The sequence below is a fragment of the Parasteatoda tepidariorum genome, chromosome 6 (genome assembly GCF_982258835.1).
Source record: "Parasteatoda tepidariorum strain Cologne lab strain chromosome 6, Ptep-v5.0, whole genome shotgun sequence".
Taxonomy (NCBI): Eukaryota; Metazoa; Arthropoda; class Arachnida; order Araneae; family Theridiidae; genus Parasteatoda; species Parasteatoda tepidariorum.
In genome coordinates, this window is record NC_141760.1 from 54,371,553 (window position 1) to 54,431,698 (window position 60,146).

General features: G+C 29.4%; 3 protein-coding genes and 1 long non-coding RNA gene across 26 annotated transcripts; 1 reads left to right on the forward strand and 3 right to left on the reverse strand.

Annotated features, from left to right (window-relative positions):
• Nucleotides 1–2,894: 2,894 nt before the first annotated feature.
• LOC147808035 (uncharacterized) lies at nucleotides 2,895–32,966 on the forward strand. 23 transcript variants are annotated; one of them, XR_015434663.1, is made up of 6 exons: nucleotides 3,298–3,399; nucleotides 6,556–6,741; nucleotides 10,541–10,616; nucleotides 13,263–13,300; nucleotides 29,176–29,288; nucleotides 32,734–32,966. It is a non-coding gene; the product is annotated as an uncharacterized LOC147808035 (long non-coding RNA). The 23 variants fall into 23 exon arrangements; XR_015434656.1 differs by having other exon boundaries at nucleotides 10,541–10,612; XR_015434666.1 differs by lacking the exon at nucleotides 6,556–6,741 and adding an exon at nucleotides 6,794–6,878 and having other exon boundaries at nucleotides 3,308–3,399; nucleotides 10,541–10,612.
• LOC147808036 (transcription factor sox-2-like) lies at nucleotides 15,833–17,958 on the reverse strand. Its single transcript, XM_087165877.1, has one exon. It carries the CDS (start codon nucleotides 17,385–17,387, stop codon nucleotides 16,338–16,340), a length of 1,050 nt encoding a protein of 349 aa, XP_087022003.1. The 5' UTR covers nucleotides 17,388–17,958; the 3' UTR covers nucleotides 15,833–16,337.
• Nucleotides 32,967–38,554: 5,588 nt separating the features above from the next.
• LOC147808037 (uncharacterized) lies at nucleotides 38,555–39,046 on the reverse strand. Its single transcript, XM_087166620.1, has one exon. The coding sequence runs from the start codon at nucleotides 39,044–39,046 to the stop codon at nucleotides 38,555–38,557; it is 492 nt and encodes a 163-aa protein (XP_087022746.1).
• A 48-nt stretch (nucleotides 39,047–39,094) lies between these two features.
• LOC147808038 (transcription factor sox-3-like) lies at nucleotides 39,095–39,511 on the reverse strand. Its single transcript, XM_087166621.1, has one exon. The coding sequence runs from the start codon at nucleotides 39,509–39,511 to the stop codon at nucleotides 39,095–39,097; it is 417 nt and encodes a 138-aa protein (XP_087022747.1).
• Nucleotides 39,512–60,146: the final 20,635 nt, after the last annotated feature.

Below are 60,146 nucleotides of genomic sequence, written 5' to 3' on the forward strand. Positions count from 1 at the left end.
AGTCGAAATTAGAGTAAAATAAGATAAATATTTTAGATATTATAAGCATTTTCTTCATGCGTAATTCAAAAATAGTACCTTTTAATGCAATAGAATCTTTATAACTTTTGATATTAGCCCCACTGACCTGTGTTAGAGGTCTTATTCGGTTACTCTAGAACAGTGTTTCCCAAACTTAAGACTTGTGTGTACCCTTTCTAAATTTTTCGTAACGCTGTGTTTCGTAATGCTAATAAAAAAATTAATGCATTTTTTACCAAAAAAAAAATTCACAAAAGTTATAAACCACAACTAGCAGTTGACACCACTAATTATTAACTGTTGACTCTGCAAAAAATAGCCAATAGAAAATTACGTCATTGCAAATTTTCATGGCTAGCTTTGTTTTTAAATAAAAAAATTTAAAATTTTCGTCTGTTGCAAGATATTTCGCATAAGAACGCGTATCCCCGCTGAACTTTTCCCGTACTCCTGGGGGTACGCGTACCACACTTTGGGAAACACTGCTCTAGAAGAAATAGACAGAAAACGATATCTCTTGCGTCTGTGTAGCATTTTAATATGCATAAATAGGTATAAATATAAATTTGCACTTTTTGTACGGATAACTATTAGTCCGATTTTCTCCTGTTTAATCATATTCGATTAAGCTCAAAAATATATCTCGAACACAATGACTCATTTGTTTAGAAAATGACTGTAACAATGAACAATGTAAAAAGCGTATAGTGCCTAAAAAAATTACCTTGAATAACTTTTGATCCAATAATTGGATTATCACGTACTAGGATTCTATCTTAATGGTTCGAGGACCTAGCCTTAAATAGACTATGTTACGAAATTCAGCACAAAAATGTAGTTTTTCTGAATAAACCTATCTCTTTTCGGACAGATTTGGAATCTTGGCTTTCAAAGAGGTTGCCACAATCTGGAAAAAAAATAATCTCAATAGTTTGATTCGGAGAGCTTTATTAATTACTTTTATGTTAACTACCAATTTTATGTTTTGCGTATTTAGCCATATTTTGAAAGATAGGTAGATTCTTTATTTACGTCGCACTAGAGCAATGGGCTATTAGCGGCGGTCTAGGAATGCCATCGGATGCCTAAGATGACCCAAGACATGCCATTACAATATTGATAATCTGCAGAGGGGATTCAACAGTTTTGGTGGCCCGACTTCCTGAGTGCGAAGTCGAGCACTTTACTGTAGAGCAGTTTAACGAGGACCTATCCCTCCACAAGCTGATCAAAATGTTTATCCACTTGTTGACTGACAGCAGCCAATGATGCTCGTTGTACTACTGTGAACAACGATTAGTTCACGGTTGAACACTTTTGAAAAACCAAAAATTTTTTTTACAGAATAATGAAATTCGTTTATTTAAAGATATTTCGATACAAAAAAATTTTTTTTTTCAGTAATTACTTATTATTTTTATTACTTTATTTACTTATAGTCGAAATTTTTTTTTATTGAAGCTATAAAAAATTTTTATGTCATTTTAAAGGACGTAACTTTAAATGAGAAATTTGAACAAAATCGGTCTAACAGTTATCGAGAAACTAATATTTTTAATATACGACATTTTAAAATTGAGTAAGTCAGAAATTATTCAACCGATTTCCTTCAAATTTTGTATTTTACTGTTTCAAATTAGTTTCTTTAAATTGATGTAAAACTTTTCTTCCGCCGCTGATCTTTTTTTTTTTTTTAATTTTTTTTTTTTTACTTTCAACCTGTCTATAAGCAGTCATTTTTCGTTTTCTAGGTGATGAACAGATTTTTATCAAAACTGAAACACATTCAATTTAAGGGTACCAATATCATATATTAAAACAGGCGCTATTGAATTAAAATTTAACTTAATTTTAAATCACTCTGTTTTTTATTGAATTAAAATTTTAACAAAATTATTTTATTTGGTTAATATTGTATCTAAAATTTTATTACATTTAATTTTATTTATTTATTTATATATATTTTTAATTTTTATTTATTTTCGAATTACAGTAATAACGCGTTAGTTGTTTTTTTGGCAAAGAAATATTCTAGTAAAGTGTAAAACATTAATTCGTAAAATTGTTTTACTACTTTATATGCAATATTTTAATTGCATATGCTCTTTCTACACAATTTCGCACGAAGTTAACTATATAAGTAGACATTAACTATTTTCGGTTTAATTATTATAAAATGGTTAATAAATTAGAAACCGTTTTAAGATTTCTATCATAAATTATTACGTAAAAAGGTAATACAATAGGATTACTTTATAATAAAGGACAGCTTTAGATTTTAGCTTTATGCTTTTAGTTTTGAATAATAATCAATACCAAAAGCGTAATAATAGCAGAAAATAATACTGAAAAAGGATGACAAATAAGAATGGTAGATAAATACTATTAAATAAGGGTAACTTGTAATTAACTTCTTAAACAAGTTGGTGCTGTAACCATCGATCCATAGTTACATCGATCTACCATACTTACATACATACATCGATCCATCTTAATGGTATACCATGGTATACCATCCAATGCTACCAGCTAGCTGCAGCCGCAGATCGAACCCCAATTTTGTAGCAAATCTAAGCTTCTTCCTATAATTTTCACTCAAAATAGTGTTTCCAAGTTTTTCAGTACAATTTTTATTATATTTTTAAAAACATTCATTTACCGTTAGAATCATTACAATTTATTATTATTTTATAAAGCGCCGATTTTCACAACTTCATGAACAACTTTTATCACAACTTTTGGGATGTGCACACACCTGATTCTGTTCAAAATTTATCTTTCATGAAATTACATTTTTAAATAATAATAATAAAAAAAGGAATGAATGAAACTAATGTAAACAAAATATCCTTTAGATTACAATGAATTTATTAACTATTATCTATGATCAAAATGTAAACAACAGAATATTTGTAAAATTGACAAAAATGTCAGAAATATTATGAAATTAATTATATGGCAGTGCTACCAAAAAAGTAACTGAATTTAAAATCTTTTTTATTTTCACTCATTCTGCTTGCTTATTTGAAATAATGTTCTGCGATATCGATTCTGAGATTCGGCGAAAAACTTTTTTTTAATCGGGCTAGTTCTTGCAGAGACATAGCTTTTCTGGAAGATTTAAAAGCCTTTTAATGAAGCCTCTTTGCTTACTTTTTCAAAAGCGGAAGTTCCACTCATGGTTCCACTGCAGACACGCAGACAGTAAAGCATTAGGATTTTATGTTTCGATTCAAGCGAAAAGCCAAATAAGATTTTATTTATTTAATTTTGATTTGGTTTTTATTTTTCTAAATCTGGCAACGTATAGATTCAATTGATAGATTGATTACTCTATGAGTTTGTTTATAACAAATTGAAAAATGTCCAACGACAATGGTAAAAAATAAGGAATTTTCTGTAATAAATAAATTTCTCTTACAATTACACAATAAATTTCTCGTAATTACACTAGGTTATTTATAAACTTTTTCTTTTACTCTTTGGTAATGTATACAACGTGAGCAAAATCGTAACTTAGAAAAATCACATTCGCTAAGTGTATTTTTGAGGTTGATTAATCATTTGCATTTTTCTCTCTGAGGGGATGATAGTATAAAAAATGGAGATATTTCCGTATCTTGATCTGTCGCGCCAACTGCAATCGCCAAGGTGCCAAATAGATTTTAAACTTGCATTAAAAAAAAAAAAAAACACATGTAGAAGTTTGCTCGGGGTGGTTAGGAGTTTTACTTTTTGAGTTGGTCCCTTTCTGTGATGTTTTTTTTGTTGTTTCTCGTGGGTCGCTGCAAGGAAATTTCCAAGACTTGACGATTATTCTACCAGATCAGGATACAGAAATATTCCCTATAAATTTAGAAAAAAAAAACTATCTTGATATATAATTAAAGTGAAATATTTTTAAGCTATTGTTGCTAATTTGGGTAATATAAGTAAATTTTATATGGACTTAACGGGGATATTTCCGTATCGTGATCTGTTGCGCCAACTACAACCGCCAAGGTGCCAAATAGATTTTAAACTTGTAATTAAAAAAAAAAAGAAGAAACATGTAAATGTTTGCCCGATGGTGCCTACGAGTTAGTCCCTTTCTGTTGTTAGTTTCTTGCAGCCACTGCCCGGAAGTTTCCAAGACTTAGCGATAATTCTACCACAGATCATGATACAAAAATCTCCCTGACTTATCAGCGCAAAAAGAATTTTGAATGTTTCCCCCGCTCCAAATTCGCCTTTAATTCTAGATTTAGGTCATTTCTCTTGCGTTATTTATTTTTGTTTCGTTTTTTATTTTGCTTTTGTAAAATTTTAAATTAAGGGTTTTTAATTTTGTACTCAAGCATTGCTCATTGCTTTCTCTCCCCTTGTCTGTAAAAATAAGTTAATTTGAAATCCCTCCCCCATTAGAAGCTAACATATTGTTTGAACCATGTCTTTTCGGTACTTACGTATTAACGCAACCAGGCCAAAATTCACATAAATCGCCAAATTTGGCGTAAGTAGAAAAAATTGAAATCAATTTTTTTTTATAAAACAAAGTATTTTATAAACAAAATTATAAGCATATATTTTAATAACCTTTTAGATTACATATTATTTCGACATCACATAGTGCATTATTTCTCATAACAACAGTTTTTTTATATTATTTTGTTTTAAAATATAAAATGTCGAAATTATTTAATATGTAATTTGTTTACGAAAAACCACATATAACACGTAGGGTTGCCGTAAGTAGGGTCACCAAATTTGGCGATTTATGTGAATTTTGGCCTGGTTGCATTAATACATAAGTACCGTCTTTTCTATAGTAATCACTGAAACAGAATCATTTGGTAACAATCACCTTTTATTTTTTCATGTTTTTTTTTTATGTATAAATTAAAAAGCTTGGTCTTGATAAAAATCATTACAATCCTTCAATAATTCCTAATTTTAACATATTTTATCTGCTCAAACAATGACAAATAAGAGAAACTTTTGAAATATTAAAAAATTTAGACAAAAATGGTCAAAACTGCTTGTGACTTTTCAGATTAATTGCCATTTAGGGGAGAGTCAGGAAGCCCCACCCACTTAAAGAGTATTGCTTATATTTCTGTATAATATTGAGTAATAATCAATATTTTTGTATGTTTCTATTGTTTTATCATCTAATTAAATAATGCAAAAAGAATAAAGCAAAAAAAGAATAGTTTAACTTAACCCTTTCGCGACGCAAAGCGCGAAAGCGCGCTTACCGCTGAGGCCGGCAGTCTCTCTAGCGTGTGTCTCCCCAGGGCCGGAGGGTTTTTCGATGTTAAGCCTAATTCCATGAAATTACTGAAATATCAGCGCGTTGTTTAATATTGTTCTGTAGAGTATTTAAGTGACATATGCTTTATATATATTTCTATGGATACTTTATTTACTTAAGTTATTTCTTGTTTAAATGTAATATAAATATTAATAAGTTTAAATATTTCGCATAATTTCCTCTATTTCCAGCTCAGTTAAAAATTTTCGACGCTTCGACATTCTAACGGTAAAAAGAAAAAAAATTCAAGCCTACAAGATCTAATTATCCACTAAAAACTAATCCGAAAATCGAAAGTAGCGAGAGATAGAAAAAACTCCCTTACTTACTGTAAATAAATATCACGTGCTAATTTAAAGAGCCCTCATAAAACATTCCCCCCCTCCTCTCCTTCCCCTAAAAACCACGTGAATGTACTTTCATCTTGAGTAGAAGGTCAAATCTACATGTATCTGAAACCATATGGACATACAATGCCATCTTTTGGAAGAAATTTCATTTTTTAAAACGTTCCGAAACGCTGGCACAAATATGTGACGGTCGGGGGTGAACGAGAAAACTCTCTGACACGCGGGTGTGTCGGCCGGGAAGTGAGCGCGTTTCTTGCTGTCACATATATGTGACAGTCGGCTCGAAAGGGTTAAAAAAATAAAAATTTAAAAAAAAACATGTTTTTCAGCTCTTTTCAAAATGTGTCGGGTAGCCTCGCCCAGTTACAAAAATTATGTTTCTTGACTGTTTTTTCAGGTGTAAATGAAAATGATCTATGTATTGACAATAGATAAATCTCATTTATCATTTTTATCACAAATACTTGAGTATATCACAAATATTTTATCATAAATACTTGAAACTTTGAAAATAATCTTTTTTTAATATAACAATTAATGTCCAAAAAGACTTGAAAAAAATATTCTCTACATATGAAATTGACAGTGGGCGGGGGAACCCGACACTCCCCTGCATGATAAGAATAGCCAGCATTGATTTGAAAAGGACAAAATTTGAGCAAATAACATTAAAAGACAAATCTTAAACAAATTAATAAATATTAAAAGACAAATTTTGTTAACACTGGAAAAATTTCAATGCAAATAGCATTAAAATTTTTCTATAGCATTTTAATGCTATAGCAAATATGATAAAATGATCTGTTACTTATCTTAGGTTAGTTCCCATTTATTGAGCTATTCTGAAGCTGCTGATATATCTTATGTACTTAACACTTATTATTTTTGCAGTCTTGTCTACAGTATTTGGAACAAAGTGTGAATGATAAATCTTTCAAAATCACTTCCTATAAATACAAAGCAAGTTGACCCTTTCACGATTAGGTTGCTAAGCAAAAGATGTAAACTGGGCGATTCTGAAATCAGCATGTGACGGCTTTCAGACAGATTAAGTTTGGTCTCTTGTTTAATTAGAGGGTACTTTTATTTCTCTTGGAATTCTATATTCTCTATTTATTTCTCTTCATAGATGACCAAAAACTGTAGGGGGTCTGTGTACTCGCAATGTACATCAAAAGTAAAGGATTAGCATATATACCACTACAATAATTGTAGTGAGTAAAATATTTGCATATAGTTATTTTATTTTGTATTTTAATAGCTAATGTTAAGCAAATAGCTGTTGGCATCAAGTTTATATAAATAGGTTCATTGAATAAATAAGAATGGGTGGTTGATATTCAATCACTACTTTGGGTGACCTGGGGTAATTCCTGATCACTTCTGGGGTAATTACTGATCAGCAGTTTTTATAGTTAAGGGGTAATTTAAAAATAATTATACAATGGTAATTAACAAATAAGATATCAAGATCAAACAAATAAACCAGAAAGATATCTTTAAGCAGCTAATAAAACGATTTATTTAAAATCAGGAATAAAGATTAACACTTTAAATTTTCCAAAAATCTTTGCATCATGCCATACATTTTAGGCAAACATCCAACTCATTCTCATGTTCTGCTGGAATATAAGAAAGAGTTCCCACATAACTTTTGCTGGATTTTTTAACTTCATTATGTGAGAGAGTAAAGTTAAGTAAAGTATGTCAACAACTCTGGCAGCAACTCTCACCCTGAAATTTTCATTTTCAATCATTACAGGAAATTCACTCATTTTGCTTTCTAGAAGCTTAGTATCCTTTTTAGGCTTATAATTTCTCACCATATTTATATTAGGCTAATTTATAAACTTGAAAAACTTTTCTAGCAATGTACACACATAAAATTAAGATGGAAGCGAAGTAAGACAAACCAGAAATGGTGCAAATCGGAACACATTTGTCTTGCATACAGTTAAAAACAAATTTTGTAATTACAGTTCAAATATATTTTATAGTTGTTCCACTGAATAAATATGAACTGTTATTTAAGAAAAGACAATTAGCTATTTATTAGCTATTTTTTATACTATTTATAAGAAGAAATGACAATGATCAGGAATTACCCCAGTGATCAATAATTACCCCATCTGTAGAGGACAACATTTGATATAGTTTCCTATAATCAATTATCAGGGTTGGGTTTTTGCCGTCAAAAACTGGTTTTTGACATGACAGTGGTAAAAACCGTGTTTTTACCAGTAAAAACTGTCAAAAACCTACTGTTTTCTTTAATTTATGGCATATAGCGGACAATATATTATTTTCACTTAATTGCCTTTATAAATGAATGTTGTAAATGATTGCTATTGATTGTGCAACTATATACATATATTCTTATCGAAGGATACAGAAATATTGTAACATACTTATTGAAAATAGTGATACTTAACTTTTATCATTATAGCTTGATTTGCAAAGGATTCAAAATTTTGCACTTCTTAATTGTTAGAAATAAACAAACAAACAAAAATACTTAGAACTATTAATAAATTCAAGAACTAAAAAGAGAATTTAAAATTTGGCATTTCTTAAATATTAGAAATAAGCTAAACAAAACTTTCAAAACTTGTAACTACTAACAAACTCTAAGTCAGGAATGACTTGACATTCTTCAGTTATGTAATATGCCAAACAAAATGATGCTTGGAAATGTTGAAAATTTTGTTTAGTATCCTAATATTTTACTTCAAATAGTATGATTTGATATAATCATGTTGGGAAAATGCAAAAATCTGTTCTTAAATACCTTTTAACAACTTTTTTTATAATTTTATTGCCCAAAAATGAATTAATTTGAAATCATAAGCAGTTCAACTCAAATTAAAATACAGTTTCATCAAAACTATGGGTTTTTGACAGAGAGGTTTTTGACATGACAGTAAAAACCATGGTATAAACCGGTAAAAACCGTCATGTGTCAAAAACTTGCGAACCCTGATTATAATGTTTACAGTAGATGTGAAACAATTAGACAAAAGCTTACACTATTTTTATATCAAAGAAAGTAACTCAAAATATTTATTATTAAGAGAAGGAGGGGGATCTTTGCAGAAATGTGCACATTTTGAAACCCATCTTTGAAATGGAAAATACAGAAAGCAGTTTAAAATATACTTATTTTGTTAGATTAAACAAAAAACTATTATTAAGTAAATGTAGTTATACTTTAGTAAGGTGTATAAACATTCTTGTCCATTTAAAAAAAAAATTTTTTTTTGAATAAAACTTAGGTGATCATTATTTACCCCAGAAACAGAATGATTGTGAATTACCCTGGGTCACCCTACTTATTCATTTACGCAGTTCTTCACTTGCTGGCTTGTTCATGTCATCTGCTTCATGTATTGCATCCACCATCCACACACAAACAATGGGTGCAAAACCGAAACATTGAGTTTGTCCCGTTAAAAGAAAAACCATTGTTTGCTGCTAGTTGTATTCAAATTAGTGGATTTGATTATAAGGAGCATATACTGAAGAATTCTAAATGTTATTACAAAATTTTACTTTAAAATGGTATGTATCTACATACTAATGCGTTTTGAAAGGCATAAACTTATTTTAACAGTCAATAAATAGCTATAGGTAAAACAGCATCATAAAATATAAAGACATTTAAATTTATACAAGAATAAATCAATGCTAATAAAAAAGTATAATGCTATTTATTTCCTTCTGAAGAAATCAGTAATTAAAAACTTGACAAATATTTAATAGATCATTTTTCTGCTTCCTGCTCTTTCATATTCTAAATGGTGTGCTAACGAAGTGTGTCAAAGAGAGGTAAAAAAAAAAACTTTTGCACTAAATAACACCTTACAAGAGTTAATTAATTTTTAAACTACCCACTTACACCAGTTTGGAACAGTAATTAGATAGGAAGATCCTATTAAAGTGGCCACTATTTATATCTTAAATTATCTCTCTCGCCAACTGAATCTGATCTCTTCTTAACTGAGAAAGAATTTCAATTTAGCTGGAAACACATTTCTTTAAAAAAAAAAGGAAAATTCATTTTTTTCCTCGATATCCTACCTGGTAACCATAATAAAACAGGGAAAATTAGCATTTATTTTGTAAAAAAATAATTAAGTTTTACTTAATTTTATTCGTAAAAGCAAATTATTAAGTTATCCTCTGTGCGGTTGAGACTGTGATGTAATTTCAGTTCTTTAAACAAGAACCTACCTCAATTTCGAAACAGAGTTTTGTGCTATGTATCAATAGTATGTCTACTTTATTTTGCTGTTATTCATGCTTTATTTCCATTGCTAGTTTTATATTTTGCTAAGAAAAGTGGGTTAAGAGAACCCATTTAAATTTTGAATATCGGTGAGAGACTTGAATAAAGCACAAATAATGGCACAAGACTAGTTTCAGTTCAATAAGCAAGAATTTACCTCATTGTTGAAATTTTGTGTTCTGTATTCCGTATGTCTGCTTTTTTTGTTATTTGTTTTTCATTTCTATTGTTTGCTTTATTTATTTTTTCATAATAATAAAGGTAAACAACTTAAAGTAAAGGCTCAAAACTAAACTTACAGTAGTTGGAGTACACAAAATTCTGAGTTTCAACAATAAGGTAGTTTCTGTAATTTTGTGATATTATTTGTTTTTTGTTTATAATATTTAGCCTTAAGCACACCTTTGATGAATTCTTCGAGCGTTACTTTCTTTTAACAATTAATAATAAAAAATAAATAAAATTTCTAATAATAAATAAATAATATTTTTTCCTATAAAGAAAGTATAGCCATGTTATTTTGTTGATTAGATTTTATTGTTGTTTCTACCCTCATTTCTAATTCATTAATAATATTTTTTTCTCTTCTAGAAACAGTTGTTTAGATTGGTTACCAACACAAACAGAAGATCAGTTTATGCGGATGTATAGATGTGCATCTTTGCAAGTGTTCTTTCTTTTCTTGTTTATTTTTAATAAATTGGTTAATTGCCAAAAATTAAATAGAATTTTTAAAAAATATGTTTAAGAGAAATTTTTTTTAAAAATTTAAGATTAATTTATTTTGTTATTTTATAAAATTATTTTATGTATGTTTTTATGAAAATTTTACAATTTTCTTCTAACATTAGTATTTCTTAATAAAATCATTCAATTTATTATTGTCATTTTAAGTTCTGTTTAATAATACTGTAACACGTACGTAAAACTACTGAAAATAGAACTCATAAATTTTAAAAAGACTCAATTAGATAAATTTTTTCTGATAAAGTAACAAGCTATAAATAACAATAAACAAAAATGACATAAAAATTATAAATAAAAATAAAAGTTTAAAATTGTGCTAATTGCTATATTCCTCGGCTTTAAATTACTATTTAAAATATTTCCAATGATAGTATTATACTGTGATATTATATTATAGTAAAATATAATTTTGTAGCATACTTTTTAAATCTTGAAGAATTTATTGAAAAATATTCCTAATTTTATCAACTTCTTATAATACAAAACACTTTCCCTCTTAACTTATTTTGAGCATGTTAAGAAAACTTAAACGGTTTTGCAGTTTTCTTATAAATGCTGGAAACATTTTTTTTTTTTTTTTTTTTTTTTTTAATAACGGCAGGCACTGAACTTTTCGTTCTTCGCCATAGAAGATGCCGGAATTGTTACTCATTTAGCGTTACCCAGTGGGCACCTGTGAACCAAAGTCACGGAGGCGAGTAACGTTACCCACGCCATACTGCCACAAACCCGTTCATAGGGTGGGCCACATTCACTCATTCACACAACAGAAGACAACACAGAGAGAGAAACATCCATGCCCAGAGCGGGATTCGAACCCGCGGCCATTGGCTCCGCAGTCAGACACGCTAACCACTCGGCCACCTGGCCGGCATGCTGGAAACATAAACATCATATACTGTGGTATTTGGTTAACGTTTGACTTTCTTTAAAAAGCTGTACTGTGGTCATATACTGTGGTATTTGACCAAACACTATCGGTGGTCTGTGTACTCGCACTGTACACCACAAGTAGAGTATTAGCATATATATCACTACGATAATTGTAGTGAGTAAGATATTTGCATACAGTTATTTTATTTCGTATTTTAATAACTAATGTTAAACTAATAGCTGTTGGCATCAAGTTTATGTTAATAGGTTCAAATAAGAATGGGTGGTTGATATTCATTCACTACTTACTTATTCACTTACACAATTCTTCACTTGCTGGCTTGTTTGTGTCATCTGCTTTATGTAATGCATCCACCATCCACGCACAAATAATGGGTGCAAAATCAAAACATTCAGTTAATCCCGTTAAAAGAAAAACCAATGTTTCCAGCTAATTGTATTCAAATATGTGGATTTGATTATAAGGAGAGTACACTGAAGAATTTTAAATGTTATTACAAAATTTTACTTTGAAATGGTATGTATTTACATACTAAAGCATTTTGAAAGACAAAAACTTATTTTAATAGTCAATAAATAGCTATAGGTAAAGCAACATCATAAAATATAAAGACATTTAAATTTATATAAAAATAAATCAATGCTGATAAGAAGTATAATGCTATTTATTTCATTTTGAAGAAATCAGTAAAACTACCCTCTTACACCAGTTTGGAGCAGAAATTAGATAGGAAGATCCTATTCAAGCAGCCACTACTTATATGTTAACTTATCTCTCTCATCAGCTGAATCTTAACTGAGAAAGAATTTCAATTTAGCTGGAGACATGTTTCGTTAAAAAAGAGAAAAGTTCATTTTTTCCCTCGTTGTCCAATCTAGTAACCATAAATAATTGCTTAAACAGGAAAAATTAGCATTTATTTTGTAAAAAAATAATTAAGTTTTACTTAATTTTATTTGCAAAAGCAGATTATTCAATTATTTTATGTGCAGTTGAGACTGCAATGTAATTTCAGTGCTATAAACATGAACCTACCTCAACGTCGAAAGAGAATTCTGTGCTTTATACCAATAGTATGTCTACTTTTTTTCTTGATGTTATTTATACTGTATTTTCATTTCTAGTTTTGTTTTTTGATAAAAAAGAAAAAGTAGGGTTAAGAGAACCAATTAAAGTTGTGAATATCAGTTACAGACTTAAATGAAAGTCAAATAATGGCACAAAGACTAGTTTCAGTTCAATAGGCAAGAGTTTACTTCATTATTGCAATTTTGTGTTTTGTATCTAGTATGTCTGCGTTTTTGTTGTTATTTGTTCTTAATTTCTATTGTTTTCTTTATTTTCTCGTAAAAAAAGTAGGGTTAAGATAATCCATCCAATAAAGGTAAACAACTTAAATAAAGGTTCAGAAATAAAATAAACATACAAACATTTGGGGTACACAGAATTCTGAATTTCAACAATGAGGTAGTTTCTCTAATTTTGTAATATTATTTATGTTTTGTTTATAATATTTAGTCATAAGCACAACTTTGATGAATCTTTTGAACACTACTTTCTTTTATAAATTAATTATAAAATTTCTAATAATAATGAATAAATAATATTTTTCCCTATAAAGCAGACATAGCCATCAATTCTAATTCATTAATAATATTTTTTTTCTTTTAGAAACAGTTGTTTTGATTGGTTACCAAGACAAACAGAAGGTCAGTTTATATCGATGTATAGACTTGCATATTTGCAAGTGTCTTTCTTTTCTTATTTTTTTTTAATAAATTGGATAATCACTGAAAATTAAATAAAATTTGTTATTTCCATGTTGATTTTTATGCATCTCTGTTAACCTACTAATAATAAAAATTTGTGTTAAATTTAAAAAATATATATATTTGAAAGTAATTTCAAAACACATTAAGATTAATTTATTTTGTTATTTTATAAAATTATTTTATGTATGTTTTTATGAAAATTTATGACTGTCTTCTTTCTAACATTAGTATTCTTAATTTTAAAATCATTCAATTTATTATTATCATTTTAAACTCTGATTAATAACACTTACATAAAACTACTGAAAATAGAACTCATAAATTTTAAAAAGACCCAAGTAGATTAGTCTTTTCTGATCCCCGTCCCAAAATCATGGCGAAAAAGCAACATTGTCGCAGAATGTTGCCGAACGTAACTTAACGTTACCGAACTTCCTTTCGGAAGTAAAATAATATTTTAGTTTTCTTTTCTGTAGAAATTTTAGAAAAATTTTCTATTCTCATTTGAGAATAAAGAATAAGGAAGTAAAAAATATGGTTTTCTTTTCTGCAGACATTTTTGTTCTATTTTTTTATGCAGTTATTACTACTGTAATAAATACTGTTATAAAGTATTTAAAATCCAATACTTTAAATACTATAATAAGTGAAAACAGGAATTTAGCTACCCCTTTTTGAAGAATACGATTCAGATGATTTTGCAGTCAATAATTTGTTATTTTTTTTGGTAGTTACGGATTACACGGTTTTTTGCTACTGTTTTGGTTCTGCTATTGATTACATGTTTTTTTTTTATTTATTATTTTTTTTAATTTTTTGACGATTTACAAAATGCAAAAAAGGAAATAATTAGTGTGTTTTCCCCCTACAAAATGCAAGAATATCTCCCATTATATTAGAATAAAAAAATATTACATATTAAATTGAAAAATTATTTTATCTAACTGGAATAGATTTTTTTGTTTTTTTTGGATGATGCTTTTGTTACCTTAAATTAGTAACACGTGTATATTGGTTATTTTTAAAAGTAACTTCCAGAAAGATGTTAAAATTAGAGAGGTGTGTGACAGAAAGCCCGAAAATATTCTGCATCAGCATTTCTGAAAAGTAAGAAGTTTTTAATAACAATGAACAAAAATGACATAAAAATTATAAATCAAAATAAAAGTTTGAAATTGTGTTAATTACTATATTCCTCGGCTTTAAATTATTATTTCAAATATTTCCGATGATAGTATTGTACTGTGATATATTATAGTAAAATATAATTTTGTAGCATACTTTTTGAATCTTGAAGAATTTATTGAAGAACATTCCTAATTTCATCAACTTCTTACAATCCAAAATACTTTCCCTCTTTATTTCTTTTGAGCATAGTAAAAAAACTTACCTGGTTTTGTAGTTTTCTTATAAATACTAGAAACATTAAAACCATATACTCTCATTTTGAATTCAAATTATGTATAATAATATAGTAAATAATATTTTAATAATATAGTAAATAATATTTTAATAATATAGTAAATAATATTTTAATAATATAGTAAATAATATTTTAATAACATTATAAATAATATAGTAAATAATATTTTAAGAATAACTGAAAAGCTGTATAAAGTGATTATTTATATTTTGGCTACATTTTATTGTTTTAAAACTGTCTACAAGTTGGTTTTGCCATCTAAATTAAATTTTTATGAACAACCTGGAAAATTCTGTAAGTATTAAACATTTAATATTATTTACTGAAGCAAAATCAATTACTTTTATTATTTAAGAAAGATAAATTCGATCGATGAACCTGCAAAATTTAAGCAAGCAAGTACATTATATATATATATTCTTGATTAGAAAATGTATAGTTTTAGTATTTTTCAAAGAGACAAAATTTATGTAAACAATCTCAAAAATTTTCCAAACAAAAAATATCTATATTGTTTTTTTTTAGAGAAAAATTTTAATAATCTGGAAAATATAGTAAACTATGAAATTCGCAACATTCTTTTGGAAAAGAATTGTTCTTTTAAAATAAAACAATGCAAAAATAGTAAAAAATAAGAATTGCGATCACTTAATAATTCAATAAAAATACAATAAGAAAGTGAAGACAATAAAGTACTATTTAAACAATTTATTAAATATTGATATTGCAAATTATTAATTATACATTCATCAAAATTTAAGTTCAAATGTTTCGTAAACATTACCATTCAACGTAAACATTACTACATTTCGTATACAAATAAATTCATTCACCACTGAACATATCCAAATATATACAGATATACATGTTGTAAAAATTAAAGTACTATATACATTATTAAAAAAAAGAAAAAAAAACTTGAGCTGTGCAATATTCATCGCTCAAGAAAAAAAAAAGAAAAAAAAGATGTCGTTACTAAAGAAGGATGTAATTAGTAAAAACATCTTTTTATTTCAAATTTAATAATTTATGATTATAAAGCATTATTTCTAAGTCTATTTTTAAAATTTTTACTGTTTTGTAAAATTAAATGATTGTATTAATAAAGTTACTACGAAGGAATAAAGTAAAAACTATAAATACAATTAAATCAATTTATGAAACATATTAATGAAACATGTACTAATTTATCACAGCAGTAAAAACTTTTTTAGAAATTATAATAACAATAATGTTATAACAGAAACTGTATCACAAAACAATGCTGAAGTGTTTCAGTAAAATATATAAAAACTACATCATTATAGAATAACTCGTACAGATATCAAAATATATACACTACATATAGATACATAATAAATGGAATATACAAGAATTAAAAGAAAGGGAAAAAAACTCGGACAGTGAAATATACACTGCCCGAGAAAAATAAGATGTCATTACTAAAGAAAAAATTATTTAATTAAAACATCTTTTTATTTCAAATTTGTTAATTTATGATTATAAAGTGTTCTTTCAAAATAATGAACATGTTTAACATACATAAAATTTTTATGCAATATTAAGTCCCTCAAAATAATGGAGGTCTACATCAAAAGAACTTATGGGCATAGATGATGGATCCTGTTGAGGTGGAACACTAGGACTACTGTTTGTTTGATCTATTTCTTGGTTTATGGTGGGACTTGGAGAAATAATGTGCTGATTTGGTGAAATTGAAGAAGGGGGTGTCAGCATTACACTGTTGTAAGTTTGAGAACTATAGCCCAAAGGCATGTTGTAAGAGCTTGAAACTGCAAGCATCTCTGATTTCGTTGCATAATACAGGTTAAGTCCAGAAGAAACCGATGGAGGTGTGTGGATGGGTCCTGCGGGCATATGTAAGTTATTCTGGTAGTGCTGATTGCTAGCACTAGACGACCCATTGGATTTTTCGTTGCGATTGTACAAATCAGAATTAAAAATACCCTGGTTAACTGGCTGGGAATGCATCCGATGGTAAAGAGCTGCTGATCCAGGTACTTGACTGTGCTGAAAATTCAGCGCTGCTGGAGAAGAGGCAGGATAGCCGGTTGCAGCGTAAGGAAAATGCGTGGGATAAGATGCATTAACTAGAGTTGCACTATTATTATCTATGTGCACACCCACTTGAGGTGCCTTTAAACTTCTATGGTTAAAGGCTGGATAGTAAGGCACTCCATAAGGCATCACCGGTTCTAATGTCGTAGCTGCCGGTTTAGGTTCTTGTCGGGTACGATACTTGTAATCGGGATGCAATCGTAGGTGCTCTTGGCGTAAGCGTTTGGCTTCGTCGATGAATGGACCCTTTTCGTTTTCATCCATTTGTTTCCATTCCGCACCTAGTCTTTTGCTGATTTCGGAATTGTGCAGTTGAGGATTCTCACGAGCTATTCGTCTTCTCTGAACTCGCGACCAAATCATAAAAGCGTTCATCGGGCGACGAATCCTTTCTTGTTGCTTCTTTTTTACGGATGGAACTGGAACACTGTGATTATTAGCCTCATTCATATGATGCCCCATCATGTTGTTCATATGAGAAATCATTCCTCCATTTTGTACGATTTGCGGAGCTTGCATCATTTCAAAAAATAATAAAGTCTATAAAAAGTTCCTGAATAATCCACAAAACTATTACAGGAATGTGAAAAAAACTATCGCTGATCTTCGAAAACTAAAACTGCCGTGTTATATCCAAAAAATAACTAAAGAATACGTAAGCAAAAGAGAAATAAAGATTGAAGAAAAGCGTCCGTTCTGTGTGAAGTCGAAGTCACAACTAATAATAATTACACAAGTGACTTTTATCAAGCAGGGGGGGGGGAGTTTCTGCTGACCAATCATTAAAGGGGACAGAACATAGCCTTCTTTCACATACCCCTAGCAGCGAATAATTGAATGATAAAATTTTTAAAAAGAACGATACCTTATTTGCAGCATGTGACAGTTGCGGTTAGAAATAAGGTTTTCACAAAATTTAACAGTGCTTCTCTCTCTCCCTTTTTTTTTTTTTTTTTTTCAAAATTTTGTCAGATTAACCTAGAAAGAGTTAAAGTGCGGAAGCTTATTAGTTTATTTTTGATAAACTCCTCTCCTTATATAAAAAAAACCCATTTTCTCCGTTATTTATTATTATTAAACATAAGTGGCGGCGAAAAAACCGCCTATCTGACTAAGGTGAGAAAGCATAAAACTTCCTGTTTCGTCTATATATTTTTGAATAAAAATTTATATATTTAAATAAAAATTATGTTAGATTTATCTTAAAAACGCATTGTTTATATCTGGAGCGTTTCTGAAAATTTTTCTTTTCTAAAATTAAGATAAAAGAAAAAAAACAAAAACAATTTTATACAAAAAATTTTAGATGTTTCGGGAGAAAAAAACGTATTTTTTCTGAACTTTCAACGGCATTTTTGAATAAAAAATATGTTCCATTTACTTTCTAAATGCATCATTTAATTCTAGAGAGTTTTTCTTTTCTAAAGTTTAAAAAAAAGAAAGAAAAAAAAGCACGTAATCATTTTTTGCAAAGAATTTCAAAAATGTTTCGGTAAAATAAAAATAATTTTTTTTTTAAAAAAAATTAATTTTTTTATTTAAATTTTTTAATAAAAAATACATTTATTTACCTTCAAAGCGCATTATATAAATCTTGAGCAATTTTAAAAAATTTTCTTTTCTAAAAGGAAAAAAAAAATTTTTTTTGCAAAGAATTTTACTTATTTTGAAGAGAAAAAAAACTTGAAATAAAAAAATTACAAATTTTTAACAAACTTTTTAAATGAAAAATATCTCCTTCAAAACACATTATTTAAATCTAGAGTGCTTCTGAAAATGTTTTTTTTTTTTTTTTTAAATTAAAAAAAGCATAAACACATTTTTCAAAAAATTTCAGTTATTTTATAAAAAATTAAAAACGTATTTTTTTAGAATTTTCGTCGAAATTCTTGATTAATATATGTGTTTCTTTTTTAAATGCATTATTTAAATCTGGAGTGTTTCTGAGAATTCTCTCTTTTTTTTTTTTTTTTTTAGTTAAAAAGCATAATCACTTTTTGCAAAGAATATCAGATTTTCCTTCATCTCTCATTTTCGCTCTTGACCTTGAACTCTTAAGGGAAAAAAAAAGCTGTGAAATTTTGTGCGCAATTATGAAATTGGTTTATCCGATGATGAACATTTGATTTAGCTTGGAGGAACAAATGAAAATTTGAGGTGACTAAAACATGCTCTTAACATGGAAGTTTGTAAGTTTTCATGTTTGTCAACATGTTTTTCCATCGAAAATGATAAATAAATCTAAGTTTTGAAATTGAAGCCCTTGTAACATTATTGTAGATTTCGAATTTCTTCAATCAAAATAAACAAACGAAAGAATTAATAAAAATATAAATATAGAAATTTACTATTTAAAGCTTATTGAAAAAATTTTTTATTGAAAAATTACTAAATACTAGAGGCTTATTTAAAAGAGACACAAATTTTTTTTTTCAAATTTGGAGATTTTTTTTTAAATTTCAGAAAAGAAAAATTCTCAAAAACACTCCAGAATTAAATAATACGTTTAGAAAGTAAATGGAACATATTTTTTATTCAAAACTGCTGTTAAAAGTTCTGAAAAAAATTTAGAAAAATACGTTTTTTTTTCTTTCTCTGAAACATCTAAAATTCTTCGTAAGAAAAAAAATTTTTTTTTTTTCTCAGATGTGTACAGAAGATGAAGCTTGACTGTTGAAAATATTAAAGTAGTGTGGACTAAAATTCGATCCTATCCGGATAACAGTTTAGAATTTTTGAAAATATTATAGGACTCATAAAATCTAAATCAAAAATTGAAGAACAATTTTGAATGACCTTAGAAAAAGAAAAATCAAGATTATGATTAGAGTCCCAACAATGTTGGGCAATAGATGAGCGTTTAAATTCTTGTTTTTTGACATGTTTCTTGACACGGTACTTTAAGGCACGCTTAGTTTGGCCAATATATGAAAGGCCGCATTGGCAATTAATTTGGTATATACCCCAACTACTTTGACTGTCAACGGGCTGTTTGAGGTTAGAAAATTTTATCTTATTAATGGGACTGAAAAAATAAGTCGGTAAGTTGCTAATATCCTAAAGAAGTTTGATTTTAATATTTTTGCATTGAATATTGAACCGCAGCAGTACTCCCAGACAGAGAAAACATAAATTCCACCATGCGCAGTAGGTTGCTGTATTTCTAGATTACATGTTCATTTTAGACGTGAGGCGCTAGACTCTTGTAAGATAACAAAAATTGAGAATGTATCACGAACATTAACGGGAAAAATGGCCGTCCGCGCGGACGTCGGATTCGAGGAATTTGTTGACCACGGGTAATTTTTGACCGCCGAGGACGCGCGGTTTTTCGACCCCTGCAATTAACCAAAATTTTAACCAATTTCATTATAAATATACTTTTTATTTTATTGTTTTGAATTGATAATTAGAAATAAAAAAATATATGTGAAAATATTTTGTTGCTCATTTATGTTTTTAAGATATATAACTTCTACTCTACAAGTATCATCTAATTAAAAATTTTATTGAAAGAACCAAAAAGTAACATTGAATATTTAAAAAAAAAAAAAAACTATTTGTCTAAAAGTTAAATAGCCATTACTGAACAAGGAAAATTTTTTTTACATATTTTTGATATTTTTACAGTTATTTAATAAATAAAGAGTTAATAAATTTTCAAAACTCCGTTGTATAGTTGCATATAAGATTGTGTACCTGATAAAGCCCAAGTCGAATTTATTTCAAGAGATATAATAAGATGTATGTACACTACCCTACAATAGTGGAAGAAACACAGTTCTTGACATATTTTTAAATTTCTTAAGAAATATTTAGAGGACTATTTTGTAACTGTAGAGGTGTTTAGTTCAAATAATTTTTCAGGCCTAGCAATAAGGTTTAAAGCTTTATAAGTTTTGAGGGACCGACAATAAATTACGAAAGAAAACGAGCAATTAACACTTTACCATATATGGCAACGTTACTTTTAAAAAGTAACGAGTAAAAGTACAAGTATTTTTAAAAAAATGTAGCGAGTAAAAAGTTCTTATTTTAAAAAGTACAAGTTCTAAACAAAAAAAGTAACGATTTAAAAGTGCATTTCTAGGAAATCGAAAATTCAAAGTAACCTAAAATTTTATTGAATAATATTCTTATGTTCTTTAATGTTTTTGTAAAATTGTTGTTATTTATTTAATTATTTTTAATGTTGAAAGTTATGGACATTAATTTATTTCTAAATTCGGAAGAATATTATAATATAATTTTATAATATAATCGTATAATATAATTTTAAAATCAAATATAATTTTAATATCAAATTTTTTATGGATTTTCACGAAAAAGAAATTTTATCTATTGATTTTAATTTTTTTTTTTATTTGTTTAAATTACCATTGATTTAAAATTGTATTACTCTATAGAAACGCGTTTTGAAAGCACAAACATAAACAAAGCAAACACAAGGTTTCAGATAGCTTTGTGATCTTTGAGCTAGTAAAAAATAATTGAATGTGCAGTATAAGTTATATTATATTATAATAAAATTTGTAATTTTTTTATTTCAAGTTTTTTTTCTCTTCAAAATAAGTAAAATTCTTTGCAAAAAAACATTTTTTTTTCCTTTTAGAAAAGAAAAATTTTTAAAATTGCTCAAGATTTATATAATGCGCTTTGAAGGTAAATAAATGTATTTTTTATTAAAAAATTTAAATAAAAAAATTATTTTTTTTTAAAAAAAAATTTATTTTTATTTTACCGAAACATTTTTGAAATTCTTTGCAAAAAATGATTACGTGCTTTAAATGATTACGTGCTTACGTAACATTTGAAGGACGAAAAAAAAAAAATCGCTAGAAATCATGAATAAGCGATTTAAGTTATATATTTTTTTTAATGCTACTCATACATGGGAAGTATTTAATTTTTTCTCCATAATTTTGTTGTGAATTGTATTCTGTAACTATTGAAAAATATGAATTTGTATATCTTGAAATCAATATATTTGTATATCAGTGCGCTACCAACCATGTCAGCGAAAAATAAACAAGCTACAATCCCCCTGTTAAGTGCTTACACAATACTTAAACACCCCATAATTAATATTCTAGTTGTTTTAGTTTTATTTACGTCGCACTAGAGCTGCACATTGGGCTAATGGCGACGGTCTGGGAAACATCCCATAGGATGATCCGAAGACATACCATTACAATTTTGATCCTCTGCGGAGAGGATGGCACCCCCGCTTCGGTAGCCCGACAACCTGCGCGCGAAGTCGAGCACTTTACGGTAGAACAGTTTAACGAGGACCAATACCGCACACCCTCGATCCTTTCGTAGACTGATCCAAGTGGCCACCCACCCGCACACTGACCACAGCCAGTGATGCTTGACTTCGGTGTTCTACTGGGAACCGTGTCTTAACGATCAGTCCACTGCGGGGCATTAGTATTCTAACTAAGTACATTTAAATACTTCTTTTTTCTTCCAAACAAATTATTTTTTTAATACTATTATTATTTCTCCTTAAACAAATAGCTGCGAATTAGGTTTAAAAAAGACTAAGACTACAGCAATTTAGGAGTTGTTGACATTTTAAAATCTAAACAATTGCAATAATTACTATTTTTAAAAAGAAGTGTAAGTCTGTAGAGAATTTTAATAAAAAAAAACTTAAAACCCAACAAATTTACAATTAATTCTATCTTCAATAGAATTAATTTACAATAAATTCCATTGGTCATGCACAATAAATATGTAAAAAAATATAATACATTTCGTAAAATTAATACAAATTCGTATATCATTGACACCATAGTTACATTAATACGTAATTTCGTAATATTGACTTCATTTTCAAACTCGTGATTTTTCTCAATTGTACTGAATGGTGTACGGCTATGTTTACTGCGTTGATAAACAGCAAATCCCTTGAACTATTTGCAATACATATTAATCACATTTATAATCACACCATATACTCCTGCAAAATGACTAAAGTTCAGAAAAAAATTTAAAACTTTCAACTTTTGCCCCTCTCGGAATTTTGGCAGAAAAAAATAAAAAAAATTTTCTCACTACAGTTAATATCGCACAAAACGTTTAGACCAATAGAATGTAAGAAACTGTTGTAAAATATTGCTGTTAAAACTATCAGTTTCAATATGGCTCTAAATGTTATATTTCGTTCCTTCGTGATAAAGCTAATCATTGGAAAAATTAATGAAAGCACAAACGTTCTATGAAAATTATTCTATGGATGTAACAACTAAAGTAAATAAAATCAAATCCGCAAAAAAAAAAAAAAAATTATACCAGAACCGGAAATAAAAAACTCCGTATAAAACTATACCGGAAATTTTAAAACCTGATGGATCCATACTGAAAATTTACTTTAAGCTTTCAAGCATGCTGGAAATCAGTATGAAATCGGACTGGCAATTTTAATACTTGTTTTCAAACACACTGGTGATTTCGATGCAAGTTTTCATACATAGAGGAAATTTTGAAACTAGTTACAAAACTTAAATCTAGAGTATAAACAAAATACTAGCCTAAGTGCATATTCTTCCGGCAATCGAACAGGTTTTGGTTTCTTCCATTTTGCTTTCCTGTTCACTAATTCGTTGACAAGTTTATATAATGGTTTTGTTTCTGTCTTAGCAAAATATTGATTTTCGATCCACTATATGTATCAATCCTTTCGATATGGAATGTGTGCTTACAATAATGAAATAATAAGAAAAATGTAAATAGAATAAGTGGAATAATTTAACACTTTTAATTATATTAGTTTATTACAAGATTTATTTAAGTTTTTTGGGGTATTATCATTGTCTTTATGTTAATATTCCATTAAAAAAATTAAATGTGAAAATAATTACACACTTTTAAAATTATTCGTGTTCACAGGTTTGATTCTGATACCATTACAAGTATTTACTTTGTTAGGATTTTTCTCAACTGATTACATTTTTAATAGTTTCTCTCTTTGGTAGGGGGTGCATCAATAAATTTATTAAGGGATTTAAAAAAAATTTTGAAATAAATATTTCTTTTTTTTTTTTTTTTTTTTAAATAGATGCACCTTTAAATATTTATTTTTTTCATAATTTTTAGTTTAAATTATCGAAAAAGCTTGGACGTTTAGCAATTGTTTTTTTTTTTTTTTTTTTGAAAAAAAATTTTTTGTGCAATATAGCATGTTTATTTTTTTTTTCTTCCATAAACTATAAATTTTTCTCTAATTTTGATAATGGGTGAGAACTACTTTTTAAAATACACATGTAAAATAGTATATGATGGTGATTTAACAGTCGTTGTCAACAGTTTAACAGTCAAATTCAACTATTACATAACGGTACACATTTTGTTAAATATTTACGTTGTTAAATACGAGCCTTTTCAAAACTCTATGTACCTTTTTGTGCGAGGAAGCACCTTGCCCTTTTTTATTCCAAGGGAGAACTTTGTAGTAGGCCTAGTAATGGAGTATTTAACAAAAATTTTTAGTTTAAAAGAAACTAAATAAATGAAAAAAAAATTGAAGAAAAGAAATTTTTTCAGAGATGTAAGCAGTTTTATTAATATCTATGTAAACTTTTCATTTCTATTGTATATGTATTAGATGCCTAAATAATATCATATAAAACATGTATTAGATGCCTAAATAATAATTTAGCTAATTGTTAATTAATTGAATTAAATAAAAAATAATTAGATTTGGGGATTTTTATTACCCTTGTAACTAGATCAATGACCTCCAGTAAACCTCAATAGACTGAAGGGAAGGCAGCAATTTATATGCTGCTGGATGCATATCAATTGCTGCCCTCAATTGTTGATTCATTGATTACCCTCTGCTGGAAAATATCGGGCAATCACTCACCCTGCGCTTTTTAGATGACGAGTGCTGGGTTGAATACTGCTGGCCAGTATTCACTTCAGTACAGTTGTAAGTGACTTAGAGCCGGCACTGACCAGTCGCTTTAGCAGCTGGTGTGCACCAGTTTTGTGGTGCTGGACCTACAGATTTGTTTTTGCTGGAATCCAATGCAATTTACAGTCAGCCACAAAAGTCTAAATACACCCGTTAATATTCGCAGATCAAGCACTTTACTCATATTTGTGAATATACAACTTTATTTTCGTTAACATCTTGGATAATAACTCGTATCTAACAAAAAAAATTATGAACAAATTCGTTAAAATATGACAAAAATTAACAACATATTAAATTATATAGTCCCAAAAGTCTACATACAGAGACAGAACAATACAAACTTTCAGAATTAAATGCCAAAAAATGTAACATTTATACTTTGTAGGACCTCCCTTAGAAGTAACAACTGCCTGAATTCGGTTTGGCATCGACATAACCAGATTTTTTGTCGTCTCAGGTGTAATTTGAGACCAGGCAAGCTCTATTGCCTTCTTTAGGGTTTCCTTGCTTGTTACCTACTCCTATCAACTTCTTCCCAGAGGTGCTCGATGAGATTAAAGTCTGGGGACTGTGGCGGCGAATGGAGCTGTTTAAGCGTTTTATAGAGTAGCCATGCCTTAACAATCTTAGCTGTATGTTTTGGGTCGTTGTCTTGCTGGAAGACAAAGTTGTTCCCAAGTCCCAATTTTCGCCTCCCCAGTCTCAATTTCCAACCGTCAGAAATGAGATTCTTGCTTGTAATCTCTCCGTATGAGAATATTGGATTTGATCCCTTTAGGAGATTTCCTTTTTTTTTGGATGATGTTAGAGTGTACATTCTATATCACTAATTATGCTTAATAAAATCTAAATTTCACTAAACAATTTGTATATTCTTTCCTGGAGATTGTTAATTGTTTAATCCATTCATTAATGGCCAAAAATGAAGAATCATGAAGTTATTTTCCAATATACGAATATTGGTGGCTACTGATGGCGAAAAACCTCCGCCATAGCGCCAGTAGGGGGTTAAGGGGGGGGGCAATTGCACCCCTGTCGGGCATGGTCAGCAACAAAATATTTTAAATTTATTATTTTTTTATCATTTTCTTAGTTGTAAAAAGATTGTTGATTGATTCAGAAAAACAATTAAACTGTTCGCATTCAATATCTTAAAATATATATTAATCAACATGACAGATTCTCATTGACTTTATGTACAGTGCATGAAATGGACATTTATGTACAGTGCATGAAATGGAAAAAGGGAACACCTTGATTACTTTTGATTTAATCATATTTTCACGCACAAAGAGTCAATACTATATTTTAAGTTACGAAAATGAACAGAAAAGCTCATTCTGTTCTGGATAAACATACAAGTTTGTCTAGAGTTATAGATTTTTAATTTTCAAAATGCGGAAACAGCCGCAATCTGGAAGATATGGTCGGAAGTTGGAAAGTTTGGGTCCTTTAATTTCAACTTCACTCTTCAATTATAGCCCATTATCTCAAGAACTTTTTGAGTGTATTGAAAAAAATTTGCATAAAATTACAAAAAACATTTTATACTCAAATTTTTAAGCAAAAATAATTTTAAATAATTATTTGTTATTTTTTATTAGTTTATTAAATAATAGTAAAATATATTGAATTGTATGTTCTACATATTTTTATATCCGTTTAATTTCAAAATACAAACTTTCAGGGCAATCGATCAATTAGTTTCTGAGTTATCAAATTTTAAAAAAGTTAGTTTGCTTAAAATTTTATTTATCTTGAATTATTCAACCAATTTCATTCAAATTTTGTATTTCACGATTTAAAATTACCTTCCATAAAATTATATAAAAATTTGTATATCTTGCTATTTTATTTTATTTTATCCGTCGTTGAACAACCGCCCCAATTTTCGGGTTTACGACTACTAATGTTCAACTCCGTAGCCTTGTAATTTTGAACCAATCCAGAAGGCAAGGAAACTCCTGGATAAGTACCCCCAGAGGTATTGATTTGTTATGGGAACATGGAGGACTTTGCGACTCGACAGATTTAACGTGCATCAGTCGCCATTTACTTCACGGGGATTTCAAAAATCGGGATTCAGAATTTTTCCACTGCATATTATAAATATAAAAAATATTAAATATTTTATAACTATTTAAAACTATATTTTTTGCATGGCATTACCTTTGGAAAAACGAATTTTTGCAATTGTATGAAAGTTTTTTCGATTCAATCAAAAAGCAAAACGTTCTTGAGATATGACGAGATTGAGATATTATCATTGAGCTATTATTTCGAAGCTATTACTATGCAATTACTATGAAATTAACAAAAGAGGACAAAATGAAGTTTTTTTACATCTGATATTAATATTGAAAGTGAGCATCATTTCACCTTATTTTCCTCTTTCAATCCTTAAAATTATCAAAGCATATAAATATGGATAATCACCAGCTAAATTGCTGATAATAGCAAAATAATTTTTCTTTTTTATACAGAAACTATATAAAAAATAAAAATTATTTTACTATTATTAGCAATATTGACATATACTTCAAATGAATGTACAGTGCGCAAAAAAATAAATGAACCCACCGGAATAAATTTTAATCTTAAGTTCGGATCTTCATGTTCTAGGACTCATAAGAATGAGTCCTAGAAATGGTTCGAGAGGGTGACATCAAATATACTAATTAATTAGTCCGAACGATATTTTAAGTTCGGAAATTAGATATAAAAACGTTATCCGATTAAACATACCCTTTTTCGACGGATTCGGATTTCTGACCCCCAAAATAAAGTAGTTTCAATCTACAAATATTGTTTTAATAGTTTTTTCAGGAACGCGCTTGAAAGTTAGGACCCTTTAAAGCTAAGTTTAGTTTTTGCGTATTTCACTGTATCCCAATTTTTTTTTAAGCGAATTGAAAAAGTTTTGCATACAATTCCAATCAGATCAATCAATTGCTATTCGTTTTTCTAAAGATAATTTCATACAAAATGAAACTTTTAGTAAACATTTATTATTACTTTATTTAAGGGAAGTCGAGAAACTTAAGAAATGTAAGGTGTACAATTTTTTCATCATTTGCAATTTTAAATGTCAAAATACAAAATTTAAGCAAAATCGGTCAAATAAGTTCTGAGAAATAAAAAAAAAAAATCTTATTTTTCGAAATTTGTTTTTTTTTTAAGCGAATTGAAAAAGTTTTGCATACAATTCCAATCAGATCAATCAATTCCTATTCGTTTTTCTAAAGATAATTTCATGCGAAATGAAACTTTTAGTAAACATTTAACTTTATTATAAAACTTTATTTAAGTAATAATAAATGTTTACTAAACATTTCTAGTCATTTCACTGTCACTGTCGACATTTCACTGTCGAGAAATGTAAGGTGTAAAATTTTTTCATCATTTGCAATTTTAAATGTCAAAATACAAAATTTAAACAAAATCGGTCAAATAAGTTCTGAGAAATAAAAAAGAAATCTTATTTTTCGAAATTTGGTCCCCAACTTCTTAATTTTTAGTGTCCATTATTTGTGGCTTAAAATTCGTAACTATGAAAGCAAAAGCGAATTTAAATCGTAGAGGAAACAATGTTTCGCGTTGACATAAGGTAAACAATAATCAATTAACTGAGTGAAAGATTATTCGTTGCAGGCGTATGTCAAGATGTAAAAAGCTTTTGCAGGGCGAAACAGAAATATTGGTAGAAAGTGTGCTTTCCGCTTTCCAGAGAATCGATAACATAGCAGAGAAACAGCAGCCATGTGTGAGAATTTTTTTTAAAAATGTAAGTTAGTTAAGGGGGGACCCCACCCTGAGATGGTAAAATATTAACGTTTTTCTTGAATTTTTTTTTTTTTTTTAAGTAATAGAGACAATGCAGAGACTCCTTGTTCTTTTCATGTTATTTAGCTACAATTTAAGTCTATTTTAAAAAATTTCCTTTTACAAAATAATAAAAAATAAGTTGGTGGCAGCTTCATGTGTGGCTGGTCATCATAAAGTAGCACCTCACTGCCCTCATGGATTTAGAAGTCCTGAAACATAGGAAAACGATTTTGTAATTGATTATCTAAAAAGTAGCATAGCGGTTTTTTAATATTCGCAGAATTACCGAAAGTTTAAAAAAAGTTAAGTTTTTCATTAAAAAAAATATTAATTAAAATATTGATATAAAATCAAAATATCAAAAAAATCCTATGCTTCTTTCTAAAGAATACATTTTTACATAATTTAAAATAAAAAACAGCTTATTTCGATCATGAGAAAAACGTTAGGCCAGGTCAAAAAACAAAGTTTTGAAAAAAACGCTTTTAAAGTTTTGACTTATGTTCAATCTAGTAAATTATTAAATTAGTAATGACTAACCTTTATTCTCTGCAATTCCAGGTCCATATACCTTCTCCGTCAACAAAATGGATGAGACACAAAAAGAATGTCACCCCTCCTAATCCGGCAGAACGGACCTTTCTACCTGCTTAGCGACGACTCTCTATTTTCCGGTATAACTTCCAAACGAAGTTAGGTACCGAGAAATCGTTTTAGACAGACATTAGGAAGGGTACAAAGATTAAAAAAATGCAATAAATTTTTTTTCGAATTTTTGGAAATATTCAGGGTGGGGTCCCCTCTTAATATTCGTTTCTCGGACGCAAATTTAAAATTTGTAAATTGAAAAATAATTACAAATTTAAGCTATATTGTTTGAATCTTATATTTTAAGCCGATGGACTTACTCTTTTTCTCAAATGGAGAAATTAGCATTTTGCCGGACATAGATGTTCACTTTAAAAGCATCTTTGAAAAGAAAAAGGAATCGCAAGGATAAATTTTAAAAGTCCCTTTTGTATTTATTTACAATATATATTAACATCGAGTCCCCTGATTAAAATAGCCTTTTTTTGTCCGTAAAATTATACTATGTGACAATTAAGAGAGTTTCGAATTTTACAATTTGATGGGCATAACCATTTCGAAGTTCGTTCAAAACGGGGCATGATATCTTTAGATGGAATACGTGGATGCAAAAAATGTACTTAAAACTTTATTTTCAAAACATTTAAATGATTCAAAAGCCAATCGATGCATATAAAAATAACATTTTATATCAAAATGTTCTTAAAATGTGCATGAAATTACAAATTTTTATTAACGAATAATTTTTGCTTTATGAGAGTAAGAAGCGTATAAAATTTTTGAAATAGCGGTTACTGCTACAACTATTTTTCTTCATTACAAAAGTAAATTTTACGCTTGCAATGTATGGTAAATTGCACCATACAGTACAAAATACATCTATAACAGAAAAAATAAATTAGATTTAAATTTACATTAAAAGGAATCTGCACATTATGGTATCAATATTAGCGATTTTAGATTCTTAGAAACACACTTGAAAAAAATGATGTGAGAAAAAAATGTAAAGTATAAAATTCGTTTTAATTTAAATATTTTGAATTAATTTGTTTGAGCCCCCCTGTCGGGGGAGACTTGACCCCTTGTCGGGCAGAACTTGATATATTTCCTAAAAAGTTCCCGTTGTGCTTTCCACCACCTCAGCTTATAATAATAACAGCTTAAAATAATAAGCCTTTAGTTAAATGCTTATATCTTCTCGAAATTATATTTAAATACGATTATAAAGAGATATATACCAATAACTTGGTATATGGGTGATTCTCACGAAACATGACAATTCACTATCCCTTGTACCAAGATCTAATACTATAATAATAAAGTAACTTTTTTTAAAAAATTAATAAATAGCATTGCTGATAGCATTTTAAAATGTCTTCGCACTAGCATTGACTGTTTTGTATAGTTAAAAAATTTAATTGAATATCAAAATATCATTTTCCTGGCGTGTCCCAAACAATGTTTCCAATAATAACTAGCTTCAAAACTTCCCATAAATTTTTCAATATCTAATTTTTTTAATCTCAACCGGTGTAAGCATCTCTAGAATACACGCAGAGGGTATTATTTACAAAAACTTCGTTTAAATTAATTTTTTTCTGTCAATAATTTGTTTGTCCCAAGAAAATCTGTCATTATCCTGGCTACTTTTATTTAGTGGTTTATAACTGAAGTAGATAGAGCCAGCCAGTAATCAATATCTTATGTTAATAGATTGATTAGATACCCTCCTATATGAACATGTCTTGTTGCATGAATAAAGAACCAATTTTTCTGGGTCAAAATCTATTTCAAAAAATTTTTCAAGGTGAGTAGGTTTTTGTGTTGTCATTTTCCTGGCTTCTTGAAATCATTAATAACATAAACTACATAGATTTATCTGAGTAATTTTGAGAAATCTAGTTGTTTTTTGCAGAATATAAACGTCTTAGGCAAAAATATTAAATTAAAATAAAGTTATATGCTATAAAATGGCGAATTTGTCATTATCCTAGCTGTCATTTTCCTGGCTTATGAATGCCAGGACATTGAAGTGTTGTCAGAATTTTTTTTAAACTGCTAATACTGTAAGGAGGGAAAGCAAATATTAACCTAATATCAAGTTTATGAATGATTGTAATATGCTTGGATGTAATCAAAGTTATTTATTTATTTAATGATTGATTATTATAAAAAATTTTATTCTGTACATATCAGCAATAAAAATTTTTTTGATTCTTTCTACCGTGGACAAAAAGAATTAATTTAAGCAACTTATGGTCCATCTAACATAAAGGCTTAAGTTAAGTTACTCACTATTGACTTAAAATGACTGTTTTTTGAACTTCTAAGCTAAAATGTCATTTTACTGGTATACAAGATTTGGTGAATTTCTATTTTATTTTTTTTCTCGAACAAATATCAATAAACTACACTGCTGTATGTAAGATAGTAATAATTGTAACTAAAGAAGTAAACAAAAATTTTTTTTGATTATTTTGAAGACTTTAAATTTGAAGAAATTTTTGGTCCGAATTGTCATGTTTCGTGAAAATCACCCATACATAGCTTTAATTCTCACAAAAGGCGAAATTAGAAATTAATTTTAAATTCTTCATAAATATAATTGTGTTGACAGGAGCGTGTGTAGGACCGACCACGAGAAAGCATGTACGAACTTACTTCCTAGAATATAATTCAGAAAAAGAAAGAAAGAAAATAAGGCTGCATTTAAAAGACGGATACAATTAAAAACTATCACAAGAAATAGAAATTATACGTTTCAAATTTTTTTTTTTACAATATTTGAAGTGTCCATTTCTTGCTAGCTATATTTTTCACCAAAGAAAACCTTTTATTTATGCTGCATTTTTTTAATGAAATTTTTATTCAGATGCACAGTAGACGGATCATGGGTTAAAGTCCCTTTGCCGTCAGGCTAACCGTGGGGTATTTCGTAGTTTTTCCTCCCCAGGCAACACAAATGAGATTTAGTTCCATCAAAAAAGTCTTCCTCGAAGGCAAATTTCTTCCGATACTTGATCCAAGAGTTCCCTTGTCTACTGGGTTGAGTTCAAAATTACAAGACTATGGAGTTCATCATTGGTAGTCGTAAACTCAAACTTGGGCCAGATATTCAACGATGGTTATAAAATGAAATAACCCTACAAGACTCGTCTGGCAGGACTTATCATTATCAGTTGGCAGTTCGTGGTTATTTGGAGCTGAATATACTTATGGAACTGTTTAGCTGTTAATTTCTAGTATTATTGCTAAATTTCTCATAAATTTTTCACATTCTGATTTATTAACATTTTACTTAATTTATGAACATTTCAACAACAAGTTATGAAACAAAATATCAAATGTTCAACTTCATTTAAGAATTTTGTAATGTGTTAACTTGGGAATTTAAAATCCCGGTGGATTTTATATTCATACGATCAACAACTTATAAATTGTATTAAAAATATTATTGAGTTATTTTATGTGCATAGTTTGCTTTCTTCACTACGGTAGACTATAATTTTCTTCTGTTTATTTTTTTTGCAGATATGTCCAGAAGATAAGGCTTGACAGTTAATCTTGACATTTAAAAAAATTAAAATTGTGTGAAATGAAATTCCATCAGATCCTGATACATTTGAATACAAAATACATAATTACAAGAAAAAAAATATTGCCATTGCGAATAATAATAACAAATTTAAATTTATTTCATTATAAATGTAGTTCACTTTTTAATGTTTTTAATTAATCTTTAAAAATAAAAATATGCGAAAGTATTTGGTCATTCCTTATATTTTTTTATGGTATAATTTCTGCCCTTAAAGTATCATCAATTATGTACGAAATCCCGACACTACTTTTAAGTCCCAAATTAAAAATTCCATTGAAATAATTAGAAAATAATATTGAAAGTTTAAAAAAAAAAATTGTCAAACTGTATAATAACTATAACTTTATAAAGGAAAAAAAAATTTACGAATTTTTGATATTTTTTCAATGATTTGTAAATAAAGCGTTTAATAAATTTTATATACAGGTATGTTGTACAGGTACGTACTAGAAATATAGGAACGTGTAACCACAAGTGTCTTGGGCTGACGCTGACCAAGGACACACCATATTGTCTCCAATTTCTACATAACCACCATAAGAATCATTTTTCATCGAAGTATGCACTTTTTTCAATGAGAAATTTGCAAAAAATTTGTAACTTACTGTTCGAAGCATACTAGTTTGAAGCATACTAGTTTAGAATCTAGTTTAAAAATAGAACCATACAATAAAACCATACACAATAGAACAATTTATTCCAGTTTTTTTTTTCTAGGAGTAAATTCTTATGTTTGATTGTAACTTTTAACAGAAATTACAATTTAAAAGCAAATTTTAAACTACATATTCAGATATATGCTTGTAGTAATTCTAGCATTTCTTTAAAAAGTTCTTCGAAGCAAAATTTTTTAGTCATTTAATCGTATATATTAATACTATTAGGAGATATTTTTCCACTTTAAATTAAGCAATTTAACTATGTTTCACATGCAAAAATTACACAATTAAACATTAACTATATAAATCTAAATATAATTTTCCTAACAAAAGTTTCGTAAATTTTAAAATCACTCATACGCTTAAGAATGAGCTTCAGTTAAAAAACAATATAATCCAAAATAATTTAACCTTAAAATAGGATAAAAAATTAAAATACGACGATAAATAAACAAAAGTAAAACTTAGATATTAAAGAAATACGGTTTTTTAAAATAAAAGTGTTGTTTTTTTTTATCATTCCCTCTTTTTAAATGTAAATAAATACATCCATATAGTATCAATATTAAAGATGTTCATAAAATAAATATTTACAGTTTGATTATTAGTACAGAATCAGTTAGGAAGTTTATTCTAATTCTACAAAAGTTCAGAAAATATATTTTAAGGATGCATAATGTTACAAATTTCATAAATTTAGAAAAATAATACTTTTCTTTAAATATTCTAAAATTCTTTTATGTATAATTTAAGCACAATTTGATTTGTGTACTTTTAACATTAATATTTCCTAGTTTTTAATAGCAATACAGTTGTCCCCACTTAATTGCATATCAGATAATCGAATAACCGGTCTGTGTAGGGGTTAGGGAACTACCCTTGCATCAGAAAGGTTCTGGGTTCAAATCTCGGGCAAGGCATGGATGATCTTTCCTTCTCTGTACTATCTGTCCTCACTGTGGGAGCAACGTTGGCCCACCTAATATGGTGTCCCTGAAAGAGAGGCCTACAAATCTGCCCTGTAAATGCCTGAATTGAGGGATGTTAACACAGGTGGGCATTGGAAAAAAAAAATAATCGAATAACCTGTTTATACGAATAAAATTTAATGGAAATGAATTATTGTTAAGAAATCAATTTTAAATTTCATCGTTTAGAGAATTATTTATTGTTGGCAGTTCTCGCTTTAATTGCATTAAAAAAGTGCAGGGGAAAAAAAGAAAACAAAAAAATTTTAAGAAATGTTTCACCAGCCGGAATGAATTTCACTTTTTCATTAAAAAAAATAATAAAACAAACTTTTCAATAGGTATTGCCCAGTTCCAGATCCAAACAGGTCTGGAGGTATTTTAAACTTTCATCCGTTCTTGTTAGCAGTTATGTTACAATAATTATAATACAATAATATTGTTACAATAATTAAAGGAGTTTTTACCCTTAGACACACTTCACTCACACGCCATTCCGAAAATGTTCAGTTGAATGGCAAAACTGCGTCCAATTACGGATTTCTTTTGAAGAGATTTAATAGTGTTATAATATGTATTAGTTATACATTTTATTAACATGGATTAATATTTATATAAATTTAAAAGGCATTTATGCTTTATTATATTGACACTAACAGTTCTACTTATAACTGTTTATTGATCATTAAAAAGAGTTTATTTCTCTAGAACATTATGCTATATATTGCATATTATTTCATGGAGATAGACAGGACATATATGTACTGAATTTGAAACAGGATTAATATTTGTATAAATTTGAATCGCATGTATGTTTTATTACACTGACACTAATTCTAAGTATAATTGCCTATTGATCATTAAAATGAGTTTATTCCATAAGAACATTATGTTCTATACTGCATACGGTCTTATGGAGATGGACAGAACATACACTTCATTTAAAACGGGAAAGCCCTGCTATCATTGCACTTGATGGTAAAGGTATGGAAAAAGGCAAGGGAATCGATCAGGACAGGAAGGGAAAAGGTAGGTAAGGTGTTGTTATTCATTAAGATATTCCTTGATCATCTACTATCAGCATCTTCTACTATATTGGAAGTTTTATACTGTAATAATTATGTAATAGTGAAATATAATTTTGTAGCTATTGGAAAATTTATTGTAAATAAATTGAAAAATATTTCCTAATAAAAGCTATACTTGCATTGCAAAATACATCCCTTTAAAATCATGATTTCTTGGATGGAAAAAAAATCAGCTTACCTAGTTTTTAACATTCAGATACTGTAAACATAAACACCGTACACATTCATTTATAAATCCATTTCTATAATTTCAACTTTTCTTTGCTAAAATCGCAAAAGACAGATAACTAAGTCGGAGCTGAGGAATTATTAATTAGTTTACGTTTTACTTTGTGTGTTGTGATTAAAAGTGATATTTAAATTTATATATCTTAGTTTTAGCTGTTAATTTCTTTCTAAACTGCTGTTTGTAGAAAATGCAACACCATGAAAGAATCATCAGAATCAAATGAAATTTAATGCAGAAACGACTTGTACTGATACAAATAAATGATGAAATTTTCAAAACAAAAGAAACAAATTAAGCGTCCGAAATCAGTATTTGGTGCAGCCACCACGCGCTGCAATAAGTGCTGCTATACGACGTGGCATGGAGTCAAACAGATGTTGAATATCTGCTTGAGGAAGAGAATTCCATATCGCTTGTATGCGCAACCAAAGTTCGTCTTTGGAAACTGCAGGACGCGGATCACGAGTGAGACGCCGACCAACCATATCCCACACGTGCTCAATAGGCGACATATCCGGCGAATAAGCAGGCCAAGGAAGAAGTTGCATGCGTTGTGCTGAACAGAAGTCTCTAACAGTCCGCGCAACATGTGGGCGTGCATTATCCTGCTGAAAGATAGCTCCAGGGATGCCTTGAAGGAAAGGAACGACTTCGGGCTGTAGCACTTCACGGACGTATCTGTTGCTATTGAGATTACCCTCAATTCGTATCAAATTGGATCGTCCATGATACGAAATCGCACCCCAGACCATAACTCCGGGTGTTCGACCACTATGTCGTTCAATAATACACTCAGGAAGGCAGCGTTGACCGGCATAACGTCTAACACGAACACGGCCATCATGGGTCCACAAATTGAAGCGTGATTCATCTGAAAAGACAACTTGGTGCCAATCAGCTCGCCAGTCTCTGTGCTCAAGAGCCCACTGCCGACGCAGCCGTCGATGATCCGCCGTGAGGGGAATCCTGTATAATGGCACCCTTGCACGCAATCCACGGCGCAGCAGACGACGACGAATTGACGAAGCCGACAATTGTACACCTGTAGCAGTAGACCAATGTGCTGCCAGCTGCCTGGAGGAAGCTGTGCGATCATTCACCGCCATGCGGAGCAGGTGTCGATCATCGCGCTCTGACGTCACCTTCTGTCGTCCAGTGCCTGTTTTTCGAGTTGTTCGGTGCTCGTCGGTCCACTGCTTCCAAACTCGCATCACTGTGGAACTGTTCCGCTGCATACGAGCTGCTATTGCGCGATAGGAAAATCCTCCTTCTCGAAGGCCGATTATCCTCCCTCGTTCAAACTCCGTAAGTTGCTTGAATTTCTTATTCTTCCGTCGTGGAGGCATACTCAGGTCTCACTAAACGTTTGCCACTAACAAATAATCATAGACTATTTTCAACGTCCCGCTACAGCACTTTATTTATACGCTTTCAGCATCAATTCAGAGGGCGCTGCGCGCGCCACGCACGCGCGATGGCTCTGAAACTTTATTAATTTGCATAATATCCTATAATTGACATTTACTGCGAATTTCATTTGATTCTGATGATTCCTTCATGGTGTTGCATTTTCTACAAACAGCAGTTTATGAATCTTGTACTGCATATGCACTTACTGTTTGTTACCTATAGTAAATTTAAAAAACTGTTAACGAAAGTTTCGTAAATGATACCAGGGTGCGTAGCGTTTGTAAAAAGTACTTAAAGGTGCTTTTTTGGGGATTTCGCTTTTAAAGGTGCTTTTTTCAGCTGGCGTTTTTAAAAAGTGCTTTTTTTACACGAATAAATTTTTTTTCCTTCAGTGATATCTGGTAGATCCCATGCATTTTACGAAAAATGGGGTGTTTGCTACGTAATTATTCACGCGGACTTCGTGTCGTACCCACGTTATGACTTGCACATGCGCGCACACTTGAAACCGAAACCCGAGTGCTCCAATTCGGATCGAGAATATCAGATCCTTATGAAATCTTTTTCTTTTTAATTTTATTCTTGTTTATTTTATTTTACTTCTAACACTTTTTTGACGTAGGGGGTAAGGGTACTTTTGTTCTGAGTGCATGATCAAGTTGAATTCACTCGGTGATGTGGGAAAGTACTGATAGTTTCGATTTACGTCCGTTTCTTTTTGGGTTTTTTTTAACGCTAAAACTGTTTGTAAAAAGTTTTTGTTTTTCAATAATATCATTGATTGAATATGAATTTTTTGAGTGCTTGAAAATTTTTGTGAAGTGCTTGAAAAGTTTTTAAAAAGTGCTTATCTTTGATTTAAAGATTTGACTACGCACCCTGGATACATTTTTCAAGTTCTAAGAAGGAAATGCTGCTATGAGAAACACTTGAATAACACTGAAAATTCTACGAATACCAGGAAACAGTGATTTTTTTTTTAAACTTGGTAGAAAAAAATATAAAAATAAAAATTTATTTTTTTTACTATATTGTAAAGTTAAATGATAGTACTTATAAAGTTACTATAAAGGAATAAAGTAAAAACTATTAAATACAATTAAATCAATTTATTAAACATATTAATGAAACATGTACAAATTGATCGCAGCGGTTAAAATTTATAAAAATGTGTGTAAAATTTTTTAAGAAATTAAAATAATGTTTTCACAAAAACTGTATCACAAAACAATGCTGAAGTGTTTCAGTAAAATATATACAAACTGCATCATTATAGAATAACTCGTACAGATATTAAAATATATACACTACATACAGATACATGATTAAATATAATATATGTGAATTAAAAGAAAGAAAAAAAAACTTGGGCAGTAAAATATTTCACTGCTGAAGAATTTTTATGGTATATGAAGCTCTTCGAAATAATGGAACTCTACATCAAAAGAACTTATGGGCATAGATGATGGATCCTGTTGAGGTGGAGCACTAGGACTACTGTTTTGTTTATCCATTTCTTGATTAATGCTGGGACCTGGAGAAATAATATTGTGCTCATTTGGTGAATTTGAAGAAGGAGGTGTCAGCATTGCACTATTGTAAGTTTGAGAACTATAGCCCAAAGGCTCGCTGTAAGAGCTTGAAATGGCAGACATATCTAAATTGTTTACATGAGGTAAATTAAGCGCAGAAGTAACAGATGGAACTAAATTATTCTGATGATGTTGATCACTTGGATTGTACGAATCGTGTTTAAGTATGCTCTGTTTAACTGATTGGGAATGCATCCGATGGTAAAGAGCCGCTGATCCAGGCACTTGATTGTGCTGAAATTCCACCGATGCTGGAGAAGAGGCAGGATAGCCATTTGCAGCATACGAAGGAAAATGCATGGGATGAGATGCATTAACTAGAGCTGCACGATTTTCAGTAGCATAAATTCAAATTTGAGGTGCCATGAAAGTTCTTTGGTTAAAGGCAGCGTAGTAAGGCACTCCATTAGGTTCTGCTATCGCTGCTGCCGGCTTAGGTTTTCGTCGGGGACGATACTTGTAATCCGGATGCAGTCGTATATGTTCTTGGCGCAAGTGTTCAGCTTCATTGATGAATGTACGCTTCTCGTTTTCATCCATTTGTTTCCATTCCGCACCTAGTCTTTTGCTGATTTCGGAATTGTGCAGTTGAGGATTCTCACGAGCTATCCGTCTTCTCTGAACTCGCGACCAAATCATAAAAGCGTTCATCGGGCGACGAATTCTTTCTATTTGCTTCTCTTTAACAGATAGGACTGTACCACTATGATCATTAGTCTCGTTGATTTGAAGGCCTTCCGTATTGTACAAATGAGGAAAATTCATTTCAAAATTCCTAATGTCTATTTTAAAGAGAAAAAACTAAAAAAAAAATCTCTTTCTTTCCCCCAATGCAGTTGGGTTTTATTTTATTCTTGAAAACCGATATTCAGACCGTCTGCCGTCGGAGAAATAACAAATGCAACTAGTGTAAATTAGGGGGCGGGGATTCTGCTGACCAATCATAAAGAGGGATATACCCAGAACCTGTCTTACCTTCACACTTCTAAGAAAAGATTCCGGATTTGCTCGGAAAGTCTCCCGCCGACGAGAGGGTGGGGTTAGAAATAAGCTTATCAGAAACGTGATGGTAGTTAGTTCTCTCTTCTCTTTTTGTCCCTTCAAATCAATGTAGAAAGAGTTAAAAATGCTTTGGCATAATATTGACTTTTCATAAATCCCTTAGACAAAAGAGCCTATTTTCTTCATTACTTTTTAGTGCTTAATTATTTGTCGCTAATTAATTTTAAAGATTCTACTGCAGCGTACAAAAATTCTACTACATCATTTCGTTAAAATATTTGCATTAAATTAGTATTAAAATATATAAAATCCGCAAGAAACAAAACAAAGATGAAAGCCGTTATGACATTTATTTAAAGAGTGATATAATTAGTTGTTTATTTAAACAAAAAGTATTAAAGGAAAAGTTCTACTACAGCGAATCTTAGTGCGTTGCAAGTCGTTGGTTATTTATAGTATTATAGTGAAATATTTGAATTAATTTAGTATTAATATATTTGAAATTCCTAAGAAACATAAGATAACGAAACTAGGGTGAAATCCGATATAACATATTTATTAATCGGGTAATATAATTATTTTTTTGCTTAAACAAAAAGAAAAATTAAACAAATAGGAAAAGTTCTATTGCAGCCAATTTTATTGCGTTTCAAGTCATTGGTTATTTATAGTATTGTAGTAAAATATTTGGATTAAATTTCAATTAAATTACTTGACTTCCCCAATATACGTTTGATAATAGAACTAGGGAGAAAGTCGGCATAAAATATTTATTATTGGTAAGTTCTAATACCGCCGATTTTAGTACATTTCACGTCATTGGTTACTTATAGTATTGTAATAAAATATTGGATTAAATTTACATTAAAGTATTTGAATTCCCAAATATACATTTGATTACGGAACTAGGGTGGAAATCTGTGTTGTATATTTATTAATCAGTTAATGTAGTATATTTATCTGTAGTATATTTATTAATATAATTAATTGTTTATTTAAACATCAAAAAGGATTAAAGGTGCCTCGCGTTTCGAGATATTTCTTTTAAAAGTTAATCACTTCAGATTTTAGCAAGAACATTAATATTTAATTATTAAATAATCTTTTTATCGTTATGCGTTTGATTTAGATTGTTTTAGTATTTTTACTTAACAATTACTTAAGTAAATGAATTGTTTTGGAACACTATTATTTTTATTTGAATTGAAAAAAATATATTATTGACGCAACAGTCTAGTGTTAGAGTTCACCAGAACATTTCTTTATGGAGTTATTTTTGTCGACAGACCTTTCCAGTTCACTACTCTTATTACCTTTTTAAGTCAGGTAGTTTTGCGCATTCTCAAACTGTTCTACAAATTGCTTTATTTTTTAATATTGTATGCGCTTGGCTAGTTTTATCTAAGCTGCAAATTTGCTCTCGAAATATCATTTTGTGACAAGCTCTCCTCTTCCCCCCCACTACAGCGCCTCTGGCGGTGAACTAAGACAGTCTGCCAGGAACCGCCGTTAAGCACGGACGTTTAATTCGAGCCCAAAACCCCCTCTTCCAAATTCTTGTATTTTTTTATCCTTGTTTTATTTTTATGTGTTTTGTCCTTTTCAATAAATATTTAGAGTTAGATAATTTCTAGTTTTTCATTATTTATGTGAATTGGTAGAAATACAAATAAACCAGGACTTCCCCTACAATTTCGTTTATAATTAACATCGATCCTTGTGAAGTTCCGTGTTTGTTGTTCTTCTGTTGTTATTCCTCTTTGATTCCGACAACAAAACATCGTTTGAACATTTTTTGTTTTGTTTTTAGGAATCCATTTTTAAAGGAGTTTTCCCTCAAGAAATATTTAAACTTACTGCAGATAAATGCTTTTTATAATTTTAAGGTGATGCAGATGCAAAACAATTTATTTAAATTTCAAAATAGAATTTTATTTGTAAAGAATTCTGCAATAATATGTTATTGAAATGCATCATCAAGTTTAGAACTGAATCACAATTGACTACTTACTTGATTCAGAACTCTGTTGTTTTATACTTCTCTACGAGTATCGGTGGTTTAGATTAGACCAGCGGTTCCCAAATGGCGTTATATATATATGTATATATATAATTTTTTTTTTGAGTGCTCCTCACACTATTGTATTAATATATTTTGCTTTAGCTATATTGACACAATATCAGAAAGCACTCTTTTTTGCGAATATAATCGTGTGGGTTGATGAAAGATTATATCTTTTATTTTGCGGATTTTTAAAAAATTTTTATCCTTTTTTTTCCAGTTGTTTGTTATGTTTATTATTTTTCTCCCCCCCCCCTTTTTTTTTCATGTGTCTGTAATTTTCCTTTGTTTTATCTTCATTTTGAACTTATATATATATATATATATATATATATATATATATAGATATTATTTTTAAAAAAAATTTTATTTTAATAATTTTCTTCTTCTTTTCATCAATCTTTATTATTTTTCATGATTTCTCTATATTTTTAACTTAACCTACCATACATTTCAACCATGCTTTTATTACTTTTTATTTATATTTGAGCGTTTAATTACTTTGTTTTTCATCCTCCAGAAATTTCTTTTTTATTGTATTACTTATTCCGTTTTCGATTAATTTAATATTTCTTTTTTCTACGTTGATTATAGAGTTAATTATCACTAGAGCCGCATGCTGCTATATTGCGCGAAGCGATTACAAATTTAATTAATGCAGAAGGATTAATTTAAAGTTTACGGAAAGGAGCTGTCCTCGCTTCAGGTTATTTAACAGACTCACTTTTCAGAAGCTCTATAATTGTTCAAAACATCAATAATTACACTTATTGTATAGCGATTTCTTCTTCTTCTAAAGCTCCACTGCCCTTTGTGGACCCTGGCTTGTTCCAAAATTTTATTCCTTGCAGTCCTCTGTTTTGACTTCTCCCTCCACCTACAGATCTAATCTTATACAAATAATACTTTTTCTGCAAATAATAATTTTTTAGAAAATAACTACTTTCTCTGTTTTGTAAACTTGAAATTGTTTTATTAACTTTGAGATAGGAAAAATCTACGCAAAGAATAAAAGATGTAAAAAGAAATGTAGGAAATTTTTTATTAAGTTAAGTAGATAGTTTTTAGCTGTTACGTGATTAAAAATAAAATAAATAAATAAAAAACAGGAAAATTTGAAGCTTATATTACATTTTTACAACTTTATTTTATGAAAAATTGAAATCAAAAGAGAGAGTGAGAAAGATAAACATTTCTCCCTTTTATTATTATTTTTTTTATTTAAATGTATTTGTTAATTGCGGTCAGAAAACATAGTACACGAAGCATATAATTGCCTCACACTAAATTCATGGACACTAATTTTGTAATATTCCGAGCACAAATTTACTTTAAGAATAATGACAAAGTATTATTTATATGTGCTATTTCTTAAAATTATTTAATTTTTAGAAAAATATGCCTCTTAACATCTCTCAATTTATCACGGGATTTTCATTTATTTTTTGTTACTTTTTTTTTCCAATTGGAAATGATAATACAGAGGGAAAAAAAACTATATTCACTCAACATATTCAATTAAAATAATGAATAGTAAATAACTGTTTGAAATTCTTAAGTAATATTAATAGTTAAATTATGCAAACAAAACAAAAAACTATGTGTGCACTATATTTCGGGATACAGTAATGTACGCGATATAATACGTGAAAATGTAAAAGAAAAGCAATATGACATTGAAACAGGAAACAACAATTCTTAGAATCTCTACTTGACCCCCCAAGACTTGCCGTGACTTTCGCAAGCCATCTATATCTTGTCTAAAATAAGAACTCCTACAGACATTCGTCTGGACCTTTGGCGGTAACGAGGTATGACTATTATAAGTAGGGGTGCTGGGTCACAGTTTTGGAATGGTTTCGGCTCGGGTTGGCAAGAGAAAGTGAAACTTTTTCTTCAGTCTATTGTATTAGTCCTAGAGTGAAGCTACCCTCCCTAAAATGCGCCATTCTTGTTCCCACAGCACCAGGTGGTCTTAGACTTTGTGGCGGGAGGATTTCTTAGCTCAGACAGACTGTAATTGATGCTGGGTTGTTGGCGGAAGATCATAGCCTTTATATTCCTTCACCACCCCCATGTCATTTTCGACAAGTAATTCAGACAGTTTGAACTCCTGCTGTAGTAATTGAAACAGGAAATGATCAGGCGGGCATTTTAAGAGATCAACAGAATAATTCACGAGTTCAAACTGATAACGTTTAACTCTTGTGAGGTCCCACACCTCACGTTCGTGAGACCCAACAGGGGCAGGTAGTTTTCACATATTCTTCGATTTAGCTCGATGCAAAATAAAACTGTCAAAGAAATAAGGTAAATGTGAAAAATCCAAGGGCGGGCAAAGTGTATTATTCAAAAATTGGCATTTTACACTTTAGGACATTGATTCTGAACCACTGTGCCGCGGCACTTTTGTGTGCCGCCAAATATTAGAAGTAATACAATAAAAATTACAATGCTTTTTTTTATATTAGTAAAGTTTTAACTAAAGAAAAGTACTTTTATATATATATTATAATTTTTCCACCCTTTAACCGCGTGAACATCTTTGTCGGCGATTGTCTTGTCTCTGACAATCTTAAAATAAGAAGGAAGAGTTTAAATTGTTTTTGACAATTTTAAAAAATGTAGAAATAAGTAGAAAACTTCATGATTATTAAAATTATTAATTAACAAAAGAAAGAAAGCTAAAAATTAACTTTTAAGCGGAAATAAAAGCTATTCATTAAAGTAAGCTATGCAATTTATAGTTCTAAAAACAAATTAACGAAGGATAACTAACAAAAAATAAGCTAACAATTAATAATTAGCAAATAAAACTAGTTAGCAAGAAATCACAAAAAAATAATAATTATTGTAAAAAACTAACAGTTAATAACTATAGAAAACAAGCTAACATAAAATAACTAGCAAAAAAAACTATTTCTAACTAATAAAAAATGAGTCGAGGGAAATTATTAATCCCTTGATAAACGTGCTTTTGTAATACATATTATTTTATTTCACATTCAAAATTATTATCACAAACTATTTAACACAGTGTATTCTCGGTAAGTAAACAACTTTTAAACTTATTTTTCTCATTGTATGCTGTCAAATCTCGAAATCGTTAAAAGTGTGCCGCCGCAAAAAAAAGGTTGAGAATCACTGCTTTAGGACATAGTATGAACACGAAAATTACATTTTTTTTCTTTTGTTTTGATGTGTGTGTTGCTTCTGATAGACGCCGCTTACAAATGATATTATTCCTTTTGCCATCCTAAGTGGTCACATAAATTTATTGTATATAATATTATATTAAAAACTTTATATATTATTAAAAACTATTTTTTTTCTCACATTGAAAGTTGAAATTTTTTTTTAAAAAATAGAAAGGGAATTTTGGACTATATCATTTAACCTGTTTGTAATTATTTTTATATCTTTATCTAAATAAATAAAATATAGAGTTGAATCACATTACAACGCGTTAAAAAACTGAATCTAAATAAATTTAAAAAAAAAAGAATCCAGTCCTTTTTTTATTTCTATTATGCTGTAGAAATTAGTAATACAATGGTGACTACAGTTATTACTTTATTTTTAGTTTTATATTAAAACGTATGGTATCCATCCGCCATTTTTTTATATGGGATTTAAAAGAAGAATGTGAATTGTTATCATATATTACAGAAATTTATAAAATAGATTTAATAAGAAAGAAATGTAAAATGGGCTTTTACATTACTATTTATTTCGTTACAGATAAAATTAAACTAAATAAGTATAATTTTTTAAACTCGTGTTATTTTGAACACCAGTACCTACTTCCTCGGAATGAAAATACCCCTTTTATAAAAGTCTTTTTTTTTTTAATTAAATTTTAACAAAGCTTTTTTTTTTAAAAAAAAAAAAGAGAGAAAGAGAAAGCTTGAAATATAAGTGTATTTTACGGAATCAATAAGGAAGATAGAAATTTGATTTTAAAAAAATGCAAAGAAACTAAATTTTTTATGGTACTAAAGTACCTGTTATACCACAATATCAGTAGCACTTATAACCACAAACAATTAAGCATCATTTGTGCCAATAATACGCCGCGCCATGCAATGTAATGTAATATCACCACAAAAACAATTCCTGCATTCATATGGCGCAAGGTGGTTTGATTCGATCAATAAAACTTGACTTTCCAATAAATTTGTGAACAACAAATCTTAGGTGGCGCGCCACCCTTGCACCTTGTCAGCAAAGGGAAAGATAAGGACTGATAGATTTATGAAAAATTGGAATGGAGGAAACCTTATTTTTCAATTTGTTTTTGTGGAATATGACATTTCTTCGTGGGGTATTTGGTTTCATAGAGGAACGGCAGAGGTTGTCTGCACCTCTTTCTCCACCGACCCTATGGGAGGTGGTCACTATGTAGGTAACGAATTATTTGGCAGATTACATATCATAGTTAGATGACCCGTGACTGTAGAGAGTGGGACAAGCCTTGAGGGGTCAAGTAGTGATTAGGTTGTTTTTAGTTTCACGTGCTCTGCTTTTCTCGTATACTTTTCCAAAGAAAAAAAAGAACATCTATATCGCAAATGGTCCTTTATTTATGGATTAACTCTGCTCAGAAGAATAAATAAGTTACGTACAGAAAATATTTTGAGTTTAATGACGAAAGAAAATATACGCTTTATATTTTTGACATTAAATCTATTTTGAAAGAAAAAGGCAAATAAAAAATAACATATTTCTTTTGGTATAGAGTGACATTTTAAACATTTATTTTTATAAATATTAAACTACGATCTTAATTTTCAAATTTAATATGGTAATAAAATTACGAATTATGATTGATTACGAAGATTATTATCTTTGTCTACATAAAAAAATATTTTTAAGAATAATATATATTAAAGAGAAGAATCCTTTTTGTCTTCAATTCTTCTTACTCTAAAGTTATATGTCATGTTTTAAATCCGAACTACTAACGTTTCTACTCTTAAAATATCTGTAATAGTTTTGTGACTATGCGATAGATATTTTTTTATTTATCACACATGGGCTGTAATGCAAATCCCAGTTTTCACAAAAATTAGCTCAGGCGTTATGAAAAAAAGATGAAAAAGTACTCTCGGTTTCCGTAAAATGTCATAAAAATACGACTTTTTCAAAATTGGATTTTTCAGGAACTATTTGACCGATTTTGCTCAAATTTTCTACTTTGCCACGTGAAACTTCCACTTTGCAATGTAAAAATTGCATATCTCACAATTCAAAATTTTTCCGACTATAATTAGATGAAATAATAAAAAGTATTACATATTTACTAAAAGTTATATTTTGCATGAAACTATATTTAAATAAACGAATTTCATAACTGAGTGCATTATTATTATTTTTTTTTTTTAATTCACTTAAAAAGTTTTGGAGCTGTGGAGAAATAAGCAGAAAGTAAAATTAACATTAAGGGATCCAAATTTGGGATCACTCTCCTGACCAAACTATTGGGTCCATATGTTCTAGATTGCGGCGTATTTTTAGGGTCAGAAAATTGAATCCGTCGAAAAAAAAGTATGTTTTGTATTCAGAGAAAATACGTTTTTGTATCTGATTTCGTAACTTAAAATATGCACTAACCAATTAGCATATTTGAGGTCATCCTTTCCAAACATTATCATTAAGTCCTAGAGCGTGAAGATCGAATCATTAGATCAAAAGTAATTTAAGGTGGTCCGTTCACTTGCTTACTTACTTATTTATTTAATTTTTGCGTACTGTACAGTCCGCAAAAAAAAAAAAAGATATCACCCTGAATAACTTTCGTTCTAATGATCGGATTTTCACGAACTAAGTGTCAATCTTAATGGTTCCTGGGGGTGACCTCAAATATGCTAATTAATTAGAGCTAACTATTAATTAAGTTACGAAATCAGACACAAAAACGTACTTTCTCTGAATAAACATGTAATTTTTTTACATAATTGGATTCTTAACGTTCAAAATATAGGGGGTAGCCGCAATCTGGGAAATATGGTCCCCATAGTTTAGTCAGGAGAGCGATCCAAAGTTCGTACCCCTTAATGTTAATTTTACTTTTTGCGTTTTTAGTCATATTTTTAAAACTAATAAAGCAATTCAAAGAAAATTTCACCCAGTCATAAAACTCATTTACCCAAAGATAATTTCATGAAAAAAATAATTTTTAATAATTGTTAATTATTTTTTATTATTTAATTAAATTGAGGATGAAAAAATTTTGAATTATAAGGTATGAATTTTTTTATACCATATTAATCTACATATTTTTCAATTGAAAAACCTAAAGTTTCAACTGTTTTTATTTATTAGAAGCTGAGAAAAATTAAAATTAATTATTTTAAAAAAAATAATTTGGCGACTGTAAAAAAATAATTAAATGGGGCGATAAATATTAAAATGTGATAAACTTGCGAGGAACTTGACTTCGCGCGCGTAGCGTAAAATTTCATTCATATTTTTTTCGCTAATAATCGTTTGCCAATCTTTTTATTTTTATTTATTTTTAACTATAAAATAGGATGCTTCTTTTTTAGTCGTCTAAAAATCTATTTGTAATTTAGTAAAGAAATTTGAATTAAACATTTTATTGAATAAAAAACTTTTTATTCAGCGAATGTCGAGTTTTATAAAAGCATGCTTCTGATAAAATATGATTATACAACAGATTGTGCTTCTTTAATGTGATATTTTTTAGCTTTTTTTTTCTCAATAACAGATACAATTTCAATAATATACATACGTATGAATAAATTTGGAATAAAATATTTATCAATTTCTTGAATATATATTTTATAAATATTAATAAAAATACGTAATCAACATTTTTAAGCATCTCTCACAACATCGCAAATTTCTCAACATCTTATAGGGTGAACCCTATAAGATGTTGAACATCTAACCAGGGAAGGAACACTTAAGCTTAGCTTGTCTTTAAAAAAAATCATAAAAATTTCAAAATTTGTAATTTTAGCTAAATGATGGTGTCGACATATTTGTTATTAAATGCAAATTATGTAAAAAAAATTAGATAACTTACATAATATTGTTTTAAGCTTTTGGTGGTTTAAATAATAAGTAGTAAGGTAACCAAGTGAAGGAACAGTTCTTACCATTAAATAAACACTAAATTTTCCAGTGAATGAACACTTAATTTTGAGCATGTTTGATGCTCGTTAGGAATCCATAGGCCACACAAATGTCTAAAAACGAGATTTTTCTTGAAATTACAACATATAACCACAGTTAACGTGGAAAATGTTACTTTTTTTTGAATCATGGAATGGAAAGGAAAATATGTTTAAATACATAATTTAAAAAAAATGTTTTTAATTTTTTTTCTCGTAGTTTAACAGTCCGTTCTAAATTATGAGCGTTTATCATTGTGTAATCCGATGATGTTTTTATTATTATTATAATTAGATCACTTTTTTGTTTACTCTTTTCCCCATATTTTTTAGGCTTTTTTTTAAAAATCTTTTTAAGTATTTTTTTTTCTCTTCGTCATACTTTCTGCTTTAACTTTTTTTCCAGCTCTTTCAATCTCTTTAAATTTTCATTCTTTTTCTGAAGTTAATGCAAAAAAGTAATTTATTTCTTTTTCTTTTGATTTAACCTTCCTCTTTTTTCCAAATTTTTGGCCAATGTAATTGTATCCTCGAAATTTCTTTTGATTTTCCAGTACCATTTCTAGAATTCCTCACTGGATAATAAATGAGAAAAAGGAGTTTCGAAGTTTGAGTAAAATCCATCTCTCACTGACTTATATCTAGTGGGTCTTCAGCAGTACTTACCATTTACTTATGGAATCAAATGTTTTTGCAACTAACAATTCCTCAAGAGGACTCATCTCAAAATCAGTTTCCAAGATGCATTCATTATCAATGTTAGTTGTTTCACCTTCAATGCCAAAATTTGATTAACCAAATGTTCTTTTTGAAATAAATTTTTCCATATTGAGAAAAGCACAGGCTATTGGATATTTGGGAGATTAAACTTTTCTGTCAATGTTCCTTTAAACATTTGCAGTATAACTTGTGAGATTTCCTTCTCAAGCTTCTGAAGAGATAGTGCATCGTTACTCTCGAAGCATGTGTTTTGTTGATAAGCTGTCTTGCCCATTAACTCTTGGGAACCGCAGTGGACTGATCGTTAAGACACGGTTCCCAGCAGATCACCGAAGTCAAGCATCACTGTGCGGGTGGGTGACCACTTGGATCAGTCTGCGTAGGGACCGAGGGTGTGCGGTATTGGTCCTCGTTAAACTGTGCTACCGTAAAGTGCTCGACTTCGCGCGCAGGTCGTCGGACTACCGAAGCGGGGGTGCCATCCCCTCCGCAGAGGATCAAAATTGTGATGGCATGTCTTCGAATCATCCTCCGGGATGTTTCCCAGACAGTCGCCAATAGCCCATTGTGCAGCTCTAGTGTGACGTAAATTAACAACAACAATTTTAGCACCTGTGCCTATAACTTATGTAAAACTTTTTTTAATATCGAGTGAAATAATTTAATATGTTGTGTAACTAAATGGATAATCCCAAGAAACTGAATCGAAAATATAAAAACTTCATTGATTTAAAAAAAATAATCGATGATAATAAAAATAGACATGTTTTGAGCGTCCAATAATAAAAGTCACAAGTCATTCAAGCCTGACAAGCCTTGAGAATGGGCGATTATATTTGTCGATTTTTGTCATGTCGACTTTTACTTCCCTCTTCATATGTTTTGAAGCCAGTTGAGTTTTTATCGTCAATTATACTGTTTTACATTTGGGTCTTGATCATTATTTTAATAAGGATTTTTCACTCGTTAAAGTAAACATATGCATTTTAATATTTTATCAGGATTCACGTGGTCTTTAAAACGTAAGAGCATCAATATTGTAAAAGTAATATTTAACTTAAACGTTTACGTTTTTGTGCCCCCATTTCAGTATCTTAAGGATCTTACGAGCTCTGTTTCAAAAGAGAGTATCAGATCTATATAAGAAAACGAAAATAATCATAGTAGCAGTATTTGGAGGTAAATGTAGCTTATCGTAATTGAAGAGTATGTGTGTGCGACACTTAATGGTGAATTTGCGAACGTAAGTTTCAGAATGTATCAAAACATGAGGATGTTATTTGCCAATCATCTTTATCCAAAGAAAACCATGTAACCTAAATATCTAGCAGAATGAAGCGACTTTTTAAACAATGAATCATACAATATGCAACATATTATTTCAAAATCTTATTCTTAAACGTAGCATATTTCAATGTTTTTAAAATGCCACTAAACATTCAGTAATTCCTTGAGTTATAGAAAAAAGAAATATCGTAAATTATAGAAAACCTTGTGAATGTGCATTAGAATTACTATACAATCTACATTTTATTTTTCAAGCACTTTTTTTTTCTTCAAACTTTCATGCCAAGAAGACTCGATTAAAGCTGTAAAAATGATTATCCCTAAAAAATTTTATATAGCTATTATAAGTTATGTAAATTTGATTTTAGTATGAAATCCTCGAATAAACATAGCAAAAATAACATAATCTAAATAATATCAGATAAAAAGAAATCGATTCAAGTTTTCTTTTCAAAGGTGATTAAAATTTTTTTTTTTTTTTTTTTTGCTTTTTGGACAGAAATCAGCTTAAAAATTGTCTATTGCCTAGAAACTTCGAGATATTTTCTATTAACAATTAATTAAACCTCTCTGAGCAATCACAAAACATTATTTCATTTTTTTACAGTTAGAGCGTGGTTGCCTAGCAACCTAGTAAAATTAAGCATTTCTCTTTTGAATTAGTCAATGGGTTCTCTTAAAATATTAATTTGCACAGGCGACTTTTTTAGGCGGTTTTCTGAACTATCGCCAAATACATAAACCTTTATTGCAACCCAATTTACGACCCAATTTTTTCTAAATTTTGTCTACCCCCCCCCCCTCCCTAATTCAAGTGTTTAGATTCCAAATATGTAAAAAAAATGTATGTTTATTCAGAGAAAGTACGTTTTTGAGTCTAATTTCATAACTTAATTAATAGTTAGCACTAATTAATTAGCATATTTGAGGTCACCCCCAGGAACCATTACGATTGACACTTAGTTCGTGAAAATTCGATCATTAGAACGAAAGTTATTCAGGGTGATATCTTTTTTTTTTTGCGGACTGTACATGGAATATTCCTATGATCAAAATAGAACGAACCGCAATGGCTCAGGGTTCTCCTTCCAATGGGTTCGAATCCCAGCGAAGGCTAGTCGATACGAATTCCACATCCGGCTTGTGGAATTCGTATCTACCGTCAATGTTATGTGTCAATTTACATAAACTGAATACAACATCAATAAATATGATTTGGATAAAATGTTAATCCAACTCGTGAAAATTATTTACGAATTATACATTTCACTCGGATAGGCTGAAATAAATAAGATTAAAATTTATACAATGTACACAAGGATGAAGACAGGTGAGTACTGTATGATGTTGAACTTGGAGACCGGTTAATTTTATTTATTTATTTAAGTGTTGGTTCTATTACAGCTGATGTGATATTTCACTACTTTGGTAATAAGATTAATGCTTCTTATTTTAAGAAGTAGTCGTTCATTGGCTTTTATGGAACTGTCCAGTGATACTTGACTCGCAGAAAAAGTCTCGCATGATTTAAGATTCTCATTTTTGTAGAATATTGGTCTTTCAAAAATTTATCTTTCAAGCAAACACGGCAATGAGGAAAGATATAAGCGAAGGTACTTAATTTGATGGTTAAAATATGTCAAATTTCGTTAACAATGATGCTAAAATGCAAGCAGCACTTTTCATTTATCTTCAAATTGCGAAAGAATGCAAAGAAAATTAAGATTAGACTTAAAATTCTCAAAAAATTAACATCAATTATATTTATGTTATATTAATACTTATTTTTTCTGAAAATGAATTGAAATGATTAACATAGTATTTAAAAAGCCTCTTTTTTTAGTATAAATTAATTTTCGCATACATAAACTGCTGTTTGTAGAAAATGCAACACCATGAAAGAATCATCAGAATCAAATGAAATTTAATGCAGAAACGACTTGTACTGATACAAATAAATGATGAAATTTTCAAAACAAAAGAAACAAATTAAGCGTCCGAAATCAGTATTTGGTGCAGCCACCACGCGCTGCAATAAGTGCTGCTATACGACGTGGCATGGAGTCAAACAGATGTTGAATATCTGCTTGAGGAAGAGAATTCCATATCGTTTGTATGCGCAACCAAAGTTCGTCTTTGGAAACTGCAGGACGCGGATCACGAGTGAGACGCCGACCAACCATATCCCACACGTGCTCAATAGGCGACATATCCGGCGAATAAGCAGGCCAAGGAAGAAGTTGCATGCGTTGTGCTGAACAGAAGTCTCTAACAGTCCGCGCAACATGTGGGCGTGCATTATCCTGCTGAAAGATAGCTCCAGGGATGCCTTGAAGGAAAGGAACGACTTCGGGCTGTAGCACTTCACGGACGTATCTGTTGCTATTGAGATTACCCTCAATTCGTATCAAATTGGATCGTCCATGATACGAAATCGCACCCCAGACCATAACTCCGGGTGTTCGACCACTATGTCGTTCAATAATACACTCAGGAAGGCAGCGTTGACCGGCATAACGTCTAACACGAACACGGCCATCATGGGTCCACAAATTGAAGCGTGATTCATCTGAAAAGACAACTTGGTGCCAATCAGCTCGCCAGTCTCTGTGCTCAAGAGCCCACTGCTGACGCAGCCGTCGATGATCCGCCGTGAGGGGAATCCTGTATAATGGCACCCTTGCACGCAATCCACGGCGCAGCAGACGACGACGAATTGACGAAGCCGACAATTGTACACCTGTAGCAGTAGACCAATGTGCTGCCAGCTGCCTGGAGGAAGCTGTGCGATCATTCACCGCCATGCGGAGCAGGTGTCGATCATCGCGCTCTGACGTCACCTTCTGTCGTCCAGTGCCTGTTTTTCGAGTTGTTCGGTGCTCGTCGGTCCACTGCTTCCAAACTCGCATCACTGTGGAACTGTTCCGCTGCATACGAGCTGCTATTGCGCGATAGGAAAATCCTCCTTCTCGAAGGCCGATTATCCTCCCTCGTTCAAACTCCGTAAGTTGCTTGAATTTCTTATTCTTCCGTCGTGGAGGCATACTCAGGTCTCACTAAACGTTTGCCACTAACAAATAATCATAGACTATTTTGAACGTCCCGCTACAGCACTTTATTTATACGCTTTCAGCATCAATTCAGAGGGCGCTGCGCGCGCCACGCACGCGCGATGGCTCTGAAACTTTATTAATTTGCATAATATCCTATAATTGACATTTGCTGCGAATTTCATTTGATTCTGATGATTCCTTCATGGTGTTGCATTTTCTACAAACAGCAGTTTATAACTGCAAACATATTGTAAAATATAGTTCTTAGTTTAGTTACTATTTAATGAATAATGTGCAGATTATATCTTGGGAACATTGAAATTTTTAGTAAAATTAAGTATTAAAATAGTTTAAATACATTGCCCTTTTTTTGTGGCAAACGAAAGTAAACGATATCGATATTCATCCCGTTGACTAATATAACTATTATTTCATGATGAATTTTATGAAAGAAAAGAAAATTCCCGATTGGATTAAAATTGTTGAGCTATTGTATGGCAATTTAAAGCTTGGTGCTTACTTCCGCTATACAAATAATGTATCTGATAATACTTAAATGTTTCAGATTTGTTGGAATAAATAGAGTTCAGTTTGATTTTGAAAATATTTTCAAATTTGATTTTAATGTAAGAGTGGTATATAAACAAACTGAAGTAAGGAGATGGAAAACTACAAGAAAACAAGTTTGTAAGTAAGCAGCCACTTTTTGAAAGGGAAAAAAAAAGTAAAATTGGTTTTAGGGCTATTCATTAAACGAAGACCTTTTTTTTAAATAAGAAATTTGCCTTTTTTTAAAAATTATATAATTATCGCGTTATGTCGGAAAATAATTACTATAAAACTATATTCGGTGAACGCTAAATTCTCATTTATTGCTGTAATTTTTGTACAAATTCTCAATTGTACAGCTTTGAACAATTGAGAAGAAGAAAAAGTAAGTTACAGCTGTTATTTTTTTAAAGGAAATGAAGATGCATATTATCAAATTTGTAGAATAGTAACACAGCAGTGGGGAAAAAATTGCATTAGTTTAATAATAAAAGAGTTGCAAACCTTGATTTTTTGTATTTGTTTTTTTTTTAGAATGAGTTTCAAATTTAATTATTTTAAAGATAGAAATGCAACTAAAGAAATTTAATACACTAAGCACATCATATCAATAAATATTTTTTTACGCATATATTATTACGTTTTTATTTTCACTAGGACGTATGCTTTTCGCTATTTTTTTTCTGTTGTTGTCAAGGGTTCTAAAGACATCTATAAAACATAAATCATTCAAGTTGAATAAATCCTTCCTGTTGAGAAATTTTTAAGCTACGCTAGCTTCTTAACTGGAAACGGTTATTCACAAATTCGACTTTTTAAAAATGTACAATTTTTCAATTTGAGATAATCGTATGTTTTTATGATGGCTTAAAGTTGCAAGGTTCTGAAAATAAAATAAAAATGAAGCATGTTATAAAAAAATATTGTCCAACTAAATTATTTGTTTATTGATTTGGCCAATGGTGCATATGCTTACATATTTTATCCAAAAATATTTTATTCACTAAACTTTTTTACTTGTCTTTATGAATGTAATTTAAGCATATTTCAATGAAAATAATACCCAATTTTATAAAATTTGTATGCTTGTCCTAAAAACGGTAAAGTTTACTATTATCTAAACTTAATCTCTTCTAACAAACCATAATATCGCGCAAATGTAATGTGAAAACCAATTTTTTGATCAATTTCATTTACAACTGCAATTTAAATTAACACTCTTTTCACTTTTTTTTTCGGAGAACAATATTTTATGTATTATAAGTCCTGAGAGGAATAAGGCTCATTGGTTTCTCCGGGCTCCCTCTATTCTGAACGTATTTTCGCTAAATAAACATAACTTTTTTTTGATAAATTTGGATTTTAGACTATCAAAATATGGGGGTTTACTAATCAATAAAATTTTTTATCTAAATAAGGTCGGGAGAGAGGTTGAGTTTTGGCACCCCATTTGCTTTTTTATGTCATATCTATAAAACTAATTGAGCTGCGAAAAATAATTCCTTGCACACATGTATGAAACTCGTCTTCCCAAAGATAGTTTTATGTAAAAAAATAATTACTTATTATTTCTTGTTACATTATTTAATAATATAGCAAAAAAAAAAAATTATTCTCGCATGTACGTTTTTATATCATTTTACACAATGTAGTTTTCAATTACAGGATTTCGGACGAGATTGGTCGATTAATTCACTGAAATTGAAAAAATATATTTCTTGGGGGGAATTTTATAATTTAATACAATTAATTTTAAGGATTTGAGTAAAATTGACTTAATTGAGAGTAACCTAAACTTTAGACCCTTGTACTGACTAACTATTGAGACCATATTTTCCAGATTAAAGCTACTCTCTATATCTTAATTGTTTAAAACCCGAATCAGTCATAAAACAGGAATGACACAGTACATTCAATGAACGTACTGTGTCAGATTTCGTAACTTAATCAAAACGTTAGACAGAACTAATTACTTAGCATAAAAGTTAATAATTTAAACCACTGAAATTGGCTTTTAGCACATTAAAATCCCATAATTAAAACAAAAGCTATTGAAGGTGACTTTATTTTTTCTTATTTATTGTACAGCAATGGAAACATAATGTCAGCCTAGAGGTGCCGGAAATATAAATCCCTCTAAGTTATGCTAAATGAGAGATTAACTTAATTCAATACCATTGCAGCAACATCCAAGTTTTGCTCTTTCATTTAATGCGATTCACAATATGATTCTTGTTCTTAAATAACGTATACAAAATATTAGTTCTTGAATAACGTACGGTGTCAGTTCCTAAAGATTAAACACACGTTTTGCAAACGTCTTATCTAAAGTTATTAATCCTTTTATTCTTTTTTTAAAAAAAATCTGTTTGACTCAAAATTAATGAGATAACATTTGAATAATAATTTTAAAAAGTCTTATAATGCACCACAGTTTCTTTTCTTTGTTTCTGAAATATAATTCATATTTGATTTAAACATTTTATTCATTTTTCAATAGGATGAAGATTTAAATGAACTATGCATTTTTCAATACAAAATGCATTTAAGATGGATCTGAGGAAAACGTTTCTAAGAAAGCTTAGACATTTAAATGTTTTACTTTAACCTTATTTTTATTATTTTTTAATTAGGATGAAGATCTTATGGCAATTACCTTAAAAGTTTGCAATTTCAAATGTAACGAAATTTTATAATGTATTTTTATTGCAATACATTACTTATTGCTTTTATCGCTAAATTCAGCATTTCAGATGCGTAATTAGGACGAAAAGAATAGATTAAATTTTCTTATTCCAAATGCATAATAAAAATTCTTCACAATGAAATACATATTATTACGCTAATAATGAACTATGATAGATTTGAGAAATGAGTTAAGGAAACACTTTATACATTCAAAATAAACAGTACAGTCAAATTAAACATTTAATCAGAAAAAGGTGATAATTTTCAATTGGAAATATATATAAGAAATTATTCACAAAGGAATCGATACTTTTACGCAAATAATAAATTAAAATAGATCTCAAGGAATAGACCTGAGAAAGCAATTAATACATTTAAAGTGCTTTACTTTAACCTTATTATTTTATTCATTTGTTTACAGTTTCAAAAGTTATAAAAGTTTTAAAAAAATATTTATATATATTTCATTATCATACGCAGCACTTTACTTTAACATTGTTTTCTTTAAATGCAATTTCAAAAGTGATAAAGTACAAGAACCAAGTCTTATTTCATAATTATACGACTAAAAAAGAGAGCAATTTCTTATAACATTACTAAATAAGATATTACATAAATAAGATATTATATAAATAAGATATTATATAAATAAGATATTATATAAATAAGATATATATTATATATTAAGATATATAAATAAGATATTATAGTATAAGAAAAAAAAAGGAATGGTAGATTCAAAATAAATAATAAGAAAATCTTCACAGAAAAATCAATATTTTTACATAAAAAATAATTAATTGGAGAATATCTTAGTAAATGGATCTACAAAAGCAAATTATACATTTAAAATAATTTATCCTTAGAAGACAACAGTGAACTATTTTGTTAATAAGAAATATATTTCAGATATTTTAGTATATAGTTTTAAAAACTTAAATAAACATGTATTATAAAATTAGTTACAGTGTCTTGACATAAGTCAATACAGTGTTTCTTCAGTTTGATTATACCAACCTGCACTTTAGTATATATAAAAGTAAAATGTAATTTACATTTTAGGGCTCTAAGAGAACTTTTGCTGCTTTTATTTGTTCTTCAGCATTTATGCTATTTTTAACCTAATTGATTTGTTTTATCCATCATGAATGCTTGCATCTTAAGAAATATCTGTAGTTGATTTATAGAGAAAATTACATTGTCAACAATCTCAACTTTCATCATAATAAACAACACTTAAACTTGAAAAAAAGTTGTTCGCAAAAGTATAATACTAGTACTAGTAATACTAGTTTCCATTGCACGTAATTCAATTATAAATTTGGAGTTTAATTTTTAAAAAAACTATAACTTTAAACGCGATAAAAAGATTTTGTTAAAATTTAAATCAAATCAGTAAAAAAAATATTTCATTTATCTATTTAATTATTTTTGTTTTTATTTTTTTTTACTAAGAAATTGAAAATAAAAAACATTTCTGAGAGAACCCCAAACAAGTCAATACAATCAATGCATCAGAATACGACATCAGGTCAATGCTCTTCCCAGTCATAAAATTTTAAAATTAAATTCCAGCTTAGAGTTTAAGATTAGAACTAAAATCGAAAGATTTAATTAAAATTATTACTAAATATTGCAAAGAGAATTTTGTGTTTTAATATTTGTGTTACATGATCTTATAAAAGCACAAAACACATGATCTTATGAAAATTCTAACACATGATGTTATAAAAATTTGCAAAAAAATCCCCGAATCATTTAATGAATATTTTCAATTCTGAAACTGTCGTAATATTTAAAATGAATAAATAAATAAAAATAAAAAAACGCATTGAGTTCCATGTTTCGTTTTAAATGTAACCAAGTCGCTAATATGGTAATTATCATTGTTCCTGACATATATAACAGAAATTATTACTATCTCTAATTTTTTTTTTTCAATTTCATATATCATGTGTTAGAGGCGACAAGTATCATGCGTTACACCACGTCCCGTAAAAACGAATGAGCTTTCTTTTCAATAATGTTAAAAGTCATATTTTAAACATCTCGTAACATTAAAGATTTTTTAACAAAATAAAATAAATTAGTATCCCACTTTTGTGAGACATATTCCAATAATCAAAAACTTCAAACAATAATATTTAATGACATATTAATCTTTTCTTTAAGAGACGAGTTTCATAAGAAACATTTCATTCACTTGTGTAACTTTTTTTAAATTCCTCTTGACCTTACATTTCTTTAAAGGAAATTTTAAGATGTTTTTTTCGTTAAAATAAATAAATAAATAAAATCTTCAAAGTCAGCCGCTATTTTATAATAGAGAGGGGGAGAAACAGTTTTTTCTCATTTTTAGACAATGACAAAGGAGAGAGAAAGGTAAGTTTATTTATTTTTATAAAACATTTTTTATTTACCCATTTCTTAGACAGATATTTGTTTATTATGATATTAAATATGTATTTAAGATTTCTATTCCCTGATGTATTTTTAACGTAACTTTTCCTTTTCTGCATTTTTAGAAATCTTATATTGGGTAAAATAATGTGTTAAAATGATTTTTCCAAATTCGAAGCTATGAAGTTCAATGAGTTCAAATTTATTATTATTTTATTACATAGAAGCGAACTGAAAATTGCTTGAACAGTATCTGATGTATCAAAGGCTCTAGGATGAAAATTACGTCTGACGATTCGTATGCATTGCGTATCCACTGTAGTTATAATTTATTATATTACACGTAATAAGCTTTCCAAAAAGAGTGGACAAAAAAATCTGAGAAAATTGTGCAGTACTTTCCCAAAAACCAGGCAAATTTTAATTCAAAAAGAGAAGTCCGAATATATTCATTAACAAAGATATCAATACAAGAATGAGTCTTTTTATTTAGTATTTAT

Bases quoted from the DNA above. Each gene is read 5' to 3' on its own strand.
- LOC147808036 (XM_087165877.1), bottom strand. From the start codon at position 17,387: ATGATGCAAGCTCCGCAAATCGTACAAAATGGAGGAATGATTTCTCAT.
- LOC147808038 (XM_087166621.1), bottom strand. From the start codon at position 39,511: ATGAATTTTCCTCATTTGTACAATACGGAAGGCCTTCAAATCAACGAG.
- LOC147808037 (XM_087166620.1), bottom strand. From the start codon at position 39,046: ATGCATTTTCCTTCGTATGCTGCAAATGGCTATCCTGCCTCTTCTCCA.